This window comes from Falco biarmicus, chromosome W (assembly GCF_023638135.1).
Source record: "Falco biarmicus isolate bFalBia1 chromosome W, bFalBia1.pri, whole genome shotgun sequence".
NCBI classification, from domain to species: Eukaryota; Metazoa; Chordata; class Aves; order Falconiformes; family Falconidae; genus Falco; species Falco biarmicus.
In genome coordinates, this window is record NC_079310.1 from 39,426 (window position 1) to 109,750 (window position 70,325).

Consider the following 70,325-nt stretch of genomic DNA (forward strand, 5'->3'; position numbering starts at 1 on the left):
AACATCATACAGAGGTAATCCCTTGTCCCCGATATCAAGGCTTTCAGTAAGATTCTTCATTCCCCACATACATTCACTTGTTTGCAAGTCAGGAAGGGCACACCAAGCCAGGATGTGTTCAGTTGCTGTGCTAAGGAGACCCACACATCAGTTGTTGGGTTGACTGGCGGCAGCAGCGCTCCCACGGTCCGGCACGCTAAGCTCAGGCCGCACACAGCGAGCAGGTATCCCATCGCGGACCTTCATCTGTAGAAACACAAGCATCACCTCTCCCCCAAGTTAACAATCCATGCGGTCCTGACCAATGCCTGGTATGAGGGTCTTTCCCGCGTACTAAGACACCTTGGTGCTTTTGCTGCTTGTCACCAGTTGACACAAAATATCGTACAATGGGAGGCACCGCACGGTCGACAGAGATTTTCAAAAAGTTCAAAATATAGCATGCTTTCTCGGAACGTGCCTCTGGGTCATTCCCCTCATTCCCCTTTTCTGTTTTTCAAGCAGGCGTTTAAGAGTATCATTCATGCATTCAACGATGGCTTGGCCCGCAGGGGAATGGGGAATACCAAATTGCTGGGGATCCCCCACCGGCATTGTAATGAGTTACATCTGTTGTAACACCAGCGTTGGAAAGCTTGAAGGCCTCTGCCATTAACTCCAAAACCGGGCACGGGGATACCGTTTGGACAGGCTGGACAGGCTGCAACAATGCTGCGTGCAGCAGCCTGAGAGAGACTCTTTTGGCCAAACTGTTGGTACAAGAATCGCCAATTCTGATGGTAAAATTGGTGGGCTAACACGACCTGCAGGTGGGCCTCAGGAACAGGCACCGACAGAGCCACAGAACCTGGAGCATCAACTCCAGCATTGCCATCGATTGCAGAACCGCGTAGGGAAGTGTGGCCGTAACATGCATAACATAGAATGGAGAACGGCGTTTCCAAATCCCTTCCCGAACTACAGTCAAAATTGCCAAAAAGCTTAGGATGGGTGATACGGCCATGGACAGCCAGCTCCAACTGGGAAAGGAGGGCTGCCACACAGGCTGAATCAGTAATGAGATTAACAGGGCCTGGGAAATAAAGAAATGCCAAGGCCGCAGCCCGCAACGCCATGACTTGCGATGATCCTTCCTGATGCACAATTTGGGAAGGCCATTGCCCATTTTTTTCCAAGCCACTGCGGCTTTTCCCACTTTTCCAGACCCATCTGTAAATACCGTATCACCTTTGATTGGTGGTCTCCAACTCAGTTGCCGTGGCTGCAAAGTTAGATCTACAGTCATTGCCCAAAGTGGATGAGGTGGATGATGGTACTGAACTTGCCCTTGAAAATTGCCAAGAGCCACTTGAAGGGCAGTAGAGCCTGACAGCGCCCATTCAGCGCAAAATTGTTGTACAGGGGCTATCACAACATGTGGAACACCTCCAGTCCACTCTAAATATCTTTTGGGGATTTTTACGATCAATTCAGTAACAAGTTCGTACCATCAAACCAGCAGATTTCATAGACTGCAAAGGCAAAGTGATCCCAGCTTCTGCCTCCACTCCTGCTTGGAGCCCCTCCTATTGCCTCCCCTCCCTACCCTCACCCCCCCGCCCCACCCCGCCTGCCCCCCCCCCCCCCCCGACACCACCACGCCCAGCACCCGGAACCAGGCACTCTGTGACATCAGTCCCACGTCCAAGGGAACCCCGGGCAACGGGAATCCTGCGGGTAGTCCGTCGGTAGCCGTACTGGTGGCGACAAGCCCTCGTCCTTGCAGCTGCCACATGTCGCTGGCAGCGATGGATTTTCTGCGTCTCCTCGTTGTCCTGCTGGCCGTGTGCTGTCCTGTGCATGGCACATGGGACAGCTGTGGGTAAGTGGCCCGAGGCTCTGGGAGGGAGTTGGGCAAGCCTTGTGGGCTTCACTGGAGGGGGCCTGCTTGTCCCCCGTGGCCACCCCCCAGGTTCCTGAAAGCCATGTGGGAGGCTCAGTGCCTTGACAGCAGCCAGGCCGCCGGCACAACTGGTCTGCGGGCTGAAGCAGAAAGCGGGGCGAGGGGAGCGGGTTTTGGCCCCACGGGTTTCCTCGGCCCGTCTGGCCATGCCTTGTGGGGAGGGAAGACGGCTGGCCTTCAGCCGCAACGGCGCAAGCCATCCAGCAGCACAGTAAGGAGTTTCTGGTTACAGAGGGAGCTGCGGGCTTCGTCCCATGGCTTTGCACTACGGCATGTCGCGCGTCGTGGGTGGCACAGATGCCCTGCCGGGGGCCTGGCCCTGGATCGTCAGCATCCAGGCTCTCGTGGAAGGAGGCACGGCGCACATCTGCGGGGGCTCCCTCATCAGCCCACAGTGGGTCCTCACAGCAGCCCACTGCTTCATCGAGGTCAGGTAAGGAGGACCAGGGCTCGGGGCTAGCCCCACAACACTAGCAGGTGCCCTGAGCGCAGCGGCACGTGCTACTGCCGTCCCCTTGCCCTGCAGGACGCCCAGTGCCTGGGCACTCCGGAGCCCCGCCGAGAGGCTGCTCAGGAGAAGGCTGGGCTCGTGCCACTGCTTCCCAGCAGCCTCCCGCTCGACGCTGCTTGAGCCCAAGGCACGCGAGGGCAGTCGCAGCCTCCCTAGCGCTGCTTGCCTCTCTCCCTCGTCGAGCAGAAGGCAGGGCAAGTGCCGGGCTGCTGCAGCACGTGGCTGCGCTCCCTCTGAGCCCTCTCTCCATCTGCCTTCCAGGGACATCACCGTCTTGCGCGTGGTGCTCGGTGCCACCCAGCTGACTCAGCTGGGCCCTGAGGCTCAGGTGCACGCCGTCAGGCGGCTGCTGGTTCACCAGCACTACTGGAACGTCACGCAGAGCAACGACATTGCCTTGCTGGAGCTGGACCAGCCTGTCCAGTGCAACAGCTACGTACAGCTTGCCTGTGTGCCCGACGCCTCGCTGAGAGTCTCAGAGCTGACAGCCTGCTACGTCAGTGGCTGGGGTGCCAGGAAAGCAAGAGGTGAGTGGCCCAAACGCAGTGGCGGTGCCAGTGCAAGCTTGGCCAGCTTGGGGAAGGAGGATGCGCTTCCTGACGGCAGAGGCGAAAGCCAGTGTCAGGCTGTGGGGGCATATGCCTCTCTCTTCCAGAGAGGGGCCGGAGCCATTGACCCAGAGCAAGGCAGAAAGGCAAGAGCGGTCCAGCGCCTGTCGGCATGCAAAGCCGAGCCCCGGGGGAGCGCTTCAGCCAGACGCGGGAGGAGAACTGGCAATCAGCGGCTGGGTGTTCATTCCTTTCTGTGCTCTTCACAGCTGGAGGATCGGCATACGTGCTGCAGGAGGCCCAGGTCCACCTCATTGATGCCAGGGTCTGTAACAGCAGCGGCTGGTACAGGGGGGCCATCCACACCCACAACATGTGTGCTGGCTATCCGCAGGGCGGCATCGACACCTGCCAGGTAGGAGCGTGCTACAAGCCAAGCCCCGGCAGCACAGGCAGCCCTGCCACAACCGCCCAAACGTGCGCCATCACGGCCTTTTGCTGGCCACTCACACTCCCATGGCTGGGTCCCCACCGCTGAGGGCCTTACCCGCCCTTCCCCATGGGCAGGCCCTTGCCCAGGGCCTGCCCGCCTTGTCCCAGAGGCTTGGCACGCTGCCCAGAAGGCCCACGCGGTGCCCTTGGCAGCCCACAGCTCCACCATCCCAGCCGTCTGACACACCTTCACCACCACCGTGAAGAGCGGTGAGAGCGAGCCCTGCCTTACAGGCCCACCGCCCCCTGCCAGGCAAGCTTCTACAGAGCTTGGCTGGCCACTGAATGCAGCTCTGGCAGGTGCCGTGAGAGAGAAGGAGCCAGCCACCGGGCTGACGGTGGCCACCCAACAACCCCTTCGTCCTCTCTCCTGTGCTGCAGGGGGACAGCGGTGGGCCTCTCGTGTGCCAAGACAAGAGCGCCGACTACTTCTGGCTTGTTGGCGTGACCAGCTGGGGGACGGGCTGTGCGAGAGCAAGGAAGCCCGGAGTCTACACCTCCACCCAGCACTTCTACGACTGGATCCTGGCGCAGATGGGCCTGCGCCCAGCAGTAACCACTACTGCAAGGCCACAGCCAGTCTTCACCTACACCCCCGTTCAGAGGCCAAGGCCAAGGCCAAGGCCAAGGCCAACAGAATCGAGCCGGTTTCCACCCTGCCCGTTTCCAGTCCAGAAGCTGCTGGACTTCTTTACTCGGCTGCAGGAGCTCCTGCAGTACCTAAGGGCGAAATAGCTTGGAGCAGCACCGTGAGCAGCATGCAGGGCAGGCTGCAGCGCACGACGACCGTTTCCTGCTGGGGCAATCCCTGCTGATGAAAGGCAGCCTCAGTGACAAAGGCCTGCTCTGTCCTGCCCGCGCTGCTCACAACGGCAGAACTCAGCAGGCTGCCTTCTTGCAATAAAGTGTTTCCGTTGGCATGGCTAACCATGCGCCAGTGCACTGCAGTCTCCTGTGCGAGGCAAGGACTTCCAGAGCCGGCACCTGCCGAAGGAGGCAGGCTGCCAAGTCGGGCACAAAGGGTCACCGCAAAGGGCTGAAGCTCTGCCTGCTCCGAGAGAAGCATGAGGGAACAGTGGAAGGAAGGCAGGCAGGTCATAGGAGGGCTCAGGGCCTTGGGGGTGGCAGTTGGAAGCAGAGAATGCCTTGGGCTGGCTCCTGCTGGCATCCCTGTGGGCTTCTGTACCAGGCGCAAGCCAGCTTGAAAGTGGCCTCTCAGGGCCAGCTGGGCTTCAGGGGAAATCCACGAGCTGGGGCCTTTGCTCACGCCACGGAGTTCCTGGGCTTCCCCAGGCTGCTCTGCTTTCACAGCTGCACCATGTTTCCAAGCCCAAGCCTACGGCTGCAGTGGCTGCAGGGAGCGCCTTGAGCTTTGAGTGGGAGCAAAGAGGCTGCTGCTGCTGCTGCTCGGCAGTTGCCCCCCTCCCTGGCTGCCTCCTGGCTGTAGTAGCGGCCACGCTAGAGGAGCAACCGGAGGCCTGGGCCATACCAGGACCCTATGGAGGGGTGCCGCGGGGACTCGAGTGGAATGGTCGAGACTAGGGGACCAGGCCCCCCGTCCGGTGGGCTTTTTTTGAGGGCTTGAGGCTCTGCAGAGGGGTCTGGGGTGCAACGAAGGCCTCAGAAGGGGGCCTGAGTGGACTAGAGAGAGCCTAAGGCAGCCTCCGGGTAGCCAGGGGAAAGGGTGCCCAGTGCCAGGTGGCCTCCACAGCCACCAGGGACCTGGGCACAGGCACCGTCACGTGGGGAGGCAGGGAGCGTGGCATGGGCTTGTTGTGCTCATCATCTCCTTGCCCCTTTGCAGTGCCTTGATCTTGCAGCTAGCCCAGGCACTGCCCCCCACCAGCACAGGGACCCTTGCACAGCACTCCAGCTTAAGATCACTGGCACCGGCTGCCCAGAGAGGCCTCTGGAGACATTCCAGCACCACCTGCACAGGATTTTGTGCAACCTGCTCTAGCACAGCCTGCTTTTGCAGGGCGTTGGACTGGATAATCTCCAGAGGTTCCCTCCAACAACGACCATTGTGTGATTCTGGGACTCGCGGCACTTTGGCTGAGGAAGAAGAGGTCAGGACCCTCAGGCCACCCGACACCTGACTGCCTTCCCAGCGCCTGTCCAAGAAACCTGCCAGTCCTCACTAACAGAAGTTGGACCTGCACACGTGGGCTTGCACATGTGCATGAGCACTGCAGGGCAACAGCCTTCTCTCTCTTCCCCGTCCTCTACCGCAGGGCGAGCGCAGATGTTCTGCCAAGGGAGCACCAGCCTGCACAGGCCCCGCTGCTGTCGCTGTCATGCAGCGCCTCTTCTACCCCGGGCTCCCTCTACTGTGTCCCACACCACTGGCCTGGTGTGATGGCAGAGCCAGTGGCACTACCCTGTTGACGCAGAAGGCTCGGACACAACTGATACGACCAATGTGATCAAGTTGGTGCCACTTTATTAAGGGATACACAGCAATTCATACTCTACAGATGCTCTTAACAGACTCACAGCCATTTATACCCCCAGCTAAAAATACACACTCTACGCAGGCTTTGGTATGGAAAAGGTGATCGGTTAAAACGACTCGTTCACACGCTTCCACCTCCCCTAGGATTGGTCCCAGTGTGGTGCCCACACGCTGCTCCCCCCTTGTGCAGGCATCCGGTTTTTCCTCACCTTTCTGTCCAGCTCTCTTATCTCTCTGGCGAGTACACAGTCTCTTTGTCTCTCTTGGCCTTGCATATGTCCTTCACAACACCTGCAGCTTGTTACAGCTGCGGCCTGCTCGGCCTGCTATTCCAACAAAGTTACGTGGTCTGCACTGCTCATAATATGTCCGTTGTCTTCCAGCCACTCCACAAATCCCCCTTTTTGTTTTTGAGCGATCCAGACCCCTTTTATCAATCTGTTCATCATTCTCATAAAGCAATTCCACACGCAGCCCATTATCACCAAAGAGATTACAATGGCAAATAACATCGTTAACCCGCGCAGAAACAAGTCTTTTAACCCTCCAGTAATTCCTAAACCCTGTAGCCAGTCCGTTAACCCGTTCTCAGCCTTGATGGCCTGTACGTTTTTTCTCAACTCTGCAAGCTGCTTATGAATAGAGTTTGAGCGATCAGTCAAATTCATACAACACGTTCCTTAGCGCTCTTCACTCTAGGCTACTCTCTACAGAGGTGAGATCACATTCCTCCTTTGTTTCTGTCGCATCCTAGTTTCTTCTCATACTCCCTCAAAGTTATGAACTCTTTGCTGCAGGATCTCAGCTGCACATCGCCAAAGCAAGGCCACAACCTCACATTATCCCACTGTCTCTGTTCCGTAGGATTCTACAATTACCGGGGGCCCCCTCCCCCCTCCCCCTCCCCCTCCCCCCCCTTTTTTTTTTTTTTTGAACAGCTAGTACCAGGTTTTCCATGTTCTGCAGGGCCCTTGCAAACATGACGGCAACCAAGGCAATAGCAAACAAACGATACTGCCAATTGAGTGAATGGATGCCAAAAAGGCTGACATTTTCTCAGGTTTTGATAACATGTTGCTGCAATGGGGCGCCTAAAATCCGCGCAGCATGTACCATCAAAATCCTCACAGCCATGTCCTTGAGCCAACAACAAAAAGCCAATACTTGCTCTGTTTTGTATGTAATAGCGGCCAATTTGACTCACGTTCTTAACTGCCTAACAAACAAGGTGATTTAACTCTTGAATGCTTTCCCTGCTGTTACTCCGGAGAAGAGAAGAACCACTGCAATACGTTCCCGTCAGTTCCATAAATCAACTACATCATTACCTGCTTCATCCAAAGCTATATTGCGTTTAAGCGCATTATGCTTATCAACATGTTCACGTGTTGATTTATGTGGGTGTCATGGTCCCATCGTAGCCTCCTACTACGTTAGCATCTACATAAAGACAACTATCGACATTCAAAGCGCAAACAATATCAGCTTCTTTTGCATTAACATCATACAGAGGTAATCCCTTGTCCCCGATATCAAGGCTTTCAGTAAGATTCTTCATTCCCCACATACATTCACTTGTTTGCAAGTCAGGAAGGGCACACCAAGCCAGGATGTGTTCAGTTGCTGTGCTAAGGAGACCCACACATCAGTTGTTGGGTTGACTGGCGGCAGCAGCGCTCCCACGGTCCGGCACGCTAAGCTCAGGCCGCACACAGCGAGCAGGTATCCCATCGCGGACCTTCATCTGTAGAAACACAAGCATCACCTCTCCCCCAAGTTAACAATCCATGCGGTCCTGACCAATGCCTGGTATGAGGGTCTTTCCCACGTACTAAGACACCTTGGTGCTTTTGCTGCTTGTCACCAGTTGACACAAAATATCGTACAATGGGAGGCACCGCACGGTCGACAGAGATTTTCAAAAAGTTCAAAATATAGCATGCTTTCTCGGAACGTGCCTCTGGGTCATTCCCCTCATTCCCCTTTTCTGTTTTTCAAGCAGGCGTTTAAGAGTATCATTCATGCATTCAACGATGGCTTGGCCCGCAGGGGAATGGGGAATACCAAATTGCTGGGGATCCCCCACCGGCATTGTAATGAGTTACATCTGTTGTAACACCAGCGTTGGAAAGCTTGAAGGCCTCTGCCATTAACTCCAAAACCGGGCACGGGGATACCGTTTGGACAGGCTGGACAGGCTGCAACAATGCTGCGTGCAGCAGCCTGAGAGAGACTCTTTTGGCCAAACTGTTGGTACAAGAATCGCCAATTCTGATGATAAAATTGGTGGGCTAACACGACCTGCAGGTGGGCCTCAGGAACAGGCACCGACAGAGCCACAGAACCTGGAGCATCAACTCCAGCATTGCCATCGATTGCAGAACCACGTAGGGAAGTGTGGCCGTAACATGCATAACATAGAATGGAGAACGGCGTTTCCAAATCCCTTCCCGAACTACAGTCAAAATTGCCAAAAAGCTTAGGATGGGTGATACGGCCATGGACAGCCAGCTCCAACTGGGAAAGGAGGGCTGCCACACAGGCTGAATCAGTAATGAGATTAACAGGGCCTGGGAAATAAAGAAATGCCAAGGCCGCAGCCCGCAACGCCATGACTTGCGATGATCCTTCCTGATGCACAATTTGGGAAGGCCATTGCCCATTTTTTTCCAAGCCACTGCGGCTTTTCCCACTTTTCCAGACCCATCTGTAAATACCGTATCACCTTTGATTGGTGGTCTCCAACTCAGTTGCCGTGGCTGCAAAGTTAGATCTACAGTCATTGCCCAAAGTGGATGAGGTGGATGATGGTACTGAACTTGCCCTTGAAAATTGCCAAGAGCCACTTGAAGGGCAGTAGAGCCTGACAGCGCCCATTCAGCGCAAAATTGTTGTACAGGGGCTATCACAACATGTGGAACACCTCCAGTCCACTCTAAATATCTTTTGGGGATTTTTACGATCAATTCAGTAACAAGTTCGTACCATCAAACCAGCAGATTTCATAGACTGCAAAGGCAAAGTGATCCCAGCTTCTGCCTCCACTCCTGCTTGGAACCCCTCCTATTGCCTCCCCTCCCTACCCTCACCCCCCCTGCCCCCCCCATCCCCCCCCCCCCCCGACACCACCACGCCCAGCACCCGGAACCAGGCACTCTGTGACATCAGTCCCACGTCCAAGGGAACCCCGGGCAACGGGAATCCTGCGGGCAGTCCGTCGGCAGCCGTACTGGTGGCGACAAGCCCTCGTCCTTGCAGCTGCCACATGTCGCTGGCAGCGATGGATTTTCTGCGTCTCCTCGTTGTCCTGCTGGCCGTGTGCTGTCCTGTGCACGGCACATGGGACAGCTGTGGGTAAGTGGCCCGAGGCTCTGGGAGGGAGTTGGGCAAGCCTTGTGGGCTTCACTGGAGGGGGCCTGCTTGTCCCCCGTGGCCACCCCCCAGGTTCCTGAAAGCCATGTGGGAGGCTCAGTGCCTTGACAGCAGCCAGGCCGCCGGCACAACTGGTCTGCGGGCTGAAGCAGAAAGCGGGGCGAGGGGAGCGGGTTTTGGCCCCACGGGTTTCCTCGGCCCGTCTGGCCATGCCTTGTGGGGAGGGAAGACGGCTGGCCTTCAGCCGCAACGGCGCAAGCCACCCAGCAGCACAGTAAGGAGTTTCTGGTTACAGAGGGAGCTGCGGGCTTCGTCCCATGGCTTTGCACTACGGCATGTCGCGCGTCGTGGGTGGCACAGATGCCCTGCCGGGGGCCTGGCCCTGGATCGTCAGCATCCAGGCTCTCGTGGAAGGAGGCACGGCGCACATCTGCGGGGGCTCCCTCATCAGCCCACAGTGGGTCCTCACAGCAGCCCACTGCTTCATCGAGGTCAGGTAAGGAGGACCAGGGCTCGGGGCTAGCCCCACAACACTAGCAGGTGCCCTGAGCGCAGCGGCACGTGCTACTGCCGTCCCCTTGCCCTGCAGGACGCCCAGTGCCTGGGCACTCCGGAGCCCCGCCGAGGGGCTGCTCAGGAGAAGGCTGGGCTCGTGCCACTGCTTCCCAGCAGCCTCCCGCTCAACGCTGCTTGAGCCCAAGGCACGCGAGGGCAGTCGCAGCCTCCCTAGCGCTGCTTGCCTCTCTCCCTCGTCGAGCAGAAGGCAGGGCAAGTGCCGGGCTGCTGCAGCACGTGGCTGCGCTCCCTCTGAGCCCTCTCTCCATCTGCCTTCCAGGGACATCACCGTCTTGCGCGTGGTGCTCGGTGCCACCCAGCTGACTCAGCTGGGCCCTGAGGCTCAGGTGCGCGCCGTCAGGCGGCTGCTGGTTCACCAGCACTACTGGAACGTCACGCAGAGGAACGACATTGCCTTGCTGGAGCTGGACCAGCCTGTCCAGTGCAACAGCTACGTACAGCTTGCCTGTGTGCCCGACGCCTCGCTGAGAGTCTCAGAGCTGACAGCCTGCTACGTCAGTGGCTGGGGTGCCAGGAAAGCAAGAGGTGAGTGGCCCAAACGCAGTGGCGGTGCCAGTGCAAGCTTGGCCAGCTTGGGGAAGGAGGACGCGCTTCCTGACGGCAGAGGCGAAAGCCAGTGTCAGGCTGTGGGGGCATATGCCTCTCTCTTCCAGAGAGGGGCCGGAGCCATTGACCCAGAGCAAGGCAGAAAGGCAAGAGCGGTCCAGCGCCTGTCGGCATGCAAAGCTGAGCCCCGGGGGAGCGCTTCAGCCAGACGCGGGAGGAGAACTGGCAATCAGCGGCTGGGTGTTCATTCCTTTCTGTGCTCTTCACAGCTGGAGGATCGGCATACGTGCTGCAGGAGGCCCAGGTCCACCTCATTGATGCCAGGGTCTGTAACAGCAGCGGCTGGTACAGGGGGGCCATCCACACCCACAACATGTGTGCTGGCTATCCGCAGGGCGGCATCGACACCTGCCAGGTAGGAGCGTGCTACAAGCCAAGCCCCGGCAGCACAGGCAGCCCCGCCACAACCGCCCAAACGTGCGCCATCACGGCCTTTTGCTGGCCACTCACACTCCCATGCCTGGGTCCCCACCGCTGAGGGCCTTACCCGCCCTTCCCCATGGGCAGGCCCTTGCCCAGGGCCTGCCCGCCTTGTCCCAGAGGCTTGGCACGCTGCCCAGAAGGCCCACGCGGTGCCCTTGGCAGCCCACAGCTCCACCATCCCAGCCGTCTGACACACCTTCACCACCACCGTGAAGAGCGGTGAGAGCGAGCCCTGCCTTACAGGCCCACCGCCCCCTGCCAGGCAAGCTTCTACAGAGCTTGGCTGGCCACTGAATGCAGCTCTGGCAGGTGCCGTGAGAGAGAAGGAGCCAGCCACCGGGCTGACGGTGGCCACCCAACAACCCCTTCGTCCTCTCTCCTGTGCTGCAGGGGGACAGCGGTGGGCCTCTCGTGTGCCAAGACAAGAGCGCCGACTACTTCTGGCTTGTTGGCGTGACCAGCTGGGGGACGGGCTGTGCGAGAGCAAGGAAGCCCGGAGTCTACACCTCCACCCAGCACTTCTACGACTGGATCCTGGCGCAGATGGGCCTGCGCCCAGCAGTAACCACTACTGCAAGGCCACAGCCAGTCTTCACCTACACCCCCGTTCAGAGGCCAAGGCCAAGGCCAAGGCCAAGGCCAACAGAATCGAGCCGGTTTCCACCCTGCCCGTTTCCAGTCCAGAAGCTGCTGGACTTCTTTACTCGGCTGCAGGAGCTCCTGCAGTACCTAAGGGCGAAATAGCTTGGAGCAGCACCGTGAGGAGCATGCAGGGCAGGCTGCAGCGCACGACGACCGTTTCCTGCTGGGGCAATCCCTGCTGATGAAAGGCAGCCTCAGTGACAAAGGCCTGCTCTGTCCTGCCCGCGCTGCTCACAACGGCAGAACTCAGCAGGCTGCCTTCTTGCAATAAAGTGTTTCCGTTGGCATGGCTAACCATGCGCCAGTGCACTGCAGTCTCCTGTGCGAGGCAAGGACTTCCAGAGCCGGCACCTGCCGAAGGAGGCAGGCTGCCAAGTCGGGCACAAAGGGTCACCGCAAAGGGCTGAAGCTCTGCCTGCTCCGAGAGAAGCATGAGGGAACAGTGGAAGGAAGGCAGGCAGGTCATAGGAGGGCTCAGGGCCTTGGGGGTGGCAGTTGGAAGCAGAGAATGCCTTGGGCTGGCTCCTGCTGGCATCCCTGTGGGCTTCTGTACGAGGCGCAAGCCAGCTTGAAAGTGGCCTCTCAGGGCCAGCTGGGCTTCAGGGGAAATCCACGAGCTGGGGCCTTTGCTCACGCCACGGAGTTCCTGGGCTTCCCCAGGCTGCTCTGCTTTCACAGCTGCACCATGTTTCCAAGCCCAAGCCTACGGCTGCAGTGGCTGCAGGGAGCGCCTTGAGCTTTGAGTGGGAGCAAAGAGGCTGCTGCTGCTGCTGCTCGGCAGTTGCCCCCCTCCCTGGCTGCCTCCTGGCTGTAGTAGCGGCCACGCTAGAGGAGCAACCGGAGGCCTGGGCCATACCAGACCCCTATGGAGGGGTGCCGCGGGGACTCGAGTGGAATGGTCGAGACTAGGGGACCAGGCCCCCCGTCCGGTGGGCTTTTTTTGAGGGCTTGAGGCTCTGCAGAGGGGTCTGGGGTGCAACGAAGGCCTCAGAAGGGGGCCTGAGTGGACTAGAGAGAGCCTAAGGCAGCCTCCGGGTAGCCAGGGGAAAGGGTGCCCAGTGCCAGGTGGCCTCCACAGCCACCAGGGACCTGGGCACAGGCACCGTCACGTGGGGAGGCAGGGAGCGTGGCATGGGCTTGTTGTGCTCATCATCTCCTTGCCCCTTTGCAGTGCCTTGATCTTGCAGCTAGCCCAGGCACTGCCCCCCACCAGCACAGGGACCCTTGCACAGCACTCCAGCTTAAGATCACTGGCACCGGCTGCCCAGAGAGGCCTCTGGAGACATTCCAGCACCACCTGCACAGGATTTTGTGCAACCTGCTCTAGCACAGCCTGCTTTTGCAGGGCGTTGGACTGGATAATCTCCAGAGGTTCCCTCCAACAACGACCATTGTGTGATTCTGGGACTCGCGGCACTTTGGCTGAGGAAGAAGAGGTCAGGACCCTCAGGCCACCCGACACCTGACTGCCTTCCCAGTGCCTGTCCAAGAAACCTGCCAGTCCTCACTAACAGAAGTTGGACCTGCACACGTGGGCTTGCACATGTGCATGAGCACTGCAGGGCAACAGCCTTCTCTCTCTTCCCCGTCCTCTACCGCAGGGCGAGCGCAGATGTTCTGCCAAGGGAGCACCAGCCTGCACAGGCCCCGCTGCTGTCGCTGTCATGCAGCGCCTCTTCTACCCCGGGCTCCCTCTACTGTGTCCCACACCACTGGCCTGGTGTGATGGCAGAGCCAGTGGCACTACCCTGTTGACGCAGAAGGCTCGGACACAACTGATACGACCAATGTGATCAAGTTGGTGCCACTTTATTAAGGGATACACAGCAATTCATACTCTACAGATGCTCTTAACAGACTCACAGCCATTTATACCCCCAGCTAAAAATACACACTCTACGCAGGCTTTGGTATGGAAAAGGTGATCGGTTAAAACGACTCGTTCACACGCTTCCACCTCCCCTAGGATTGGTCCCAGTGTGGTGCCCACACGCTGCTCCCCCCTTGTGCAGGCATCCGGTTTTTCCTCACCTTTCTGTCCAGCTCTCTTATCTCTCTGGCGAGTACACAGTCTCTTTGTCTCTCTTGGCCTTGCATATGTCCTTCACAACACCTGCAGCTTGTTACAGCTGCGGCCTGCTCGGCCTGCTATTCCAACAAAGTTACGTGGTCTGCACTGCTCATAATATGTCCGTTGTCTTCCAGCCACTCCACAAATCCCCCTTTTTGTTTTTGAGCGATCCAGACCCCTTTTATCAATCTGTTCATCATTCTCATAAAGCAATTCCACACGCAGCCCATTATCACCAAAGAGATTACAATGGCAAATAACATCGTTAACCCGCGCAGAAACAAGTCTTTTAACCCTCCAGTAATTCCTAAACCCTGTAGCCAGTCCGTTAACCCGTTCTCAGCCTTGATGGCCTGTACGTTTTTTCTCAACTCTGCAAGCTGCTTATGAATAGAGTTTGAGCGATCAGTCAAATTCATACAACACGTTCCTTAGCGCTCTTCACTCTAGGCTACTCTCTACTGTTCATGCTGTTTCCTTATCTTCTAGAGGTGAGATCACATTCCTCCTTTGTTTCTGTTGCATCCTAGTTTCTTCTCATACTCCCTCAAAGTTATGAACTCTTTGCTGCAGGATCTCAGCTGCACATCGCCAAAGCAAGGCCACAACCTCACATTATCCCACTGTCTCTGTTCCGTACGATTCTACAATTACTGGGGGCCCCCTCCCCCTCCCCCCCCCCCTTTTTTTTTTTTTTATGAACAGCTAGTACCGGGTTTTCCATGTTCTGCAGGGCCCTTGCAAACATGACGGCAACCAAGGCAATAGCAAACAAACGATACTGCCAATTGAGTGAATGGATGCCAAAAAGGCTGACATTTTCTCAGGTTTTGATAACATGTTGCTGCAATGGGGCGCCTAAAATCCGCGCAGCATGTACCATCAAAATCCTCACAGCCATGTCCTTGAGCCAACAACAAAAAGCCAATACTTGCTCTGTTTTGTATGTAATAGCGGCCAATTTGACTCACGTTCTTAACTGCCTAACAAACAAGGTGATTTAACTCTTGAATGCTTTCCCTGCTGTTACTCCGGAGAAGAGAAGAACCACTGCAATACGTTCCCGTCAGTTCCATAAATCAACTACATCATTACCTGCTTCATCCAAAGCTATATTGCGTTTAAGCGCATTATGCTTATCAACATGTTCACGTGTTGATTTATGTGGGTGTCATGGTCCCATCGTAGCCTCCTACTACGTTAGCATCTACATAAAGACAACTATCGACATTCAAAGCGCAAACAATATCAGCTTCTTTTGCATTAACATCATACAGAGGTAATCCCTTGTCCCCGATATCAAGGCTTTCAGTAAGATTCTTCATTCCCCACATACATTCACTTGTTTGCAAGTCAGGAAGGGCACACCAAGCCAGGATGTGTTCAGTTGCTGTGCTAAGGAGACCCACACATCAGTTGTTGGGTTGACTGGCGGCAGCAGCGCTCCCACGGTCCGGCACGCTAAGCTCAGGCCGCACACAGCGAGCAGGTATCCCATCGCGGACCTTCATCTGTAGAAACACAAGCATCACCTCTCCCCCAAGTTAACAATCCATGCGGTCCTGACCAATGCCTGGTATGAGGGTCTTTCCCGCGTACTAAGACACCTTGGTGCTTTTGCTGCTTGTCACCAGTTGACACAAAATATCGTACAATGGGAGGCACCGCACGGTCGACAGAGATTTTCAAAAAGTTCAAAATATAGCATGCTTTCTCGGAACGTGCCTCTGGGTCATTCCCCTCATTCCCCTTTTCTGTTTTTCAAGCAGGCGTTTAAGAGTATCATTCATGCATTCAACGATGGCTTGGCCCGCAGGGGAATGGGGAATACCAAATTGCTGGGGATCCCCCACCGGCATTGTAATGAGTTACATCTGTTGTAACACCAGCGTTGGAAAGCTTGAAGGCCTCTGCCATTAACTCCAAAACGGGGCACGGGGATACCGTTTGGACAGGCTGGACAGGCTGCAACAATGCTGCGTGCAGCAGCCTGAGAGAGACTCTTTTGGCCAAACTGTTGGTACAAGAATCGCCAATTCTGATGATAAAATTGGTGGGCTAACACGACCTGCAGGTGGGCCTCAGGAACAGGCACCGACAGAGCCACAGAACCTGGAGCATCAACTCCAGCACTGCCATCGATTGCAGAACCGCGTAGGGAAGTGTGGCCGTAACATGCATAACATAGAATGGAGAACGGCGTTTCCAAATCCCTTCCCGAACTACAGTCAAAATTGCCAAAAAGCTTAGGATGGGTGATACGGCCATGGACAGCCAGCTCCAACTGGGAAAGGAGGGCTGCCACACAGGCTGAATCAGTAATGAGATTAACAGGGCCTGGGAAATAAAGAAATGCCAAGGCCGCAGCCCGCAACGCCATGACTTGCGATGATCCTTCCTGATGCACAATTTGGGAAGGCCATTGCCCATTTTTTTCCAAGCCACTGCGGCTTTTCCCACTTTTCCAGACCCATCTGTAAATACCGTATCACCTTTGATTGGTCGTCTCCAACTCAGTTGCCGTGGCTGCAAAGTTAGATCTACAGTCATTGCCCAAAGTGGATGAGGTGGATGATGGTACTGAACTTGCCCTTGAAAATTGCCAAGAGCCACTTGAAGGGCAGTAGAGTCTGACAGCGCCCATTCAGCGCAAAATTGTTGTACAGGGGCTATCACAACATGTGGAACACCTCCAGTCCACTCTAAATATCTTTTGGGGATTTTTACGATCAATTCAGTAACAAGTTCGTACCATCAAACCAGCAGATTTCATAGACTGCAAAGGCAAAGTGATCCCAGCTTCTGCCTCCACTCCTGCTTGGAACCCCTCCTATTGCCTCCCCTCCCTACCCTCACCCCCCCGCCCCACCCCCCCCTGCCCCACCCCCCCCCCCCCCCCGACACCACCACGCCCAGCACCCGGAACCAGGCACTCTGTGACATCAGTCCCACGTCCAAGGGAACCCTGGGCAACGGGAATCCTGCGGGCAGTCCGTCGGCAGCCGTACTGGTGGCGACAAGCCCTCGTCCTTGCAGCTGCCACATGTCGCTGGCAGCGATGGATTTTCTGCGTCTCCTCGTTGTCCTGCTGGCCGTGTGCTGTCCTGTGCACGGCACATGGGACAGCTGTGGGTAAGTGGCCCGAGGCTCTGGGAGGGAGTTGGGCAAGCCTTGTGGGCTTCACTGGAGGGGGCCTGCTTGTCCCCCGTGGCCACCCCCCAGGTTCCTGAAAGCCATGTGGGAGGCTCAGTGCCTTGACAGCAGCCAGGCCGCCGGCACAACTGGTCTGCGGGCTGAAGCAGAAAGCGGGGCGAGGGGAGCGGGTTTTGGCCCCACGGGTTTCCTCGGCCCGTCTGGCCATGCCTTGTGGGGAGGGAAGACGGCTGGCCTTCAGCCGCAACGGCGCAAGCCATCCAGCAGCACAGTAAGGAGTTTCTGGTTACAGAGGGAGCTGCGGGCTTCGTCCCATGGCTTTGCACTACGGCATGTCGCGCGTCGTGGGTGGCACAGATGCCCTGCCGGGGGCCTGGCCCTGGATCGTCAGCATCCAGGCTCTCGTGGAAGGAGGCACGGCGCACATCTGCGGGGGCTCCCTCATCAGCCCACAGTGGGTCCTCACAGCAGCCCACTGCTTCATCGAGGTCAGGTAAGGAGGACCAGGGCTCGGGGCTAGCCCCACAACACTAGCAGGTGCCCTGAGCGCAGCGGCACGTGCTACTGCCGTCCCCTTGCCCTGCAGGACGCCCAGTGCCTGGGCACTCCGGAGCCCCGCCGAGAGGCTGCTCAGGAGAAGGCTGGGCTCGTGCCACTGCTTCCCAGCAGCCTCCCGCTCAACGCTGCTTGAGCCCAAGGCACGCGAGGGCAGTCGCAGCCTCCCTAGCGCTGCTTGCCTCTCTCCCTCGTCGAGCAGAAGGCAGGGCAAGTGCCGGGCTGCTGCAGCACGTGGCTGCGCTCCCTCTGAGCCCTCTCTCCATCTGCCTTCCAGGGACATCACCGTCTTGCGCGTGGTGCTCGGTGCCACCCAGCTGACTCAGCTGGGCCCTGAGGCTCAGGTGCGCGCCGTCAGGCGGCTGCTGGTTCACCAGCACTACTGGAACGTCACGCAGAGGAACGACATTGCCTTGCTGGAGCTGGACCAGCCTGTCCAGTGCAACAGCTACGTACAGCTTGCCTGTGTGCCCGACGCCTCGCTGAGAGTCTCAGAGCTGACAGCCTGCTACGTCAGTGGCTGGGGTGCCAGGAAAGCAAGAGGTGAGTGGCCCAAACGCAGTGGCGGTGCCAGTGCAAGCTTGGCCAGCTTGGGGAAGGAGGATGCGCTTCCTGACGGCAGAGGCGAAAGCCAGTGTCAGGCTGTGGGGGCATATGCCTCTCTCTTCCAGAGAGGGGCCGGAGCCATTGACCCAGAGCAAGGCAGAAAGGCAAGAGCGGTCCAGCGCCTGTCGGCATGCAAAGCCGAGCCCCGGGGGAGCGCTTCAGCCAGACGCGGGAGGAGAACTGGCAATCAGCGGCTGGGTGTTCATTCCTTTCTGTGCTCTTCACAGCTGGAGGATCGGCATACGTGCTGCAGGAGGCCCAGGTCCACCTCATTGATGCCAGGGTCTGTAACAGCAGCGGTTGGTACAGGGGGGCCATCCACACCCACAACATGTGTGCTGGCTATCCGCAGGGCGGCATCGACACCTGCCAGGTAGGAGCGTGCTACAAGCCAAGCCCCGGCAGCACAGGCAGCCCCGCCACAACCGCCCAAACGTGCGCCATCACGGCCTTTTGCTGGCCACTCACACTCCCGTGGCTGGGTCCCCACCGCTGAGGGCCTTACCCGCCCTTCCCCATGGGCAGGCCCTTGCCCAGGGCCTGCCCGCCTTGTCCCAGAGGCCTGGCACGCTGCCCAGAAGGCCCACGCGGTGCCCTTGGCAGCCCACAGCTCCACCATCCCAGCCGTCTGACACACCTTCACCACCACCGTGAAGAGCGGTGAGAGCGAGCCCTGCCTTACAGGCCCACCGCCCCCTGCCAGGCAAGCTTCTACAGAGCTTGGCTGGCCACTGAATGCAGCTCTGGCAGGTGCCGTGAGAGAGAAGGAGCCAGCCACCGGGCTGACGGTGGCCACCCAACAACCCCTTCGTCCTCTCTCCTGTGCTGCAGGGGGACAGCGGTGGGCCTCTCGTGTGCCAAGACAAGAGCGCCGACTACTTCTGGCTTGTTGGCGTGACCAGCTGGGGGACGGGCTGTGCGAGAGCAAGGAAGCCCGGAGTCTACACCTCCACCCAGCACTTCTACGACTGGATCCTGGCGCAGATGGGCCTGCGCCCAGCAGTAACCACTACTGCAAGGCCACAGCCAGTCTTCACCTACACCCCCGTTCAGAGGCCAAGGCCAAGGCCAAGGCCAAGGCCAACAGAATCGAGCCGGTTTCCACCCTGCCCGTTTCCAGTCCAGAAGCTGCTGGACTTCTTTACTCGGCTGCAGGAGCTCCTGCAGTACCTAAGGGCGAAATAGCTTGGAGCAGCACCGTGAGGAGCATGCAGGGCAGGCTGCAGCGCACGACGACCGTTTCCTGCTGGGGCAATCCCTGCTGATGAAAGGCAGCCTCAGTGACAAAGGCCTGCTCTGTCCTGCCCGCGCTGCTCACAACGGCAGAACTCAGCAGGCTGCCTTCTTGCAATAAAGTGTTTCCGTTGGCATGGCTAACCATGCGCCAGTGCACTGCAGTCTCCTGTGCGAGGCAAGGACTTCCAGAGCCGGCACCTGCCGAAGGAGGCAGGCTGCCAAGTCGGGCACAAAGGGTCACCGCAAAGGGCTGAAGCTCTGCCTGCTCCGAGAGAAGCATGAGGGAACAGTGGAAGGAAGGCAGGCAGGTCATAGGAGGGCTCAGGGCCTTGGGGGTGGCAGTTGGAAGCAGAGAATGCCTTGGGCTGGCTCCTGCTGGCATCCCTGTGGGCTTCTGTACGAGGCGCAAGCCAGCTTGAAAGTGGCCTCTCAGGGCCAGCTGGGCTTCAGGGGAAATCCACGAGCTGGGGCCTTTGCTCACGCCACGGAGTTCCTGGGCTTCCCCAGGCTGCTCTGCTTTCACAGCTGCACCATGTTTCCAAGCCCAAGCCTACGGCTGCAGTGGCTGCAGGGAGCGCCTTGAGCTTTGAGTGGGAGCAAAGAGGCTGCTGCTGCTGCTGCTCGGCAGTTGCCCCCCTCCCTGGCTGCCTCCTGGCTGTAGTAGCGGCCACGCTAGAGGAGCAACCGGAGGCCTGGGGCATACCAGACCCCTATGGAGAGGTGCCGCGGGGACTCGAGTGGAATGGTCGAGACTAGGGGACCAGGCCCCCCGTCCGGTGGGCTTTTTTTGAGGGCTTGAGGCTCTGCAGAGGGGTCTGGGGTGCAACGAAGGCCTCAGAAGGGGGCCTGAGTGGACTAGAGAGAGCCTAAGGCAGCCTCCGGGTAGCCAGGGGAAAGGGTGCCCAGTGCCAGGTGGCCTCCACAGCCACCAGGGACCTGGGCACAGGCACCGTCACGTGGGGAGGCAGGGAGCGTGGCATGGGCTTGTTGTGCTCATCATCTCCTTGCCCCTTTGCAGTGCCTTGATCTTGCAGCTAGCCCAGGCACTGCCCCCCACCAGCACAGGGACCCTTGCACAGCACTCCAGCTTAAGATCACTGGCACCGGCTGCCCAGAGAGGCCTCTGGAGACATTCCAGCACCACCTGCACAGGATTTTGTGCAACCTGCTCTAGCACAGCCTGCTTTTGCAGGGCGTTGGACTGGATAATCTCCAGAGGTTCCCTCCAACAACGACCATTGTGTGATTCTGGGACTCGCGGCACTTTGGCTGAGGAAGAAGAGGTCAGGACCCTCAGGCCACCCGACACCTGACTGCCTTCCCAGTGCCTGTCCAAGAAACCTGCCAGTCCTCACTAACAGAAGTTGGACCTGCACACGTGGGCTTGCACATGTGCATGAGCACTGCAGGGCAACAGCCTTCTCTCTCTTCCCCGTCCTCTACCGCAGGGCGAGCGCAGATGTTCTGCCAAGGGAGCACCAGCCTGCACAGGCCCCGCTGCTGTCGCTGTCATGCAGCGCCTCTTCTACCCCGGGCTCCCTCTACTGTGTCCCACACCACTGGCCTGGTGTGATGGCAGAGCCAGTGGCACTACCTGGCTCTGCACCTTTTTGGTCCATCAGGGCAACCTGGGTGCCAGTGGGGAAGCTGGGAATTGCCCTTGGCCAACACCTCTCCCTGGAGCTGCCAGAGGAGGAATTCCTTGTGGGTGGCAGGGATGCCAAAGCATGAGGAATTCCCCATTGGATGGCAGGGACAGTGCGCAGAGCCCCATCGATTTGAAGCCACCCCCAGCAGCCCCTCAGCCATGGCCACGGTCACACAGAACCTCACCGAGGAGCTCATCCATATCGTCCAGGACACCCTCATAGTGACCAGGCAGTACCAAAAGTTTCTGCAAGTAATGATGGCCAAGTGGCAAGAGGCGGTCTGTAATGGGATGCACACCACGCTCACCACCCCCCCACAGTTCTCTCCCTCCCCCGCCACCAGGGAAGAGGAGCAGCAGGAAAGAGGATCAGCTCTATCCAGGGCTGCTTGAGCCCAGAGGGTTTTTCCAGGGCCTTCGAGTGGAGCTGCTGGGGCAGATGCGCACATGGAGAAGATGGCAGATGGGGACAAAGGCCAATCGAGGACATGGGGCCAAGCAGAAGCAGCCCTGTGCAGGTGGGCAGAAGGAGCCCAATGGGGATGAGGAAGAGGAACCCCATGACACCAGACAGAATCAGCTCCATGGGCCTGGGCAGCACCATTCACGTGGGGCCAGGCAGCAGCACCCCAGCAGACCCCAGGCCCCAGTAGCATGTCCCCATGGGCAGGGCACGTGGGCAGGCAGCCTCAGGACCGTGCTGGGCAGGATTGTGCCTGCAGGAGGGCTGCTCCCAGCTGTGGGGGTACCCAAAGGCTTGGTGGAGATGCGACTGCCGGCACCACTGTGTCCGTTTCTGCAAGCCCCCATGGTGGCAGCGCTGCTCCCAGAAGAGCAGTGGGTTCCCCTGCCAGTGAGCAGCTGGCAGGGTGCAGGGCTGGGAACCCTCTGGGGTGCACCCCCATCTGAAACGTTAAATCTTTCCTCTATCCTGGTGCTGGGGCTCATCCATCCATCTCACAGCTGGGGCTGTGTCACCCTCAGTGCCTGAACCCAGTGGGGATGTGGGCACTGCTGGCACCCACAAAACAGGGGGTGGGGGTGTCTGGTACCACAGTGGGTGTGCTAGAATGGGGGGACCAGGCTGGGCTAGAGAAAGGGGCCAGCATGAACCTCAACAGGTCCAACAAGTGCCGACTCTGGCCCCTGGGGATGAACAAGCCCCAGCCCTTGCACAGGCGGGGGCCACCTTGCTGGAAAGCAGCTTGGCAAGGAAGGTCCTACTGGGCTCCTCAACAAGCTGCCTGCTGGGCAGGGGATCTGTGCCCCTTGCAAAGGGGGGATCCAGTATGTATTGAGACCCCACGGTGAATCCATACACCACAAATAGAAAGGCATGTTATCCCCAGGTTGGCATATTCAAATGGCTAACAAATGGGGTATGGCCTTGGTGCCTTAAACATTTTTGTCCAATCTAGATAATAGAGTTGAAACATGGGAATAAATCCCCCACCCCATCAAAACACTCCCCTCAGGAATTGTTTGTGAACCATTTGTTGTGAATCGTGGAATAGAACAATGGAGCATGGCATACCCCAGACTTGTGAACCCTTATTCCAAGCATGTGTCCTTGTTGGGGTTTTCAGGTACCAGGGTTTAAACCTGCAGATCCCACCTGTTATGAAAAAACTACCAGTCCAGGAAACACATTGCAATATGCAGTTTTGCTTACCCACAAAACAAAATGGAATTTTGTGTGGGAAGGAAAAAAAAACAAACTACGACCCATCAACACGCTCCCCTGTTTGATATCCAGCCCCTCAGGGTCCTTTCTGAGCATGTTCAGATGGGAAGATGTACTTTGTACTACAAAATTATTTACATATGCATAAGGCACTTGGGTATGTCACTTTGATCCTGGGGGCCTTTCTTGGGGTCTTTAGAGATCGTTGGTGGTCACAACTTGGTGAACTTCAGCTGAACTTTCCTGGGGCACCTGCACTCTACTTGTTGTTATAGAACTTCATTTCTTCTCTGTGCTATATGGTTTTGATGGCAACACACCGTTACCCCACTTCCCTCGTCTATTGGTATAGCCCAGGTGCCTCTGTAAGCTTGCCACCCCTTACTGAGCTTATTCAATAGGTTGAGTTAATCATTGCTTTAGTTGCAGCCTCTCCTAGTGATTCTTTATAACTTCATCCCATCAGCGAGGAGAAGCGTCCAGCTCTGCCACTGAAGGCAGCAGCCTCGAGTCACCAGGCTGCTCCCTACAGGAAGCAATCCCGACTGCCTGGATCTCGCCGCTGAGAGGCTGTATTTAAAAATGAAGTGTTTTCCAGCAAGGGAAACAAGGCTCGAGCGCTCATACTCCGCCTGGTGACTCTCCCAGGCAGCTGCATATTGCCAGTCCCTCAGCAGGACATGTGTAGCCAGAGCCCTGCCGGAGTCAGCAGCAAAACACGCTAGCCCTATTCCTGCAGGAACTACAAACGCCGGGGCGGCTGCGGGGGGCTCTGCGAGTCGGAGTGCCTGGTGCCTGTGCCCAGGGCACCTGCCGGCGCCTCTTTCCCTCCTTAGCTCTCGGCTCACCCTCCAGCTGCCCCGGGGGCCCGGCACACCGGGGGGTTGGAGCCTCCCCACCGCACCCCCAGGCAGCCAGCAGGCAGCAGACATCCCTGCGCTGGCCTAAGGGCCTCCCTTGCCCCACGGCCGGCAACAGGCCCCCTCAGCTGGGACACTGCCCCAGCACAGGCTGTGCCTGCCCAGACCAACATGGCTGCAGGAGTCTGAGGGTGCGCAACAGCAGCTCCCAGCATGCCCCGGGAACAACATGGCTGCCAGCAGCCCCAGGCCTACAGCTCCCAGCATACCCTGGGAACAACTGGGCCATGGGGCAGCCCCGGGCCTACAGCTCCCAGCATGCCCCGGGGCACGGCTTCTCCCAGCAGGCCCTGGGGTGCCCCTGCCCTGCAGTCGGGCCCTGTGGGGACACCAGCCCCCAGCCCTGGCCCTGCAGGCCCCACAGCCACAGCCCGGGGCTGCTTGAGCACAGGCCCAGGCCCTGGAGCCCCTGTGGGGCAGGGACGAGGGGGAGAGAGGCACCGAGCGACAGGGAGAGGTGGGTCAAGGCAGAGGGGTGGCCAGAGAGGGACAGGAGGCATCCAGAGGGGCAGGGGGAGCGGGAGGGGCTGGGCAGGGATGGAGAAAGGACGGAGACTGGTGAGGAGCAGGCAGGGGGTTGGAGCGGGACAGAGACAGAGGGGCAGAGGGGTGCCGGAGGGAATGCAGTGTCAGCAGCAGGAGAGAGGGACAGGGAGAGGAGCGGAGGGGCGGGAAGGGGGACAGAGGCACAGACCAGTACAGACAGGGTGAGGGACCAGGATGAGCAGGCTGTGACTTTGGCAGTGGGCAGCAAAGCTGCTTCTGTGGGTCTTTCCTTTCTCCTTCTGCCCTTATCCCCTCTCCACCCTTCCCCTTGGTGAGGCTGTGTCTGTGGTGTGCCTGCTCTGGTGAAAGGAGCTCCTCCACCAGCCTGAGGGCAAAGGGAGAGGGGCAAGGAGCGAGGTGTTGCAGTCCTTAGTTTGCAGGTTTCATATACCGTCCCTGTTCAGAAAACACAGCGTGTATGTGGGTCAGTGGTGCTGGCAGATTTTTATTCTTTATAGCGATTTCTTTAAATACCGGACTTCATGCAGAAGGTTCGCACGGTGCTGTGCTTCTAGTAAACAGAATTGCTTTTATGCATGCTGCAGTCTGGAGGTGGCAAGTGCCAGGTGAGAGACGAAGATGGAAATGAAAGCAAGTGACGCACTTGCAGTGGTGATCCTGCCAGAAACATGCTGTGTATTGACACGGGAGAACGCTGCAGGGACTCTCAGAAGTCAAGGTTTTCAGTGCTGTTTCTGTATTTGAGACCCAAGGGATGGTTTCCCTCTGCATGTGTTTCTGTGCAGGTATGTGCATGGAACATGGGTGTGTCCCTGTGCCATAAGTGGGACTGATGGCAGCTTTTCATTTCATTCCAACTCAAAAGTAAAGAAAGACTGTACCTGCAAAAGAATTCAAACAGCCATCTGTCTTTCCCAGAGCGAGCATAGAAGCGTGGGGGAGCAGTTTGCAGGTTCAGAACTTGAGCCTGCTCTGGGTGGTAAACGCTCAGGAGAGGAAAGAGAAGCCCCACTTTTTTAACTACAGCTCTGCTTCCCTTAATGTGTCTTCTTGTTAGATTGTGTCGGTGGTCAGTTTAAAAGGACATGATTAAACTGTGCTTGTTTATCAAGATATTTGAGGGTTATTTACTGTCTTAAATCCGCTTACGAGTGGGGCACTCTGTTGCCCTGTGGGCAGTACAATGTCGAGACTGGTAATTTTCCTTTTCTTCCCTAGTGTACGGATGCATTTATGAAGGCAAGTGTTGGGTCTTACTGGCGCCACACAAGAAACCAACGTGTGATACCCAGACATTCACTGTTAGAAACAGGAAGAAGCCATGGGCCCTTGCTTCAGATTGTGCAAAAGATGTACCAAGGCTGAGGAAAATGGCAAAAAGGGAAGAAATGCCATAGCATAACTTTGGGATGGCAGGTGAGGTTTCCATCAGTGTTCCTCAAATGTAGCAGCCTCATTTTGTTTGCAGATGTGGTGCTGAACTCAAACTACGAGACTAGTTTCCTTTATTGTGGGTGATACTATAGCGCACGTACCTTTCATGTCCCAAGTGAAGTTGCCAAGGCTCTAGTTAAACTTCTGCAGAACCACCTCAAATTTTCCGTAGCGCGTGATTTCCTTCAACAGTCAAGTCCAGGTCTATGGCATACAATAACCCCTCCCCTATTTGGGATCTGGATGCAGCTGATTTTTAATTTAGACTTATCTGCTGTTGAGAGATTTTCTTTTTTTGGTCCAAATAGGGAAATGCTGATTGTGTGCATTCTTTTGCTTTTTCATAGTGTTCCATGCTTAGTCATTTGTTCCTTACAAAAATAATGTATGGGTGTCTATGAAGCTGGAGGTGTTTACGTTCTGGTGGCTGAATGTAGCAGTGGAGCTATCTTGCTGTATTTAAATCAAGAGGAGCATAATGTAATTTCACTTAAAATCTGGTCTTGGTAGGCAGATCCTACCCTGATAAGCATTTTTAAAAAAATAATAATAAAAAAATTCAAATCTGTGAAGAGGTATAGGTGGAGCACCTGAACTGGTGCAAGGCTGCAATTCTCTCGCTGGTATCCACACGTTGCAGAACTGTTGCCATCATGACCGTGAAATAGCGAGCCATTAATGTTAACTACTAGCAGCTTGTGAACCTAACAGTCAAGGTAGAAAATGATTTCCCACTGCCACCTTTTTTTAATTTTCTTTTATGTTTTAAAGTTTCTGATTTGATACTTTCTGATGTATTTGAAACCTGTGTCATATCCTGTGTGGTTTGTGACACGTGTGTGGCAGATGGGACTTTTCTGCTTGGAGAGGTGGTGAGATGGAGAGTGGAGAATGGTTTTATGGCACAAGTGTAAAAGTATAAAAAGGGATTAAGAGGCTTGTGTACCTTGCTGCCAGTTCAGTGGCATGAGAATTCCTGTAATGACAAATTCCTTCTGGCTCTGAAGGAATGAACATGCCAACCTGCTGAGTTTCCACCCAGAGCAACACTAGCAACAGATGTCCTTCCCAAATGGTGAGGTGGTTGTAAGCTTCATCAGTAGTAGAAGCTGTGGAGAAAGTCACGAATCATCTGCCGTTCTGCAAGTCAAGTGCTTGGCTCTTTTGTCACTAGTGTTGATTTAAGGGTACATTGCTTATAAATAGCACTTGACCTTTGTAATTCTTCCTACTGCTAAGTTCTCGGTGCCATAAGAGAACCATTGTGCTGTGAAGGCGATGTTTGTGTTTATCCATTTTGCCTTCCCTTAGACGATGTTATTTTGTAATTTGAAACCTTAGTGGCAGGATTTGGGGCTTTATCCTGGTCAGCCATCTAAGGGCCAGCTCTCGGCTGCAGCTGCAGCATAAGTATTCAGGTAGTTTGAGCACCAAATGAAACTTCCACTTGGCTCTCATTTTGGCTTTTCCCTTCCTCTTAATTTTTATATTTTAATAAGGAGTTTTAAGTATTTGGCTTCCTTACAGAAAAAAAAACAACCCAGTGCTATCCTTGACCTGTTATGATAGACCCCTCATCTGGAGGGCAGAAAGCTGAGACCACCAGGAAGATGTTGAGAGGAAGGGGAAGAATGTTAGAGCCATGAGTTGGGTGTTCTTCAGCTGGCCAGATCTGAGGAGATGGAAAAGGTGCCTCCCAGGTAGCTACAGGGAAGCGCAGGAGAGCAGCTGGGAGCCAGAAGTGTGGTGTGGGCATACGGAAGTGCTACGCTGTGGTGTGTCAGGCAAATTATTTTCAGGAAGTTTCACATTTGTTGTCATTTCCCAAGCTCCTGAGGTGCAGGAATGCTGGAGGCAAGAAGCTGCCAGCATCAACTATGTGGAGAAAGAACACTTCTATCTCCATTTTACTGTCCTCACTTCTATGTTGCGGTGGCAGGGCAGTAAAGACCCAGACCCAGACGCGGACCCTGACCCTGACCCTGACCCTGTGAGTACTTAGGCAGCTTGTGTGGCCAGTGCCGGTGTGGTTCTGGCACAGAGGATCAGGCGCTTCATGCTTCAGAGCTGTCAGGCTGACACTCTTCAGCACTCAATGAAGCTCTAAATTACAGCTAAAGGAAGACAGAAGTTTTGCTTCAGAGCTTGATAATGTCGTTCTGATCCATCCTTTTGCTTGTTCAGTGGCTACAGAAGGGAGCCACTGCCTTGGTAGGAGCATCCATTGAGTTCTTCATGTGTGATATTAGAGAATCATTGTGTCTGTTTATGCATGAGATCATTACAGTAGGTGTTTTGAAGATGTTCACATGTGGTACATAAAACCTTTGCCAGTAAAATAGTAAATCCATGCAGTGGGGTCTAAAGCACGCAGATCCAGTGCAATCCTCCAAAGAGCTTTGAAAGTCTCTCCCCGAGGGTACAGACCTGGCTGTTGGTGATTCTGTTGACCTGCCTTTTATAGCAGGTTGCTTGGAGAAGTTGCTGTGTCAGAAGTCGTCTTCTGCGGGCTGGATGCTGCAAATGGTAGGATGTTTAAGGAAGCAAATGAATAACCTTCAGACTTGGTTTTGTTCTTTTAACAGATTGTACACAAATGCAGTAGCCTGAGTAGGCTGCTTTTAGCACGGGAACGTGACCTGACTGCACAGGAGGCAAGGAACTCTCTTCTTCTCACTGACCATGAGCCCTCAGTTTCAAGGCAGATCTGAAAAGGAATATTTGACCCGTGGGAAATGCAACTTCAGATACGTAACTCAGGTGGGACCGCCGTGTGTGCCCTGTGATAGGAGCCGTGTATCCCAACCGTGAACATAGAGATTGGGCCCGGTTTTTAGCTTGGTTCAATATGAACTCTGCTGACGGATTCTGTGATCAAGTCACAACATCAAGACAAGACTGATCTGTGATCAAGGGGGCAAGTCTGCCCCCTGAGAGGATGTTGTCATGGGTGGAAGGGTTGAAGTGCGGTGACTGCATCAACAAACAGGTGGTTTGAAAAGTCTTTTGGGCAAGGGTCTGGTACGCTGGTGTAATGCCTTTTCCCTTTACAAAGGTGTCCAGTAAACACAAGTGTTCCTGCATGTGTCCAGTAGCGCAGAGACCTCTGTACTTTCTTTGGACTGATTGTTGTATAAGATCTGGGGGTTTTTGGACAGCTCTGAAAATTGTTCAAAAGGTGTCTTGTATGTTGGGTGAAATGGGTCATCGCTTCCATAAACCTCTAGCCTGTAAAGAAGAGCCGTGGAAGTAAGGAGATTTTATTTTTTTTCTCTTTTTATTGTTACTGGGAGGAAAAGCAGTGATTAACTATTTGACCTGTGATACCCCCAGATGCAGGCTGTGCAGTGCATTTGTGGTGGATCACTCCTGTAGTGCCAAGACTGAGCCCAGACTCCTCAATGCTTTGCACACTGGCAGTGGAAGTCCTTGTGCAACTGTGGGTACTGGCTTTCTGTGCTGTAGCATGAAAAATACAAAGCACTGGGGTTAAGGTTTGCAGAGATGTGGGAAAAAGTTGATTATTTTGTGCTAGGAAGAGAATGTCCTGTAGTTTTCAAACTTTGAATGTCTCCACTTGGAATTTAAAAACTGCTTTTAACTCTGCTGCTATGTTTCAGTGGGCGGGAAGGTGTCTTGTAGTTACAGGTGGTCCGTTCCCTTAAGAAGGATCTTTGCCTTCTGAGCTGAGCTTTCTTGGCTTTACACGAAAAGTGCCTCAAGCTGTACGATTTCAGATGGCAGGGAGGGAATTACATCTCCGTGGGGATTTAGAGACAAATCCAGAAGTATGTTGCCTTATCGTTTCAGTATATGAACTTTTCTAAACAGGATTTGCTGGGTTTTGAGCAAGAGACCCACTTCCCACGTGCCTACATAAACCCCGTTTTCTCAGACAGGCACATGCATTATGGTTTGTGATGCAATACTGACTTGATTCATAAGCCGTACTGTGCTGTGCTCTTCTGGGCTTGTCGTAGTCCTTTGAAACACAGCCCTGCACACCAAAGGGGCAAGCTGTGTGATCTGCTTTCCCCCACAACATAGAACAATGTAACTGTCATAAGTACAGGCACAACAAAACTAGTTGAGGTATTTGTGGGCTGCTGTTCGAATCATGGTGGGCCAGGAATCAGCCCATGCTTACTAATACGTTTAATTGTCCTACGCCACCTGAGGGGCAGGACAGCGTCAGGGCGTTTTCCCAGGGAATAAAACTGGACGTGTCTGATTCTCTCCGAGGGTCCCCTATTTAAAAAAACATCCTTCAGCACCATCTGGGTGCTTGGTGTTCTCAAAAGGACCCAAAGGGATGAAGTTCACTCCTGCTGCCTGCGTGACAGCAGGAATTATGTCTGCGGCTGTGCTTCTGCACACTTCGAAACCGCCTCCGTTTCTTTGCTTGGCCAACCAGAAAAAAACAAAAAAACCTAAGCTGAGTTGGCAACAGTGTCTTGCTGTCCTCTCTGAAGGAAGTAATTTACCATCATCTCGCAGCTTGTCAAACGTGCACTAAGTGTGAAGAAGAACATGACGTGCACTGTCCTAAGCTCTCAGCAGGTCAGGTTTTGCTGTCCTCTGGAAACTGTCTAGCTCTTCAGTTTTTCTCCACGGAGGTCACATTGTTTGGAGTAGTGATGAGGTGGCCCCCAAATGTCCCAGCTTTGTTTCTAAACGCTATTAAAGTATTTTGCCTCCTGAAGAGACTGTGTTCCTCATGAGGAACGGTTACTTCTCAATAAAGTGACCCCCTTTCCATCTAAAGGGATGGAGCTTGAGACTGTGGAGGTGCTCGGTGAGGGAGGCAGTCAGGCAGTGCCAGTCTGGGGTGCCCAGCTGCGCAGGGCAGTGACGGCACCCGTCTGCCTGGCGAATGCTTCTCTCGCAGTGTTGCAGGGAGAAGGTGTGAGGGTGCTGGGAGAGAGCCGTCGCCCCTGGGAATGACAGCAGCTAAAGGTGAGGGCTGGCTGCGTGGGCAGCAAAGGGTGAGCCAGCCATTCCCTTTGCAAATGCAGTGGAGAGGGAGGGAGCCCCTCCATCAGCACAGCAACGTCTGCTGGGGCAGGGCCAGAGGCACCGGCACCCAGGGCAGGGCTGGCAGGGGGTCTGAGAGAGCCACTCCACCACCGCCTTGCTTACTGACCCTGTGGGGAAATCACTTTGGGGGCAGCGATTAAAAAGTGCGTGCAAAGTTTTTCGGTCCAATTGGAACACTGAGAAGGGGTTCAGGGCCTTTCTCAGAGCGCCACACGTTGCATAGTCTTGTGTCATACACAGATTTGGTGACTGGTTTCTGGCTTCTAATGCAAACGCGTACGCATCCTCAGTAGCACCGCTGAAGTGTTTTATGAAACACGCATGCTCCCCAAGCGGGATTTTGGCCTCTTTGGGGCAGAACTATTTCAGTTAGAGGTCACCATCTCCCACTACCCCAATTATCTTTGTCCTATTTTAAACTCATCTTCTGTTGATGTCAGTGGATCCCAAGACCTGATCAGCTTGTGTTCTCTTGCAGCCAGAACTTTCCTCATTGGAAGTCTTCTTCCTGCACAACTTAGATAACGGTGCTCTTTTCGCTACCTGCTCTTTGTTTCTCACCCCTGCCAAGGCTGCCTCCCTTGATGAGAAGTCCCTTCATTTGTGAATACTTTGGAGAGTGGGTCAGCTCGGTGGAGGTGTCACCTCGACAGACGGGAAGGTGGAGGGTCCAATCTCTGCATGTGGCAGGGGCTGCATTAACCCTCATCTCCCGCTGCGTGAATGACCGCAGGCAGAGGCACTGTGCAAGGAACATCAAGCCTTTAATGAATTAAGAAAGACAGATCTGGGAGAGGGCTGGGGCTGCAGTGGGTGGGTGCAGGTCACACGTCAGAGGGATCTGTGCTCTACACCTTCTCTATCAATATATCAACGGCGACTGGGGCAGTGTGTAGCACTTTGTCTCCTGGTGTTCCTCAGGGTTCTGGCTCACTTGGTGGGCACATAGTCGCTATTGGATGCCCTCTGCTTGCTGCTGCCCCCCTGCTCCCCACTACAGCCCACCGCCGTGGCATCCCTGTCCGGCTTCCCCTCCCAGAGGGTTTTGGAGCTTTTTGCCACCGGGCACACCACCATCTTCTTCCTCTTCTTGGGTGGCATGCTGCCCTGTGGGGACGTCTCTGGCATCCTGAGGGTGTCAGCCAATGTGGGGCACTTGGCCTGTTTGCCAGCAGCCTTGCCTGATCTGGGCACCACCCGGCAGGAGGAGATGCCCGGTGGTGGTGGCAAGCGGGTCAAAATGACCTGGGGCTGCCTCCGCAGCACCTCCTCCACCAGCTGGGCCATGCGGGGCGGATGATGCTGGGGTGCAGTCCGGGGGCTGGCCAGGGGCCTCTTCAGCAGGATCTGCTGAGGACTCTCTGGGAGACCCTTGTGGGGACCCTCTGGGCATCCCTTCAAGGGGCTCTCCTCTGAAGTGTCCATAGGACCCTCCTGAGAGGGCTCCATGGGACTCTCTGGCAGCCAGCTGGGGAAGACCGCTGCCAGCCCACCCTGCCTGCCTGTGGTGTCCAGCAAGGGGGATGTTGCCACCCTCTGCCAGGAGGGGTTGGTGTCCTCCTGCATTGCGGCCACCACTTGGTCCTTGGGACAGTTGCCCTCCATCATGCACTCTAAGAGGTCAGGGATCCTGTTGTAGGTGGTGGTCAAGACAGGGACATCAGGGACGCCATGGTTGGTGTCCTCGCTGTCCCCCAGCCCTGCCGCCAGCGATTGCTCCTTAGAGCAGCCACCCTTTGCCACATACTGTGAGAGCTCTGGGAGCTTGTTGAGGAGGGTGGTCAAGCAGGAGCCGCTGAGAACTTCATGGAGCTCCAGGTTGCTGTCGAGCCAGGCGAGTGGGTCACTGCTGTCCATGGTGGCCGAATGCTCATCCTGAAACTGCAGTTGTCCTCTGCCAGCTCAGGAAAGGCCTCGTTGAAGGCATCTGGCCCCAGCTCGGGCAGGTCCAGGAGATTCTCTGGGCTTGGCGGGGTGGTCACCACTTCTGAAAAAGCAAACGAAGCCAAGCCACCCCCAGGGTGATGCAAGCCTTCCTTGGTGCAGGTCACCCCCTATGGGCTCTGCCACCCTGCAGACCTTGGTGCTTGGTCCTGCTTCTGCCAGAGAGCATATCCAGGGCGGGCTGGCAGGGAGTGGCAGCAGGGATGCCATCCTCACTGGCCACCACGTCGTTGTTAAAGGCCTCCAACAGCTTCTGGGTGCTGCCAGGATGGGTGCAGAGCACAGGGGGGACCTGCACGCAGTGCTGAGCCGCAGGGTGTTGGGGTGGCAGGGGCCCAGCATGGGCAGGGACGTTCAGCACAGTGCAGCCCGTAGGGTAGAGGGGCTGCCCCTGGCCCACGTCCCATGGTCCCAGCCCCACTGGCTGGTAGGGCACAAGTGTCCCCATCACCACTTGCTGTCCCTGGCCATAGGCAGGGGGACAAGGAGCAGGCAGAGGGGGCAGCTGCACACCGCTGGGGAGCTGCAGCACATGTGGCAGCTGCACAACCTGCCCCGAGTCCCCCAGGGGCCCCTGCACCCCCTGCCAGGTTGCCTGGGCGGGCTGGTGGGTGACAATGTGGAGCTGGGAAGGCCGAACGGTGATCAGCAGCCCCGGGACAGAGGGCAGCACACCAGCAGTGACCGGTGGCGGCATGGTCAGGGTGGTGAAGCTCATGCCAGGCTCCTCTGATGCCGTCGGCAGCTGGAGGGGGAACCTCTCTGTTGGCAGAAGCGAAGGGGGGTGATGTGGTGAGGTGCTGGCCGGCACAGCTGGTTGGGGGTTACCCGGAGGGCAGAGGCACCACGAGGAGCGTGCTGCTCTGTGCCGCGGCATTCGGCCAGCGTGGCGTTTGTTGGGGCAAACAGTGTTCTGGGGTTCCATCTCCATGGCGATCGTTATGCCAGCACCTGGGTCAGCCAGCGTTGTGACAGTTTGACTTTTAATGACAGAACAACTTCCCATCTCAATGGGTTTCCCATCCTGCTGATGCTTTCCTGCCCTCAGCGCTGATTTCCCACCCCCACCATAGTTTCCCATCACAACTGTTTTTTGTTTGGGGAGTTGAGTTTCATGTGAAAGGGGAGTTTTCACCTAAATTTCTGTTGATGTCAGGGGATCCCAAGACCTGGTCAGCTTGTATTCTCTTGCAGCCAGAACTTCCCTCATTTGAAGGCTTCTTTCTGCCTTCTTTCAGCCAGGGCAGGGCTGGGAGGGAGTTTGAGAGAGCCACTCCTCCACTGCCTTGCTTAGGGACCCTGTGGGGAAATTGCTTTGGGGTGGGGGCAATTTGAGAAAACTGGGACCTCAGAGAAGCATAGTATTACAGGAAGCTTTTTAGGGTAAAAGACAGCTGTCGCTTTCAGGATGGCTGGCATTCACCATCCTAAATGTGTGCTGCCACGGCTCCCTAAGCAACGCAGCCTGCAACCTCAGCACGTGCTGACAGGAGTAACGGGGGCTGGAGCGGAGTGGAGACCCCGCGGCCAGGCTCTGTTATGCTCCTGCAGGAAGGGGAACTTGACGGTACCACAGAGCTGATGAGATGTCCGCTGCCATGATTTTCCCTTTTATAACAAATTCGACCAGGGACAAGCAATGACGGAAAAGGCAGGACTATGGTTACGCCAGTACTTCACAGTCCCTTGAACTTGTTGTAGTTCCAGCGTACTGGATGGGTTGTGCCCAGATTCTTTCTTTTCCAGTGAGTCTGGTGGAAGAGAGGCAGCTCCTGCAACCCACCAGACTCCTTGGAATTTAACTTCTCGTGCTGGCCCTTGGCACTTTGACTCTGGGACTTCCAGTCCCAACTTGATTAGTGTTGCCCAAATGTTTTTCATTGCATCTGTAATGCTTTCTGGCCCTTCTGCCCCGCTGAGGATGCCATCGATGTATTGATACACTGTGAGGCCAGGTGGAATGGTGATCTGTGCTAAGGCTGTGGCCAGAGCATTGTGAGCGATAGTGGGGCAGTGTTTGTGTCCTTGCAGAAAACTGTTTGAAAACATACTGAGTCCCGCTCCAGGCAAAGGCAAACTGGGCTTTTTCTTGTGCGTGGAGCAGAATGACGGGGAATACATCTCTAACATCTAAAGCACCGAAAGGTAACCTAACATCTATGCTAACCCTAGTGTCCCACAAAAATCACTGGGTAGCTAGGTTACTGACAATGAAAGGAGAGGAAACAGCACTGTAAGAATGAAAATACCCCACTAAGTCAATTTTTTTGTCCACCTATACAACCAAAGTGTTCTTTCATGTTAAAGTCAGAGCATGTTCTGATTTGCACTGCCCCACTAAATGGTTTTATGCTGTAAAACTTTACTAAGAAATAATTGTTAGTGTTCTTCCTGGTTATGCACCCGCATCTTATAATGAAAAAATTAGATGATAATGTCTTTGCTGTGCTACACTGTTGTATAACTGAGAGTTAGGTTGTGTTTCATTTCAAGCATTCTCAAAAAATACAGATAATTACAGCTTTTACTAACAGCACTGCGGCAAATGTGAATTCACTGGTGGGCTTTTAAGCCTCACCTCAGCATGTTTGGTGTAGGAACAAACATAACAAGTACTCTAGTATTTTTGCCAATGCTTTCCTGCACAAATTGTATTAAAAGCATAGATTCTTCTGGTCTTCCATGCAGAAAGTATGGTGAGAATAAATCTCATATCAAAATGACTTCTTGAGGTGTCAGAGGTTTATTGAGAAATGTCCACTACCTGTATTTTTTCTTATTTACTTGCAGTGGGTCATAAGAACCTGCAGAGAAGATATGCAAAGTGCGTCATCCCTATTATTTCCATTCCTGGGTTATGATAGAATTTGGCACAGAATTTTAGATCAGTTGCAAAAAGTAATGCTGGGCCACACATACTCAGATTGATCCATGATCCCAGGCAGCTGTATGGGATTTGGTAATTTTCTTTAATAAGTAAAGGAAAACTGCATGTATTATGGAAATGAGAATTTAGTGAGACAAAGCGCAGGTCCAGTTCCTTTTTGACTACTACAAAGAGATATTCTAACGTATCAAACAAGAAGAATTTCTAAAGAAGTAGACCTCTCTGAGCTGGAGAAGAGGTAGATGAAATAGAAATGATAGAACTAAATTCTGCAGCAAAAAATTGCCTCTAAAGGAAGATGTGGTGGGGTTTTTTCTTTCACGGAAACAAACCAACAATTCCTGTGCGATTCTCCAAACTGGAAATTTGCAAAAAGCTGTGTAGCGTGGTTTTCAGTAGTATAAAAAGCAAAAGCTCTTCAGGGTTTCAAGTACATCTTTGCAACAGCTGTTAAAAAATGTAAACATGCAGATTGTTCCATTGTGTGAAAACACCTTCATTTACTACTTACTCGTCATACAGGGAATAAACTAGCGGTGACGACCGCTGGAAAATTTTAGGTGAATAAAAAAATCCTCCAAACCAGGAAAAATACTGTGTTATCAGGTAGCTGCAGCTTTGCTGTGTGAGCTTATTATTCACATAGTGACACATTTTTCTAAATGTGTCACTTAAGGCAGGGATGGCTTCTTACTCTAAAAAGCCATTTGCCTAGAGCAGTCGCTCATGTGCCACATATAGGATATTTATGCTAACACTATTAAAAAATTTCCCTAGAAAATTTTCCACCTCCTTCGAGTATATACAACCGATGTCCCTAACTGTCTCAGTTTCCTATTCCATCATAGGTTGCTGTATTTCAAAGACAAAGTTAACCAACGGCTGGTTACTAACTGAGAGCTCAAACCAATTTTTGGAGCAGTCAGGTAGAGAGTTGCCATTTAGTCTGGACGCACTGAAGCGCCAATATAAATATAAACAAAATAAGGTCTATCAAACTTTAGATTCTCTAGCAAAACAACGGAAAGGATATGAAGAACTACGTCTTGTCTTCTGTCTGTTTCCCATATGTGTGGTGATCGGCTCCCTGGAAAACAATGAGGCTGGGCTGGTCCTGGCTGTGCCCATGAACTTGCCAGCTGAGTGCTAGGTGGTAGCAAGGAGAGCACTAGAGAAAAGCACAGACCCATTGACCCAGCACCACCGTTCTCATGTTCTTCATGCCTTTGAGGCCTGTTAGCCATTGTACGTGTATTTATTCTAACATGGGACATCAGTCAACAGTCACAACGCCAGTGGATTACCAGCACTTCCGTCATATGCTTCACATAAAGTGTTACAGGAGAAATTTACACAGACGTGGGTACCACTAGGTTTGCTTTAATCACCACTCAGAGCTGGGCCACCACCCCAGAGAGTGGCAGAGAGCAAAGGGATACAGCACAGCTTATACACACTTATCAAATCATTAGTCAATGCCCGAGGTTTTAGAAGTTTCCTTTGGCCTTGTCCGTTCTGCAAATCCATCACCTGACCCTGTCCCTGTTGATTCATCTATTTGCTTCCAGTCTCTGCCTCGGTTCCAAGCTCCTCCTCGGATCGTGATCTTTCTGCCTGCTTTAACTCACACGCTCCTTCAAGCACACTTAGTCTTTGAACAAGCATTTCCTATTTACATTACTGATTTTTTTTTCTCGAAACATCTGCATGTCTGTGAGCACCTGTGTGCACAAGCTGATCATCTGTTGTTTCTCTGCTCTCCCACTGATCAACTGGACTGGGTGTTAAACCAGCCTTGGATTAGGGCTACACTAGGGACAGGGCCTGGTTCTGCCACTTTAGCTGCTTTAGCACTTTAAATTTCTGAATTCATCACACATTTTCTTTAACAGGCAATACCAGAACTGCTGCGGGCATTTCGGGCGAGCGGGAGTCAGATTCAAATACTCACAGAGTTCAAGATCTGATCCGTTTATTGTACAAACCAGGTAGACTTTTATAAGGCATTCTATAAGCGTGCAATAATGTGGTTGGCTATTTTACAAGCGTATAATAATATGATTGGTTAACAATTGTTTACTGGGAAGATTTCTGTTTCTGCTTTCTCTGGCACGTAGGCTCCTTTCTGCGGTTTCCCAGCTCCTCTTATCACGTCCCGTTGGCCTTGCTTTTGAGCAAACATCTGCAATTTGCTCCTTTTTCTTCATCCCACTGTTCTGGCCGTAACCTCGTCTTATTTCTTCAGTATTTTTCCACTTGCTTCAGAGTTCAGTATAATCATTCAATACAGCAAGAGCCCCAACACCTCCCCCTTTCTTTTTAAATACAGCATTAATACTGCGTTCCACACAGCTCTGAAAACATTGTAAAAGGCAAGGCACTAAAAGTAACAAAAGAATAACAAACAACAATATAGACAGACCTTGTTTCAATAAATCCCTCAACCACCCTCAATTCTTGTTGAGGTAAATAAATTGATACATTTAAACGGTAAATCAACTGTACATATTTTTAACAAGTGTAGTATTCCACCAGGTACAGTTATCTCCAAGGCCATGATTCATGTCATTATACTTCTTATCTAACCAACCCCAATATGATTGATTTATAGCCGTATAGTTTACTCCCAAAGGCTCAAAAGCTAGTTCAAAGCAGAAACGCATTTCTTGTAGGTGACATCTGAAACACTTTTTTTCCTTTTTTTTTTTTTTTTTTTTCCTCTTTTTTTTCTTTCTCTTTTTTTTTCTTTTTTTTTTTTCCTTTTTTTTCTTTTTTTTTTCTTTTTTCTTTCTTTTTTTTTCTTTTTTCTTTCTCTTTTTTCTTTTCTTTTTTTTTTCTTTCTTTTTCTTTTTTTTTTCCTCTTTTTTTTTTCTTTCTTTTTTTTTTTTTCTTTCTTTTTTCTTTCTTTTTTTTTTTTTTTCCTTTTTTTTTTTTTTTTTTTTTTTTTTTTTTTTGGGGGGGGGGGGGGCGGGGTTTGTAATCAAGTCCGTATTTTTCCTTGAGAAGCTTAAGCTGTTCCTCTTGTTTCAGGAGAGTTTCCAACTCTGATTTGTCGAATAGGTCCGTATTTCCCAAAAATATCATACGTTTCCTCCGCTGTGATTTTATACGGCAGGTTCCGAATATAAAGGATCCGATTGACCTCTGGGGGCAGCCAGATGTTAGCTCGCTTGGCCGCTTGCATTGCCATGGCGCCAATCGGAGGGGGGGGGGGTGTGGAGGGGGGGGGGGTGTGGAGGGGGGGTGCCGCCTTGGAGAGAAACCGCGGCCGGGACGGGGCCTGCCGGGCCGCACGCCGCCGCTCGCCGCTTGTTCCTTTTCAGGACACCAGGGTGGTAATTGCGCGACCATACCCCGTACAGCTCGATACGTGCGAGCCAAAGTCTTTACCCCCTTAGTCCCAACTTGCACAGATTCCCATAAGTCCTCTCCTACTTTCTTCCATGTTTCATTATTATATATATCTTGCGTAGAAGCAAGGTAACCACGGCGGCGACTCCAACATAGCAGATCAACTACTGCCTGCCGTGAGACTGGCGTTTCAGTTTTTTCTGCCAGTTTCATCAAATTGTCTACGATTGCTTTTTCCACCACTGATGCAGTGATTTCCATCCTGCTTAAATTCCCTGACTCACCGGTCAGCCGTGCACGTTCCGCCTTTCTTCGGGCGCCCAGCTCTCTCTCCGCTGGCAGCAGGATCCTCGCCGGCTCCGCAGCTTGTAACACGATCCTTAATGAATCTTCCTGACTTTTAACCGATCCTGTCGACCCTCATCGGATCGTCGGGGTCACCAGATGCTGCGGGCATTTCGGGCGAGCGGGAGTCAGATTCAAATACTCACAGAGTTCAAGATCTGATCCGTTTATTGTACAAACCAGGTAGACTTTTATAAGGCATTCTATAAGCGTGCAATAATGTGGTTGGCTATTTTACAAGCGTATAATAATATGATTGGTTAACAATTGTTTACTGGGAAGATTTCTGTTTCTGCTTTCTCTGGCACGTAGGCTCCTTTCTGCGGTTTCCCAGCTCCTCTTATCACGTCCCGTTGGCCTTGCTTTTGAGCAAACATCTGCAATTTGCTCCTTTTTCTTCATCCCACTGTTCTGGCCGTAACCTCGTCTTATTTCTTCAGTATTTTTCCACTTGCTTCAGAGTTCAGTATAATCATTCAATACAGCAAGAGCCCCAACACAGAACAATGGAGAACAATTAACAATGGTTTGGTCACTGCTGTGACAAAATAATGACAATTATTATTTCTGGTGTAGGTTGCTGTATGTCATATTTATGAAACTAGGATTTGCCGGAAGAAAAATGTTCTATTTCACACCCACAGATGAGCTCCCTGAGATAGGCATCCACGTTTTAACAAGCCTTTACATCAAAGGCTGTAAAGGAGTGTCAGTCTGCACAACCAGCTGGGAATCTTGTGTTGTTCCAGGCCCATCTTTTTGTCCCATTCAATACCTTGTCTGTGTGATTTGCCTTTTGTCTGTCCTGTGCTTTCCTGCTAAAGACTTTATAGGCTTCAGTCTTCTGATACTGCTCCAGCTCCTGCATCTAATGCTCCTTATCTCTATCTGCTCCATCAAGGTATTGCTGAAACAAAGAAGTCCAAGAGTACCAGGGAGTTGCCTCCCCTTCAGGAGGAAGGGAAGAGAAACAACTTGCCCGACGAAGTGCTGATCCATTTCACCTATGCAAACAGGAAAGGAGTGAAGAAACAATGAGAATGTACGTGAGATGCAAAGACACAGGATTTCTGCCTAATATTACTGTATTCTGGCGTGTGTTGTGTCCATGTCTCCCCACCACCACCACCACGGGTTTTTTTTAAATTCAAATCACTGTTCTGTTAACCCTTTTTTTTTAGATCAAGCTTTAACGTTCAGACCTGTAACTGCAGGGTTCCAATACGCCCTTGTTTTTTTGCCCCACAGACAAAAATGCACTACCATTCTACAAGCACACACTTTTCCCATCTGAGAGGCGAACAAAACATCATGGCTATTGGAAAAGAGTAGCATAAAGATAAAAGAGCCTAGGTTATATCAATTTAAGTTATCTACGTTTAGGTTAAAAGAAAACTTCAGGCTAGGAAGAAAAAATATATTTCACACGTGCATAATAGAATGAGCTGAAGTGGAGAATTCTTTAGGGGGACCGATGAACCGAAAACCATTTAAGGAGTGGTCACAACCCTGTCTAAAGGGATCATTTCCAGAAAAAAAAAAAAAAAAAAAAAAAAAAGTTGTTGAGCAAGTTTTTTACCCAATGAGTTTAAAATTCAATGGAAATAAGTATTCAGTCAGAGTGAACATTAGTCACTGGGTATGCCTTTTATTTTCATTACATCATCACAACAATACATGCAATAGTTATACATTTCATGCATTTGCAAACCTGTTTTGATGCTGCTGAGGACACAGTTAACATTCTAGATTGGGGTGCAGATTTAGTGGTGCTGGGTTTGCGTTTCTTTTGGACACTGTATTCCTCCCGAAGACATTAATTCTTCTCTTCTGTCTCCAGCAATGTGCTGCTGAAAGAGTACAGTAACCTACTCAAAAACAGCAGAAGCTTTTCCTCAGCTTGTGTCTTGGATGGATTGTTTTGAATCAGTAAGAAGGAGTTCTACTGTACTACCTGTAAGTAGATGTCCTAGGTTTCCTAGCACAGATCCATACAGTTCTAGAAATATTTCTTTATATTTATATATATATATATATATTTCTTACAAAACTTAAACAAGAAGAATGATTTTTAGGGGTTTTGCTCTATGACTATAGTAATGGTCTTTTTCTAGGGGAGACTCACCATTTGGTCAGCTCAACCAGTCCTTATTTCAGTCAATTCCAGTCAGCTCAGTGGTCCTTATGCTCACCACCCACAACAAGAAGTAGCAGGACTACAAGGCTGGAAGAGGGGAAGCGCCAGACTTTCCCTTCAGCTGTTGTATCGGACAACTAGTTTGCTAGTTGCTGCAGCTCAGACACTTTCCCCTTGGACCGTGGGACACTAACCCACACACGGTAGTATACTATGACTCCACCACTCGCTTCAGGAGAACGACTTCATATTCGTTAGCTAACCAAAACCAAGCTTACTCAGCTTCAACAAGAATGTTGGGCTGTTGTATTAGGGATGGGGGCTGCCAAGCAGCAGTGCCCTTCAGTGCCAGTCAAAAAGGGCAGGAGAAACTGAAGGGAAGGAAGTACTCAGCAGCCTTTCCCTGACCTGCTATAGGCTAGACTCACCATTTTACTCAAAAAAGGACAGATGCCCTGGGGATTTAAAAAGCAGCACACAGAATAGAGATTTGAACTCAATCTCCTTCTTCCTAGATTAAAAATAAATAAATAAATAAATCTGTCTCAGGCATGATAAGAATATGTTAAGGGCAAGGGGTAGAGGGGCAGAATGTCTTACTCCCTCTCCCCCCTCTCCTGTTACCGAAATCTCGGAATGAAGAACTTATCGACACCAATGTGATGTAGATAAGCAGACACTTCTTTATTGACAGGCAGGTGCGTGAGCGAGTCCTCTCACGATCAACACACGCCAGGTCTCAAAATCAGACACCATATATAGAACTTATTCATACATATTCATTAAGTATTCATGCATAACCATGATATTTCCCGTAAAGCATTAACATATTCTCCTGCTATATCCGATTCTGCGCAGTAGAGCTTAGAAAGGTCTAGAAATGGGTCTGGGGTGCGATTTGGGTAGGTGGTATATGAGTCGGTGGTCGCGATCTCCCCCTGCTGGAATTACCTTTTACTAAAGTTCACGGTTTCTTGGCAGGCACCTACAAGCTGTTCCAGTCGACTCTCCCCGGTTTCCATTAGTCTCATATTCTGACATTTCAGTACACTTCTACATACAATAGACCGGTCAAATACAAAGAAACCTTTCAACCCTAAAGTTATTACCTAAGTTTTAACAATGGTTCCAGCCCCTTCTTCTAGCCTTGGTACAGGATGTACAGAAGATCTCATAGCAGCTTTTACTGTGCAACTATAAGTTTCATTAAAAATATTTCTTATCTTTCTATTTTTCAATTTTATAAAATTATTTTATAAAATCAATTAATCAATCAAATAAAGTCAATCAATCTTAACTTATTAACAAATCAATAACACTCCCAGCAGACAGAAGCAGCATTCTCACTGCAGATGTGTTACCAAATCAACGGCTTTGCCTCTGACACACATCCTCAGTTACGGTTAACATGCTATGGCTATGCACCATTTTATAATACCTCTGTATAAGTTACATTCTACAAGCTTAGTGAAAAGTGACAAAAGGAACCCTTGTTTTTTCCATCACCCCACTTTTCATCCAGCCATCATAAAAACTCTTAAGCATTTTGTCCTTGAAGTATTTTCAAAAGCTTAAATGTCCTCATAAATTCATGTGATACCCTCAAGTTGCACTGTGACTTAACTCCTGCTTTGCTGTAATCTCCCCCTGGCCGTGAGGCACAGATGGTCCATTAGCAATTACAAGGTGCTCTCTGGAAGGCATTCAAGAAGGAGACCCAACACTGCCTGGGTCTTCATTCACCTGTCAGACCCTGCAGAAGGCCACAGCAGTCCCAATTAGAAGGCGTTACATGATGACTGAAAGGTGGGAAAAACCCTTTTCCTGATGTAACATGTGTAGAAAATAGAACATGTAACTCTCCCTGTCCCACCCATCGTACGGATCTCAGCTTGCTTTCTAGGGCTGGCAATGCTTTAAAACACTGTCTAAAAGTTTGTTCATGTTAACCATCTCCTCCTTCAGTAACCTGTCCTTTCAGGTCTGCTTGTCTTAAGAGTAAGACACCAGATGTTTATATACATGGATGAGTTTGTAAAATAAACAGATGTGCAAAATCCTTGCAGGAGCTCTGACATCCTGGTGAGTTCTCCTCAGCCACAGTGGGTAAGTGCCTGCCCCATCCTTCCAGTGACTTTGGCCTTGGGAACTGGTGGGTCTCAGCTGCGTCAGAGTTAGGTACAACAGAGTTACACCCCGATGAACCACGTCAACCCTGGGATGTCTCACCAGAGCAATCCCACCTGTTCTGCCTGGATTCTGGCACTGTCTAGAGGATACAGTTCTCCTCAGGTCACACCTGGATGAGATGCTACAGCCCTACACAAGGGTGCATTATTTGAGCGCTGGAGGACCTGTGCCCCTTACTTTGAGATATATTCCTAATCACAACTTTAATCAAAAGCCTCTGTTAACTTCCTCACTAAACAATATTCCCACTTAACAGTAGTCATAATCAGTCCAACAAGGAAAAGGGAGTTTAACGGTACCCGCTGCTCCACAGGAGGCAGTTTACTCCGTTCATTGCCCAGCATCTTGGTGATTTGAAACGTTTGAACATTTGAAAGATGGACAGCAGGCTGCGCTACACACCTGGGCTCCTCGTTCTTCTTGCCTACTTGGATTTCCACAGTTGCCCACCCCTGAGAGCTCTCTCTCCAACTTTATCCTCTTCCTGCCTGGCTGCCCGCCCCTCCCCTCTTCACAGCCGCGTTTTTGCTTTCTGTTTTCTCGTGAAGAGCCTGGCAACCTTACCTTTCAAGAGTATTGTTAGACAGGTAAAGCCACAATGAACTTGAACCAGCTCTGCACTTAATCAAAGCTAGCTCATCTTCCCTTCCCTCCTCAGAGGAGCTCTTCAGGTTTTTGCACTCTGGAGTGACTGGAGGCACCTGCAGTGGAAATGTGGAAGCGAACAGGTGGCAAGGACCGACCTGCCCAATGGCTACCTTAGCTCTGAAAGGCAGGTCCCTTGGATGGGTTTGCTCAGTCAGCTGAGCCAGTTCTGGCTGGATCACCGCACAAAGTGCCACGGCCAACCCGCATCAGCGTTACTCTGCACTTGGGCAAGGTGGATGACCTTGCCCGTCCCTGCGGCAGCAGGGCCACCTTCAGCGGTGGAGGCCTTTGTCAGCACGCTGTTTATGGACCTCACATAGCTCTGCGGTTTCTGCTTCTGCCCCGGGGCTGGCAACTCCTCAGCTGATGTGCTGGCCAGACCAGCCACGTCCTCTCCAAAGAGTTCCTCATGGTGCTCAATGAGGAACTCCACCAGCTGTGTCACCTGCACACAAGCAACCACTGCTGGTTTCCACCTAGGTGGCTGAAAAGTGACTCGAGCACAGTCTTTCGCACTCCTGACCCTCGCTTCTGTGCAGAAAGCTGCAGCTGTGGGGCTGCTCTGCCCAGCAGCTCCCCCACGAACATTTGCTCAGGAGAAGCGGCAGCCAGGTACCTCTGGGCAGCAACGCTCCGGTGGGGATGGAAGGCTGTAGCTGGCTGGTAAACAGAGCGTAGCTTCCCCATCACCTGCCCCAGGACGTCCAGGGGGAGCGTGTGCCCCTTGGGTGGGCTGAGGAGGTTTGGCCCCACGCAGATGGCCAGGTTGCCCGTTGTGGAATAAATCGCCACAACAGCTGAACTCTCCTGATTTACTATTCTTTTTATTTGCCCTAGAGTGCACTGCACTATTTTAAAGTGATGTGCCACAGCGATACACCGCAGACTCCCCTCCCCTTATTCCAGTGTGACTCATGCAACATCTGGCTTGCTGGGAAAAGCTGCTTTAAAAGCCATTCTTTTAAAATGCCTAGGATGGAACGCACTAACATTATTAAAAAGGCAAGGAACAGCAGGGCGTAAGGTCTACTCTAACAGACTAGCAATCACTTTTGATTAGGGTATGTAACGGAAATAGGCTTTAGGTTACCAGATCAGATCATTCACTTCTCCAGAATTTGATACATGACTCTCATCAGAGCTGCTCTAGAGAAACAGATCTCTTAGTTCCCATGTAAACTCCAGGCAAACAGTAGCAAAGCGCTGATGTCCTGAAAATAAGTTTTCATTACTTTTTTGAATATAGATGATTACTTTTTTAATGTACACTATTTCACTGGTGCTAAAAGTACTATATTCCACTTCACGTGGCTTGTTTCAGTGACAGCCTTGTACTGTAAATTCATATCGTGTACCTCCTTTTTCTTAGGATCCACAAGTTGCGATGCCTGCAGTTTGTAGTCCCTGCATGCACAGGCTATCTGCCCTGACCGAAACCCGAGAGGATAACAAACGGTGATTTCTTCAGACAGCTTCCCTATGCAGATGTCCCAAGAACCCTTTGGAAGAGTAACCCAGAGAGGGTGCTTCAGGGAAACTGCAGGCACGTCCAAAGCATGGAACTAACGAGCAGGACATGCACGGGAGAGTCTGTGTTCCGTAGCCACCTTATAGCTTGAAGTGAGCGATTTTTCTTGCTTTCCAAATCCATTTTCCTCCTGCCTAATACAATTGGAAGAGTGAGTTCCACCACATTTTTTGTGATGGACTAAATGTATTCTTTTTTTAAAATCAGGTGTCACCTTCTCGGCTGTGCTTCACGGTATGTGCTGTCCCCTTTTTCTATGTACAAGAAACTCTACTGAAGACAAGAGCGTTGATGGTTCTATTCAGCTGAAGGGGAACTGCCATGGAGGCTGTAAGAGAGGGGCAGGGCCGGGCGCAGGCCGGGGGGTTTATCCGTTCTGAGCCCCTCGACCCCTGCTGTGCATATCTGACAGCCCTGCCTCACTCACAGCCGCTGTCCCAGAGGGAACAAAGCCCAGGTGAGAAAGTTCTCTGTCGGCCACACATGCATGGGTGCAGCACCCTCGTGTTGCAGCCAAAGTGATAAACCAGCCTTGCTTAGCGCAGCTCTCCATGCAAAAACCTCCGTGGCTGCAAGGATCTCAAGCCTCGCCTCTGAGCGCTCGATGGAGCTCCCTCCCAGCCAGCCGAGATTCCCGACCGTCCTGACGTGGCGCTTTCCCTCCCAGCAGCGCCCATGCCCATTGAGTGCCTTTCGCTTGCAGCCGGCTGTAATGCCGGCATCAACCCTGCACTCCAGTTTTTGGCCTCTCTGAGTGTTGCTCATTAGAATTATTATTCCAGGAACCACATGGATGGCAGGGTGAGCCCTGGGGGGGCTTGCGCTGCCTGGGCCCGCAGCTGGGGAGGCGGATTCCCCGCTTGCAGGGACTGGGGGCGAGGGGAAGTGTTTTAGGGACAAACCATGGGGGCCGGAGGGAGGGATTTGAGGGACGGACGCCGAGGAAGGCCTCATCCCTGCAGCGATGGCTCAGGCCCCATGCAGGGAGCAGGTGCGTGCCGGGGCTGCCAGGGGGCCCTGCCTGGCTGTTCCCAGCCCAGCCCCGGCTGGGGCCAGCCCTGCGCTGCAGCCCTGGGGCCGAGGCGCAAGGAGCCGGGCATTGCTGAGGGTGCTGCACCCTGCCGGGCCCCGCCGCCGGCTGCCGGCTGCCCTGGGCTGCCCCTCGCTCCCCCAGCTCTGCCTGCTGCCAGCGCCGGGGGCACCGCCACGGGGCTTGCCCCCTGCCCACAGCTGCCCTGACCCACAGCTGCAGCTGCACGTGGTGCCCACATCGCACAGCTGGGGCGGGGGGTGGCAGGTCTCTCTGGTGGCAGCCTGGGACTGGGGGCAAAGCCAAGCCCATCCCTCGCTTGTGATCTTTGTCCCCAGGGAGAGCCAGTGCAGACGTGTGCTGCGCTGGGGAGTGTCCCGCGGGGAGGTGACGGCCGACTGCAGAGCAGCACTGAGACCCGCGTGACAGCAACGGCAGCCGGTGGCCGCAGAGCAGCCCAGGGGAGCTGGTTCCCTCGACGGGCCCCAAAGCAGCCTTCCTCAGCCCCTGCTTTTGGTGACACGTGGAGCAGCGCAGGGATGTCTCTCAGGCTTCCAGGCCTGAGGAGGCTTTCCTCCTCAGGGGCACTGTCAGAAATCCTGCTCCCAGGATTAAAGCACCCCTCCCCCCCATGGATCCGAGGCTGTGTGTCCAGCCCCCTGGAGCTGGGTACAGGTGCCCTGAGCGGTCTCTCAGGGAGGATGGGGCCACCTGCCTGGTGGCTCTGACACAGAAATGGTGAGCTGAAGCCCTGTGATGGTGGCTGGCCAGTTCAAAGCCTCCAGGTGCCTCAGCCTCTGTCCCAGGAGCATTTATCCCAGGCACTGTTTCAGGGTGTGAAGATGGGTGCCGGTGATGTTCTGGTGCCTCCACCTGGCTCCCACTTCAAGGTTGTGATGCCTGAGGTCAGGGACCACCTGAAGGCCTTGGCAGAGATCTCAAGGGACTTTGTGTTCCATCTTGTGTTGCCTTAGGGCTACAATGTGCTGGGGTTTGGGGGCAACAAGGTTATGGTATGCCAGAGGTCAGGCAAGTTAGTGTCAAAGTGTGTTATTGTTATGGACAGAATCTGGGTTTGTTGGCCCTGCATTCCTGGGGTTATGGCATTTTTATCTTATCTTGTGGTCTGTGTGGTGGGTTTTTTTGTGGAGAGTGCCTTTTCTCAGCTCTATTGCCTTTGTGGGGTTTGGATGGGTGCCTTTGGTTTGTGTACGATGTTTCTTCTGGTGGTTTTTCTGCTGTGCTGGTGGATGGTGGTGTTTTTTCTGTCTTGAAACCATCGTTACTGGTCTAATATATCTCCTGCAGGTCAGGCAGTGTCACTTCTGGTGTGGTCTGACTCATTTCTGGTGAGTTGGTAGGTAGGTATGGAGGACTTGTGGTCCCTCCATGGAGAATGACTGCTAGAGGACTAAGAGGCAGATCTGTGCAGGGGTGAGAGGACTGCTGGCCCGTAAATCGTGACTGTCAGAGGACTAAGTGTACTTGAACTAACGTGGGCTTCCAAATTCATGGTTATTTGTCCTGCCTTGTGGAAGAGCCATGGGAAGTCACCAGCCACACGGAAGGACAAGGGGTTTCCCAAGGCTACGTGGCTTTTTGGGGTTTGCTTTTGAGTAAGAAAGTCCTGTCTCTACATGAGTACAACTGTGAACGGTCAATTTTGCTAACTTTAGAAAGCAGGGAGCAGTATTTTTCTGCTGTGCCTCACATGGCTGCCAGGGCATGGTGAGGAACAGCAAGAGAATTCCTTCCTGTCACCTTCTCCAGGGGAGCAGTGCTGCACTTGTCAAGGTGAGGGTGTTTTTGGCTCTATACGATTGCAAATGTGAGGGGTTCATTTTCAGAACACAGATATTAGGGAGCAGAACATTTGTGCTGTGCCTCACATGGCTGCAAGGACAGAGTGAGAAACAGCAAGAGAATTCCTTCCTGGCACTTTTTTCAGGGGAGCAGTGCTGCACTTTCCCAAGGTGTGTTTTTTTGTCGTTCTATGAGTGCAACCATGATGGGTCAATTTTCTCACCACAGAAAGCAGGGAGCAGAACTTTAGTGCTGTGCCTCACATGGCTGCCAGGGCAGGGTGAGAACAGCAAGAGAATTCCTTCCTGGAACCTTCTTTATGGGAGGAGTGCTGCACTTTCCCAAAGTGACTTTTTTGGGCTCTTAACGACTGCAACACTTAAGGGTTAATTTTGCTCACCACAGAAAGCAGGGAGCAGAACATTTGTGCTGTGCCTCACATGGCTGCCCGGGCAGGGTGAAAAGCAACAAGAGAATTCCCTCCTGGCACCTTCTCCAGGGAAGCAGCGCTGCAGTTTGTCAAGGTGAGTTTTTTGGGCTGTGCGTTATTGCCAATGAAAAGAGGTCAGTTTTCTGACCACAGAAAGCAGGGAGCAGAACTTTTCTGCTGTGCCTCACATGGCTGCCAGGGCAGGGTGAGAAGCAGCAAGAGAATTCCTTCCTGGAACCCTCTCCAGGGGAGCAGCCCTGCACTTTCCCAAACCATGTTTTTTGGTTCTATATGAGTTCAAAAGTGCTGTGTCAATTTTCTCACCACAGAAAGCAGGGAGCAGAACCCTTGCACTGTGCCTCACATGGCTGCCATGCACGGTGGGAAGCAGCAAGAGAATTCCTTCCTGGCACCTTCTCCAGGGGAATTTCCCAGCTCCCGAGAGACTCCTGGCACGGGCTGCAAGGGGGCTCCCAGCCGAAGGGTGGGCCTGGGTGTTGTTGGGGTGGGAATTGGTGATGTCTGCTTTCCTTAGTCACGTTAACACTTCGGAATAACAATTGGATGCTTCGCTCCTGTTGCTCTTTTATCATATCGCTCACAGTAACTGCTACTGGTGCCTTATATCATATTGCATGCTGTTTTCTTTTATTGTAATATAAGAAACTGCATTTGATATCTTCCATTATTTTATATAATTGGTAGATTTTATTATATTTGATGTGGAGTTCATCTTTGCTGGGTATCCAGTCAGTCAGCAAAACATAATTTGCCGTAGTCGGCAGCGTACAAAGTAAAATGCTCTCTATTTAGGAAAAAAAAAAAGTTCCTCGACTTGCTATTGTCAGGTGGGAACCATTGCCTTACGGTGTTTGGGCCAGAGTGGTCTGGTGGTGCTGGGCAGTTGGGCCGTGCCAGGGACAGAGGGACGGGGGCAGGGGAGGGGGCGGGGGGAAGGGGTTTAGGGACGGACGGGTGGGAATGGATGAAGGTGTTTAGGGATGGAGCGGGGTGTGTGGGGGTGGGGGGTGGGGGGTGGGGCAAGGATGTGTGTTTGTGAGAGTGGGTGTATGGGCGGTGGGGGCGGGGAGGTGGGGTGGGGGAGTGGGGGAGGAGGGGTATGTGGGGGTGTGTGTATTGATACACATGTGGGGGGGAGGCGTTGAGGCTGTGTGTGTTATTTAGAGAACAGAGTGGGGAGTCTGGGGGAAGGGTTTTAGGGACGGACGGGGGGGGTTGATGAAGGCCTTTAGGGAAGGACGGGAGGGGGGGGAGGGGAGGTGTTGGGGTTGGGGGAAGGACTTTAGGGATGGACTGAGGGTGGAGGAGGGACTTTAGGGCCGGACCAGGGTCTGGGGGAAAAGTTTTAGGGCCAGGGCGGGGAGGTGGAGGTGGGGGATGATTTCAGGAACAGCCTGGGGTGGAGGAGGGTGTCAAGGGAAGTCTTTCAGGGTTGTTTGGGGGGACGGATTTTAGGGACAGATGTGGTGTCTGGGCGGACGTTTGATGCCACTGTATAGATTCCACTGTGTATACAGTGGATATGTCCAGGGATTCTGTTAAGGGAAGGCTGCTGGCTCGGCAAAGGGACAAGATGTCTGAGCTCCCCAGTTACCACACTGATTTGGTGTTTAGCTCTACGTTAAACACACCTGCGCACAAAGGTTAGGCCAAGCTGACTCTCTAAAGCTGTTAGAAGTGACGAATTAAGGGACCTCCCATCCAGGGAGTCAGCCTTGGGAAGGATGGGGAACAAAGAATGGATGGGGAAAAGAACTCCGTTCTCTTCAGTGATGCAGAAAGAGCCTCTGGGTGAGGACGTTGTGGTCGCAGGAGGAGACAAGCCGATAGAGTGCTGCGATCCGCAGAATGTTGGTTGGAAGTCGGGCAGAGGTAATTGTTGTGGGGGGAGATCACGACCCCTGACTCAGATAGCCCCCCGAGAGAGGGCAAGGCCCCGCTTGGGGAGCACGGGGAGCTAGTAAAAAACCTCAGCAGTGCTGTCTGAGGGTGTGTGCTCGTTTGCATTAAAGCAAGCAACTTGTAACCCACCCCGTGCCTGACTGAAAATGCATGTGTAATGCGCTATGAGTGTGCAAGTGCTCTGCTGTCCATAGTGCGTGCCCTCGAGGAACTGGGTGAGCACGCTCAGAGGAAACATTCCCCCGTGCTCCCAGCACTGCCTTAAAGAATGCCGGCCTTCTGAAACTTGCAAGCAAGTCTTAGAGGGCTTTTCTCCCTGACCGACTTTATGGTATCATTCCCACCATACTGGAGAAAGCAAATCTTTTATTGTTTGGTGGTGAAAGCAGCTTGGGGAGCGTCACTGAAGTGCAGCACTTTTTTAATCTCAAGTCTAAAGTGCCACCGGTCCTACTGTGGGGTACATCCTTCCTCAGGCTTTCACCAAACGGAAAGGATGCATCAAACCCACCCCACAAACACGTCCTGTGTTTCTTTTATCTTTCCTGGAATGTGGGGACATGACCCTGCTGGGCGATCTGTGCCACCTGCCTGGAAGCCAAGAGGGTGCCTTTACATTCCAGGCTAAGCACTTACCTTCTTTTTTTCCTTTTCAGCGACTTTAGAGCCATCCTTAGGGAGGCTGGTTAAGCTGGTTTACTGCACAGCTGGTGGCCAGTGGAGGGAAACGGTAAGCTCCGCTATCGCCTTTGGTGTTTACTTGTTACTTTGTTGCTCATTTGAGTGATCTTCTCATGCCCTGGCAAGCAGAAGCTATCACTCCACATTAGGCCTTGGTCTAAAAGCCATGCAAAGCAATATTGAAAGTCATTCTGAGATCTGGAACAGGCCCCAATATAAATTTTATAAAAGTGCATCTTGGCTGCTCTTTATCTTTGCATGGGTTTTTTCCCTTTTCTCCCGACTGTTGAAGCTCTGAAAGGCACCGATGAGCTGCTCTCCCTCAGTTTGCTCCTTTGCCTTTGGGGACTGCGGTTCATGTTTTCTTCATGGCTCTGCGGAGGAGAAGATCCATGAATACACAGCCTTGCTTGAATTGATCTTGCTGGAAAGTGGTTGAAAGCTTATTGCTGCCCCATCTTGCAAATGGCATACATTCTGGTTCTCATTTGATGGGCAGCATGTCGGCTTGTCAGATAACTGTAGAACAATTCAATTGCTCAAAGCAGCAATGCTGATAGGGAGAGTTTACGTACTTCCTTGCACAAAGCAGTACCGGGCTTTTTTCCCTCTGCGTGTGTTTCTGTGCAGACATGTGCGTGAAACAGAGGTCTCTCTGTGCCACAGGTGGGACTGATGACAGCTTTTCATCTCATTTCAACTAGAATTTAAACAAAGATTCTGCCTGCAAAAGAATTAGAGCAGCTGTCCTTGTTTCCCAGAGCAAGCATCCAAGCGCTGAGGAGCAGTTTGCAGGATCAGAACCTGAGCCTGCTCTGGCTGGTAAATCCTCAGGAGAGGAAAGAGAAACCCCAATTTTTTCAATACAGATCTAGTTCCCTTAATATTTCGAGCAGCAGAGGGGGGTGAGATGGGGCGGTGTGGTGACAGGAGAGGGACAGGAGAGGGACAGAGGAATGAAGAGAACAGGGGTGGAGCTGGGCAGGGAGTGGAGGAAGGAAACCCCTGCTGAAGAGCCAGCAAACCATGAAGTATTCCTATGTGCTAAATTTCATCACACTAGCCTGTTTCCACAGCAAAGACTCCAAAGTTACCCAAAGAAACAAGGAAAAGAGCAACTGGTACTAGTGATGGCAAACACGATGGAGTTCTTGGCAGCATGTGGAAATAGATAACTACTGTAGGAAGTTCTATGACCTAAACTGATGGAAATAAATCTCTGAAACATTTAGGGCAGCTATTGCATAATTTTTATGTCTGTCTGACTATATATCGATCAATCGATCTTGCAGAAGACCAAGTTGCAAGACCCTACAGTAATATACCTCTGTTCCTGGTAATAATACTTAGCCCTAAGACTCAACCTTAAGACTCAATATTAAAACTCAACCTTAAGACCTAACCCTGAGACCTAACCTGAGACCTAAATTTAAGACTTAAGCTAAGACTTAACCCTAAGACATAATCCTAATACCTAACCCTAACACCTAACCTAAAGACCTAACCCTAGAGACTGAACTCTAAGACTTAACCCTAAGACTCAACCCTAAGACCGAACCTAAAGACTTAACCCGAAGACATAACCTTAATACATAACCTTAAGAATTAACCATAAGACTGAACCCTAAAGACTCAACCTTAAGATGTAACCCTAAGACTTAACCCTATAGACTTAACACCAAGACTTAATCCTAAGAACTAACCCTAAGACTTAGCCCTCAGACTTAACCTTAAGCCTTAAATCTAAGACTTAACCCTAAGACTTTATCCTGACTCAGTCCTAAGACTTAACCATAAGACTTAACCTTAAGAATTAACCTAAAACTTAACCATTAGACCTATCCCTAAGACTTAAACCTAAGAACTAACCCTAAGACCTAACCATAAGAATTAACTCTAAGATTTACCCTTAAGACTTAATGCTAGGACTTAACCTTAAGATTTAATCTTAAAACAGCCAGAAGACATAATCCTAAAACCTAACCATAAGGCCTAACTCTAAGACTTAAGCCTAAGACTTAACTCTAAGACTGAACTCTATAAATTTATCCCAAAGATATAACCCTAAGACTAAATCATAAGACTTAACCCTAACACCTAAACTTAAGACTTAAGGTAAGACTTAACCCTAAGACTTAATCCTAATACCTAACCCTAAGAGCTAACCTAAAGACCTAACCCTAGAGAGTGAACTCTTAAGTCTTAACCCTAAGACTCAACCTTAAGACTTAACCCTTTGAATCTATCCCTAAGACCTAACCCTAATACCTAGCCTAATGACCTAACCGTAAGACTGAACCCTAAGACTTAACCTAAAGACTTAACCATAAAACTTAACCTTAAGACTTAACCCTAAGACTAAATTGTAAGACTTAGCCCTAAAACTTAACCCTACATATAACCTTAAGACTTAACCCTAAAACTTGATCCTAAGACTCAACATTAAGACTTAACACTAAGACCTAACCCTAAGACCTAAAATAATGACCTAACCAGAAGACTGAACCCTAAGACTTAACATTGAGACTTAACCATAAGTTTTAACGCTAAGACTTAACCCTAAGACCTAAACGTAAGACTTAGCCTTGAATCTTAACCCTACGACTTAAGCCTAAGACTTAATCCTAAGACTTAAACTTAAGACTTATACTTGACTTAAACCTAAGACTCAATCCGTAAGACTTAACCTTAAGACCTAACCCTGAGGCTTAAACTTAAACTTAACCCTGAGACTTAATTCTAAGACTTAACATTAAGACATAACTCTGAGATGTAACCTTAAGACTGATCCCTAAGACTCTAACCCTAAGACTTCACCTTAAGAGTTAACCGTAAGACTTAACGCTAAGACTTAACTTTAAGACTTAACCCTAAGACTCAACCTTAAAACAGAACCTTACGACTTAACCCTGGGACATAACCTTGAAACTTTACTGTGAGACATAACCTTGAGACTTAACCTTAAGATTTACCGTTAAGACATACCCCCAAGACTTAACCATAACACTTAACTCTGAGACTTAACCCTAAATCATATCCCCAAGATTTAACTCTAAGACTTAAACCTAAGACTCAATCCATAAGATTAAACTTAAAAATGAACCTTAAGACTTAACCCTGAGGCTTAACCTTAAACTTAACGCTGAGACTTATCCTTAAGACTCAAATTTAAGACTTGTCTCTAAGACTTAACCCTGAGACTTAAATCTAAGACTTAACCTTAAGACATAACCCTGAGACCTACCCTTAGGACTGATCCCTAAGTCTTAACCCTAAGACTACACCTTAAAACTTAAGACTTAACCCTAAGACTTAACCTTAAGACAGAACCTTACGACTTAACACTGGGACTTAACCCTGAGACTTAACCATGAGACTTAAATCTAAGACTTAACCTTAAGACTTAACCCTAAGACTTAACACTAAAACTTAACCTTAAGACGTAACCATAAGACTCAACCTTAAGATTTAAACCTAAGCATAACCATAAGATTTAAACTTAAGATTTGACACTAAGAATTAACACTAAGATTTATCCCCAAGACTTAACCCTGAGACTTAAACCCCAGACTTAACCTTAAGACATAACCCTAAGACATAAACCTGAGACTTAAGCATAAGACTTAACCTTCAGATTTACCATTTTGACTTAACCCCAAGACTTAATCATAAGACTTATCCTTAAGACTTAATCGTAAGACTTAACCCTAAGACTTAACGCTAAGGCTTAACCTTAAGGATCAACCTTAAGACTTAACCCTAAGACTTAAACTTAAGACTTATCCCTAAGACTTAACCCTGAGACTTAAACCTAAGACTTAACCTTAATACCTAACCCTAAGATGTAACCTTAATATTTAAGATTAAGATTTACCTTAAGACTTAAACCTAAGATATATCCGTAAGAATTAACCTTAAGACTTAACTTTAAGACTTAACCCTATGACTCTAACCTTAAGACTCAACCCTGAGACTTAAACCTAAGACTTATCCATAAAAATTAAGCCTAAGACTTAACCCTAAAACTTAACCTTAAGGCTAAACCTTAAGACTTGACGTTAAGACTTAAATATAAGACTTAACCCTAATATTTTACCCTAAGACTTAACCCGAAAGCTTAACCCTAAGACTTAACCCTAAAGACTTAACTATAAGACTTAACCCTAAGTCTTAACCTTAAGACTTAACTTTAATATTCAAACTTAACACTCAACCTTAGGACTTAACCCTTAGACTTAACCTTATAACTTAACCCTAAGACATAACATTAAGAGGTAACCATAAGACTTAACTCTAAGACTTAACCTGACACTTAACATTAAGACTTAACCCTAAGAAATAATCCTAAAACTTAACCCTAAGGATTGACATCATAATGACATCACCTTAAGACTTGATCCTAAGACTTCACCTTAAGACTTATCCCTAAGACATAACCCTAAGACTTAAATTTAGGACTTAACCATAAGACTTAACCCTAAGACTTAATACTAATACTTAACCTAAGACTTAACCCTGAGACTTAACCTTAAGACTTAACCCTAAGATTTAACTTTAAGACTTAACCCTAAGACTTATCCCCAAGACTTAACCTTAAGACTTATTATTAAGACTTAAATTTAAGACTGAATCTTAAGACTTATCCCTAAGACTTAACCCTGAGAATTTAATATAAGACTGAACCTTAGGACGTAACCCTAAGACTTAACACTATAACTTAACCGAAGACAACACTAAGACTTAAATTTAAGACTGAACTTTAAGACTTAACCCTAAGACTTAAACTTAAGAATTAAACATAAATCTTAACCCTGACACTTAACCCTAAGACGTATCCCAAAGACTTAAACTTAAGACTTAAACCTAAGACTCAAAGCCTAGGACTTAAGATTTAACCTTAAGACTGAACACAAAGACTTAACCCTAAGACTTAAATTTATGAGTTAACCTTAAGACTTAACACTAAGACTTAACCTTAAGACATAACCATAACACTTAAATTTAGGAGTTAACCTTAACACTTAACCGTACGACTTAACCCTAAGACTTAAATTTAGGTCTTAACCTTAACAGTTAACCCTAAGAATTAACCCTGAGACTTAAACCTACGACTTAACCCTAAGACATAACCCTGACACTTAACCTTAAGACTTAACTTTAAAACTAAACCCTAGGACTTAAATTTAAGGCTTAATCTTAAGACTTATCCCCAAGACTTAACCCTGAGACTTAAACCTAATACTTAATCTTAGAGACTTTACCCTTAGACTTAACCTTAAGACTTAACGCTAACACTTATAATTAAGACTTGAGCTTAAGACTTAACCTTGTGACTCAACCTTAAAAACTGAACCTGAGACTTAACCCTAGGACTTAACATTAAGACATAACCTTAAGACTTAACCGTAAGACTTAACTCTTAAGATCAACCTTAATTATTAACCTTAAAACTTAACCCTAAGACTGAACTCTAAGACTTAAGCCTTAAACTTAAGACTTTATCTTAAGTCTTTACCCTAAGGCTTAACCCTAAGACTTAATCCTATCTTAACTTAAGACTTAACCTTAAGGCTTACCCCTGAGACTTAAACTTAAGACTTAACCCTGAGACTTAAAGATTTTAACACTAAGAATTGACCCTAGGTCTTAAATTTAAGACATAACATTAAGACTTAACCCTAAGACTTAACCTTAAAACTTAACCCTGAGACCTAACTCTAAGACTTGACATTAAGACTTAACCTTAAGACTTAACTGAAAGATTTAACCTTAAAAATCAACCCTAAGACTCAACCTTAAGACTCAACATTAAGACTTAACCCTAAGACTTAACCCTGAGACTTAGCCTTAAGAAGTAACCCTAGGACTTAACCCTGAAAATTAACCTTAAAACTTTAACACTAAAATTTAAGACTTAACCTTAAGACTTAACCCTGAGACTTAACCTTGTAAGACTCAACCCTAGGACTTAAATTTAAGACTTCACCCTAAGACTTAACCCTAAAAGTTAACCTTAAGACTTAACCCAAAGACACAACCCTGATACTTAATGTTAAGACTTCACCTTTAAAACTTAACCCTAAGACTTAACCCTGAGACTTAAAGATTTTAACCCTAAGTCTTAAATTTAAGACTTAACCCTAAGACTTAAACTTAAAACTTAACCCTAAGACTTAACCCTGTGATTTAAACCTATGACTTAACCCTAAGACTTAAACATAAGACTTAACCCTAAGACATAACCCTGAGACTTAACCCTAAGACTGAACCCTAAGACTTAACCTTAAGACTTAACCCTAAGTCTTAACCCTGGGATTAACCTTGAGACTTAACCCTAAGACTTATCCCCAAGACTTAAAATTAAGACTTAAACTTATGACTTAACCATAAGACTTAACCCTGAGATTAAATCTTAAGACTTTAACCCTAAGACTTAATATTAATACTTAACCTTAAGACAAAACCCTAAGACTTAACCCAAAGACATAAACCTAAGACGTAAACTTAAAGACATAACTATAAGTCTTATCCTTAAGACTTAACCCTAAGACATAACTCTAAGACTTAATCTTAAGTCTTAACCCTAAAACTTAACCCTAAGACTTAACCCTCAGATTTAACCGTAAGACTTCACCTTAAGACTTAACCCTAAGACATAACCCTGAGACTTAACATTGAAACTTAGCCTTGAAACTTAACCCTGAGACTTAACCCTAAGAATTATCCCCAAGACTTAACCCTTCAGACTTAAACTACAGACTTAACCTTTAAGACCTAACCCTGACTCAACCTTAAGATTCAACCTTGTCTTAACCCTGAGATTAACCTTGAGACTTAAACCTGAGATTAAACCGTAAGACTTTAACCCTAAGTCTTAAACTTAAGACTTTAACTTAAGACTTAACCCTGAGATTTAATCTTAAAACTTTAACCCTAAGACTTAACCCTAGGACTTAACCCTAAGACTTCTCTGTAGGACAAGGCCTCAAGGACAGGAGTCCAAGTACTGATAGCCTGATGAGCAGAGACTTGTTAGAACTTGTAGGGCACAAGCCCTGGGAGCAAAGGAACAAGCTAACTGCAGACCCCTGAGCCGTCACAGCTGAGGAGGCAACCAGACGGACAGAGAAACAAGTAGCCAGATAAGGGAACGGATGGCGCCGATATGTAACTTTGTTAATCAAGAAAGCCACGTAGAAAGAAACCCATAATTCTGGAATAGAAATTGTTGCTATGTCAAGGTAAACTAATAAGTTCCTATTGTTTTAACGGTGTGCCTTAAATATCAACCAATCCATGTTTTTTACGCTTAAGATTTAACCAATCAGTGTGTAATATGTAGAAGGTAGACATGTATGCAAGTGTAAGAAAATCACTAATAAACCGACAACTTGCTTGCATCAAGCTGCGTCCTGTCTCTTCATTTGCCGCAAATTGGTGACCCCGACGTGATCCGGTGAAGGATCTGACGTGGAGGGACCCTCGAATCGCCTAACTGAGCGACATGCAGCAAATCCCACAGAACTTTGAATGATCCGCTGAAAGGAAGCAGGAGCCGGCCTGAAATCCCTCCGGAGGTGAGAGGTGAGCTGTGGGAAATCCGTAATGGGGAATCAGGCTTCGTCCCCAGAAGGAGACGTTTATGAGCTTATGAAACGTCTCCCTAACAAACATGAGAAAAGTATTTCTGGGCACGACCTTAAAGCAATGCTTAAGTGGGTGCAAGTAAATATGCCTGCAGTGACTGCAACTACAATTTTCACGCAGGAACTTTGGGATGACACAGGGGTGAAATTGTGGGATTCTGCGACAAAAGGCAATACTGAGTCCCACCGTCTGCTCTCTTCGTGGAGAGCTATTTTTGAGACTCTGAAAGCACAAAAAGAAAAGGCAGAGGAAGGAGAGGAGGAGGAATCGCAAGCTCCTCTAGCCCTTTCCTTATCAGCCTCTAAATCACAGTGCTCTAAACCCCTGGGTGTCAATGCAGTGGGGTATCCGTCAGAAGAAGACCCCTTTGACCTGGGATCGGTAGACCCTGAACAAGAACCTGATTTACACCCTCCTGATCTACGTGATGTGTGGACAAAAATAAAGAAACAAGCCTTAAAGGAGGGGGATTTAAGAATGGCTAAAACTATAGTTGCTCTGGTCTTGTATTCTCAGGGTCGAGCAAGGGGAGCACGATGGGAGGCTCTTTCTTTCTCGGTTGTTAAAGAACTGCGCCGCACGGTTACGGAACATGGTATTTCTTCTCCCTATTCTATAAGCCTGTTATCTTCTGTGTTTGATACTTACATCATGACTCCTCGTGATTTGAAATCTTTAGCACGATTGCTACTAACCCCGACTCAGTACACGTTATGGGAGTCGCATTGGAGAGGGGGACTGCCAGCACTCCTGCTCACGTAAGTTAACCATAATGGTGCTGCATTAGCTGCACTGACAATAGAGCATCTTACGGGCACCGGGGCACGTGCTGATCCTGTAGCGCGGGCTCAACACTGCCCCCGTGCGGCTCTCGAGGCAATTAGAGAAGAGGCGAAAAAGGCTTTTTTCCAGGTTCCTGACGTACAAAAGCCACGAAAAGCTTTTACTAACATCACTCAGGAGTCTCGAGAACCTTATATGCAGTTTATTGATAGACTAAAACAGGCTTTGGAACGTCAAGTAGATACTGCGGAAGCTCGGGATATATTGCTAACAAAACTAGCTGTTGAAAATGCTAATGGTGATTGTAAAAGGCTACTGAAGTCTCTTCCCAACCCGAACCCCGCTCTGGTGGAAATGGTGGAAGCATGTAACCGAATCGGTACGGTTGACCACAAGTTTGAAGCTATGGCTGCTGCTTTTGCAGCGATGCGTGGTGTGGGGAATTGCTATGGTTGTGGTAAGCCTGGTCATTTAAAGAGAAATTGTCTTGCGCGGGCTGCGGGGAATAGACAACAACCTCCTGGTCCTGGAGTTTGTCCGAAATGTCGGAAAGGGCGTCATTATGCTAATCAATGTTGATCTAAGTATGACTTCCAGGGACAACTGATACAGGGAAACTGACGGCGGAGCGCGGGGCAGCGACGCGCGCAGACACAAGTGCCACAGCTGACATTTCAACAGCCTCGGAGAGAAGCACCGACACCTCAAGTCCCTGTCCAGCAACCTCAGGCAGCGCCGGATTGGACCTGGCAACCTCACACACAGTAACACTGCTCGACTCCTCGGTTCGTTTATTATCAACAAATGTCAAAGGACCATTACCCCCCCAATACACAAGCTCCGTTAATTGGTAGATCTTCCACAACATTGTCTGGTCTCTTTGGTTTACCAGGTGTTATTGACTCTGACAGTGTGGACGAAATCAAAATCATGGCATGGACTCCATTTCCACCCTGTACGATAGCTCAGGGTAGTAGAATAGCGCAATTGATTCTGATTCCGGCAAGGGTAAGCTCTCTTATCACTGATCATCCTCCGCAGAGGAGAGGAGGTTTTGGATCCACAGGGTTACCTCACATTTTGTGGGTACAATCCATTTCTCCACAGCGGCCTATGTATCAGTGTACCCTTATTTACAATGACCAACCAATAGCACTAAATGGGATCATTGACACTGGAGCTGATGTCACAGTAATTTCTCAAGCCAAATGGCCTCCGCTATGGCCACTGACTAATGTCTCTCAGGCACTGGCTGGGATAGGGGGGACCAGTAACAGTCGTCAGAGTTTGGAACTAATTCGAATTCAAGGACCAGAGGGACATGTGGCTTCTGTTAAACCTTTTGTGCTGCCTGTCCCTATGGTTTTGTGGGGACGTGATGTATTGTCACAATGGGGAATGTCTATCCGTACACATTTTTAGATAGGGCCATTGAAGTGCGCGACACCCTAAAAATAACCTGGAAGTCTGATGTTCCTATTTGGGTGGATCAATGGCCCCTTCCTTTGGAAAAACTTTGCGCACTTCAAAACTTAGTCTCAGAAACACTGTCCAAGGGACACATTGTACCTTCTACTAGCCCATGGAATTCACCGGTTTTTGTTATTAAAAAACAAACTGGCAAGTGGCGCTTGCTCCATGATCTCAGAAAAATTAATGATGCTATGGAAGATATGGGAGCCCTCCAACCCGGGCTCCCGTCCCCAACTATGATCCCTCGACATTGGCATCTAACCGTCATAGATCTTAAAGACTGTTTTTTCAGTCATCCCGTTTTTTCATTTTTCATCCCGTTACATCCAGATGATGCCCCGAAATTTGCCTTTTCCATTCCAAGCATCAACATGCAAGCTCCGTTGCAGAGATATCAGTGGGTTGTACTGCCACAAGGTATGAAAAATAGCCCTACAATGTGTCAATGGTATGTTGCGAAAATACTCAGTCCTGTCCGAAATGCTATGCCTACTGTGTTATTGTATCATTATATGGATGACCTTTTAGTGGCAGCACAACATCACGAAGTCATGGAGAAAGCTGTAGCCCTTGTCACAGATGCCGTGAATTCGGCAGGTCTCTGTATAGCAACAGAAAAGGTCCAGAAGTTTCCCCCTTGGAAATATCTGGGCTGGCGAATAAGAGCACAAACTATTGTTCCTCAACCATTGCAGATCAATACCAATGTAAGAAACCTGCATGATGCACAAAAATTACTGGGAACAATAAATTGGGTTCGACCATTACTGGGAATTTCTAATACAGACTTGGGTCCTTTGTTTGACCTACTAAAAGGGGACACTAATCTTTGCTCTCCACGTAATCTTAACTCTGAAGCAGATACATCTTTACAAAAGGTTGCCTCGGCTATCGCTTCTCGACAGGCCCACCGATGGGCCCCTGAACTACCTTTTTACTTGATTATTTTAAACCCTGCACGACAGTCTCATGCCCTGATATTTCAATGGGACCTTCAGAACTCAGACCCCCTGTTAATTATTGAATGGATCTTTTTACCTAACCAGTCTACAAAAAGTATTTTGACACAACATGAAATGTTTGCCTCTCTGATTGTTAAAGCTAGATCACGCCTGTTAACCTTATCAGGGAAGGATTTTGTCTGTATTTGTCTACCAATAACAACAGTATACTTACAATGGCTTTATCAGCAATCAGACACCTTTGTTATGGCACTTGCCGACTATACAGGCCAAATAACTTCTCATCCACCTTCACACAAACTGTTTAACAGTGACTTTCGTCTGATGTTAAAACCCAAAAGAAGCGAGCAACCCCTACAGGCATTTACTGTGTTTACAGATGGATCAGGCAAATCACATAAATCTGCTCTCCTATGGTGGGATGATCAACGGAGACAATGGGACTCGGACATAGAGACAGTCTCCGGTTCACCTCAAACAGTAGAACTGAATGCAGTTGTTGGCGTTTTCCGAAAATGGAACGTACCACTCAACCTTGTTACACGAGCCGAAGCTTCTGTGCTGCGGAATGTTTCGCATTCACAACTTTTTACCCTGTTACAGGAACTTGTTTTCCTTTTGGACGCTCGATCTGCGCCTTATTTTGTTATGCATATTAGGTCTCACACCTCACTACCTGGTTTTCTTGCAGAAGGCAATCGACGAGCTGATCTATTGACGTTACCAGTTCAAGTACTGCCAGACCGTATTGCACAAGCTAAACGAAGTCACTCTTTTTTCCATCAAAATGCTGGAGCTCTTAAGCGACAGTTTGACCTTACTTCTCAACAAGCGTCAAATATTATTGCTGTCTGTCCTGATTGTCAAAAACATTCTTTCCCATCAATTGCTGCAGGAGTTAACCCTAGAGGATTACAAAGCCTACAGTTATGGCAAACAGATGTCACACATTATTCTGAATTTGGTAACCTTAAATATATCCACTCCTCCATTGATACATTTTCAGGTGCCTTGTTTGCCTCTTGTCACACAGGAGAAAAGGCACGAGATGTTCGTAGACATCTAATGCGTGCTTTTGCTACTTTGGGTATTCCCTCAAAGGTAAAAACAGATAATGGTCCAGCTTATGTTTCAACAACTATAAAAACCTTTTTTGCCCTATGGGGTATAACTCATATTACTGGCATTCCTCATTCCCCCACCGGTCAATCTCTCATTGAACGGTCTCATCAGTCTCTAAAACATCTATTACAACAACAAAAAGGGGGAATGGGAATGGCTATTCCGTAGGAACGGTTACAGAAAGCATTGTATGTTTTTAATTTTTTTAATTGTTCTTTAATAGATAATAACCCACCAATAGTTCAACATTTTACTGCAAATACCTCCTTCGAGGCACAGGTTAAAGCCCCAGTATTGGTTTGAGATCCAGAAACAGGTAAAATTATGGGACCATATCCTCTTGTTACATGGGGAAAATGTTATGCTTGTGTCTCCACAGAAAAAGGACCCAGATGGATCCCAGCAAAGAATGTACGACCTTTCCGTGAACCTTTACCGCAGACAACTGATACCGACACCGACCCTACAGAATGAAATAAAAACTGTGTGATGATTTCTGTTTTGCATTAATGTCAGGTAACCAAATTCAGGATATAGCATCTAGATTTTGCTTTTTACAGCGCTTGGAACAGACAATATCGCCCTGGATTAAACCACTTAACAAAGGTAATACGTTTGGACCAGACCAGATCCCCAACGCACTGACGGAACAGCTAGCAGACATTATCTTCCATTACATCGACTTTCAACGACACTGTCATGAACCAGATTGGACAGCGTCTCCATTTCTACAGTTATGTTGCTATGAACACGGACCATTCTGTCGATCGTGGATCAAGATTCATTGTGAACTCTGTGATCACGATCGCTGGCGAGTTGTAAGACTAAGGGACAGATGGGGTCATTGGATGTGTTCTGAGTGTAATAATCAAATATTAAGGTTTAGTCATATACAGTGGGCTGAATGTTTTATGGGAAAACCTCTTTTGGAATTAGAGGGAGTTATAGGGTTAGGTTCTGAGATTTTGCCAAACTTAGTTTTTGCAAATTTTTTATCATTGATTGAAAGCCTAGAAGTATGGGCTATTGCACAGTTGTTCTTTCAATATATTGTATTAGCAAGCAGAATTTATATTATTAACAAGAACATTACTGTAGGATGAGAGTGTGGACAATCAATTGCAGTGCCTTGGTCGTGGACAGTACGACCAGAAGAATGGCTGGTTGTAAAACAACAATGGAAAAAGAAAAAGAGAAACAAGCATTGTCAGTAATATGGATAATGATGTTCATACCTGGACCTTGGCCTATTGAAGGTAGCTCTTATCCCCCTTTTCTACCAAAGGTAAATGTTTGGGTCATGTTGGCGAACTTGACTGGACAGGATACTCTGTGTCTTGCTATGGCCACTCCGCATCAGCCTTTTTCCACCTGTCTTGTGGGCTTACCATTAGATGAATGGCCTATACCTAGGGACCTTCAAAGTCTTTTTCCACCCAAAAATGTATCAAAAAATGTGACAGACAATTGGGATGTATGGATACCCCATCTCCCACTGGCTACTCTGGAACCACAGGAAATTGAACTCCTTGGTTCAGTAAAAATGGATTTTTGCATAAAATCTAACTACATGGGAAAGAATCATTCTAGGGCATGGGACGTTTCCCCTATTCATCCTGTTTTTAGAAATGCAAGTATCTGGTGTAATTACACTGCTAACAACTTGTCTAAATCTAGCAATGCTCCGCTCTCACTACCTGCTGGAGTATTTTTTATTTGTGGTGATCGAGCATGGCCTGTCATTCCTTCTCATATAAAAGGAGGTCCGTGTAGCTTAGGGCGACTTTCCGTCCTGACTCCTAACACATCTATGATTTTACAACATGGCTACTCTCGAAGGACAAAGCGCGGCGTTCATGCATTTGCCTCCGATTGTGATGATAACATGCAATTTTGGTCCTTTGGCCAACGCTTTATTGCATCTCTTCTGTTGCCTGGAGCTGCTACAGGAAAGGCTCTAGCGACATTAGATAAGCTTGGCTGTTGGCTTGCCAAACAAACTAATGCCACAAGCAGTGCCCTGTCTGGTCTTTTATTAGATGTTGATAGTGTTCGCCACGCGACATTACAAAATAGAGCTGCAATAGATTTTTTGCTTCTGGCACAAGGTCATGGTTGTGAAGAGTTTGAAGGGATGTGTTGCATGAACCTTTCAGATCATTCGGAATCAATTCATGCTAGCATCCAAAGATTGAAGGATGGAGTTTCTCATCTTCAACAAAGTGATACTTGGGATTGGTTAGATAAGCTGTTTAGTGGTTGGGGCATTTCAGGATGGTTAAGAAGTTTAGTGAAGATGATTATATATGCTTTAGTTGCTTTTTTGTTTGTTTTATTACTTATACCTTGTCTTTTACAATGCTTACAAAAATTAATAACTCGTTCGATTTCAGGGGTTCTTTTTGTGCAACAGGAAGGGGGAGATGTAGGACAAGGCCCCAAGGACAGGAGTCCAAGTACTGATAGCCTGATGAATAGAGACTTGTTAGAACTTGTAGGGCACAAGCCCTGGGAGCAAAGGAACAAGCTAACTGCAGACCCCTGAGCCGTCACAGCTGAGGACGCAACCAGACGGGCAGAGAAACAAGTAGCCAGATAAGGGAACGGATGGCGCCGATATGTAACTTTGTTAATCAAGAAAGCCAGAAACCCCCTAATTTTGGAATAGAAATTGTTGCTATGTCAAGGTAAACTAATAAGTTCCTATTGTTTTAACGGTGTGCCTTAAATATCAACCAATCCGTGTTTTTTACGCTTAAGATTTAACCAATCAGTGTGTAATATGTAGAAGGTAGACATGTATGCAAGTGTAAGAAAATCGCTAATAAACCGACAACTTGCTTGCATCAAGCTGCGTCCTGTCTCTTCATTTGCCGCACTTCACCTTAAAATTTAAACCTAAGCCTGAACCCTAAGACTTAACCCTAAGACTTAACCTCAAGACTTAAGCTTAAAACTTAACCTTAAGACTTAACCCTAAGACATAACCCTGAGTCTTAACCCTAAGACTGAACCTTAAGACTAAACCTTAAGACATATCCCTGAGGCTTAACATTGAGCCTTATACTTGAGACTTCACTCTAAGACTTAACCCTGAGATTTAATCTTAAGACTTTAACCTTAAGACATAACCCTAAGACTTAACCCTGTCTTAACCTTAAAACTTAACCCTAGGACTTCACCCTAAAACTTAACCCTAAGACTTAAACCTTAAGATTTAACCTTAAGTCTTAACCCTAAGACATATGCCCTATAGAATAGTTTTTGTATTTGATGTTTTTTATATAAGTATTGCACTGATGACATGAATGAGAGTGGTATAAAAGCAGGAACCGTCCAATACACGAGGGCTGAGAAATGAAGATGCAGACAAGTGAAGTGGTTGGGGTTGGATTTACATGAAGCTTCTACAGAGGGGAAAAAATAGTTTCTTGTTGGAAGAAGGGTTCGCCGGAGTCAAGAAGACGCTCAATATGAGTTATGCATCTTGCTCAACTTTTTTAGTTTCTAACACTACTTATATAGAACCGATACACATGCACATTCGTAAAGCAGAAATATAACTGGTTAGTAGTCTCTAAACGCGCGCGGTTCTCACACCCCTAATTATCATGACTAAAATAAGCATTCTATCCATGTAGCTAATTGTGCTGCTGTGCTTCAGCCTTGTAGTTTGTTACTCCCTATTTTCCCATGCTGCTCCCTATCTTTCTTGGCCCTGCACCTGCTTTCCCAGCAGCTGTAGCTTGTTACAGCCACGGCCTGTTGGCACAACATAATTATTTGGTCTCAGGATTTGAGAATAGCCCAAGGCTACCTTTCTTGTTAACTTCAGCACAGCAACTTCAGTACAATTCTGATTACAGGCCTCTTCTAATACCAGGCCTGCACTGTGCAGATCTTCAGAGATTCTAAGGCCACGCTTCTGCAGCCATTCTTCTACAATTCCCCCTTTTTTCTTTTGCACAAGCCAGGCCTGATTGGTTATGTTAAAAACTACTCTCTTTAAACAAGAAAAAGCACAGCTAAAAACTAAAGGCATTACAATAATGATTATATCAAAGCGTATTCCTTCCGTCAATAACGTCTTTAACCAGCCTGTTATCCCCAGTCCTCTCAACCATTCATCAAAGGGATTATCATCAGCAAGAATATGCTTCATGTTTCCCTGTAGTTGTGACAACTTCTTGTGTATAGATATGGAATGATCAGAAAGGTTCACACAACACATCCCTTCAAAATCCTCACAACTGTGTCCATGTGCTCATAACAAAAAATCTACTGCAGCTCTATTTTGTAATGTAGCATGCCTAACACTATCTACGTCAAGCGATAATGAACTTAAAATCTGCGATGTAAGATTAAATTGCTTCTCTCCCCAACACACTAACCTTCGTATATTCTTAGCGTTTAATGCAGTCATTGCTTCTGGCATAAATACGGAGGCTAAGACATTTGCTGTTACAGACTGCAGATCGACTCGGTCATTACATGTTTCATCAAAGGTGCGCAGTGCCCTCCATGATCTATGAAATTGTGGAGTCATTTTCAATAAGCCTTTCATACGTGGAGCAAACAAAGTTAAACGCCCTAAATAACATGGTCCACCGACAGGATTCAAAGGAATCCCTGGCCATGCTCTATCTCCACATATCAAAAAGACTCCCGGTGGCACCTGATAGCCCCCTGATACATTTCCATGTAAGCCTTCAGCTTTCAGTTCACCCCAATTAGGTGAACCGGTTACATTTTGAAACCTTGTATCAAACTCCCATTCACCTTGATGTGCTAGCCACAATCGCCACGGTTCACCAAACTAAATTACTCCAGTGCCATTTACAGGTTGAAGTGGTGGTACCGTGTCCTCGCATTCTGGCATTCCCGTTGTGGTCACGTTAATGTATTTAACGGGCACAATGCTACCTAACAGGTCTAACTCCTGAAATGGCAAATGATATGGTCGATTCAAATTCTCAATAACCGTTTTCTGCCACGCTGCATTACACATAGAAGGCCAAACAAATTGCCCATTGAGACTCATACATGTACCATTCTGACTGGAAGTCAGATCCACTGTTTTAACATTTAAAAAAAACCATCAAAATTTGTTTCATTCTCTTGCAGGGGAATACCAATTAAACAAGTTCTAAAGGGGTTGTCTGCTTGCTGCAAACTTAAACAAAAGTCTGTTACCCCTGTAATATTCGCCCACGTCACCCATATGTTTGTTCTAGGCAAGATGTTAAAAATACTTTGGCCAATGGGTAAAAAAGTCATCAAGACCGTAAACCAAGTCCACCCCTTAAACATGTTTAGTCCTACAATTTCCACCTTTTTTTTTTTTTTTTTCATTCCACCCCACAAATCTGTGCTTTCACAGATTCTGATGATGTGTACTGTCTCCAATCAGCACGGTATTACACTAGTTGTATGCTTTCTCTTGTTTCATGCCCAGTTACTAATCAAACACATACACTCTTTACACCATTTACATTTAAGCTTTGGCTTACAGAACCGTTTTACCCCACATAGCATACATCGGCACAATACCCACGGGTTACATCCCTTACAACATAGACAGTATATTCCGTCTGCTTGCTCTGAGTCTTCTGTCTTCTGATCTTGACATACAGGTCGCACAAACTTGCTAGGGACCCATATAGGTCCTTTACCTGTGGAGATACAAAAATAACCTCTACCAATAAATAACACCGGATTAGGTCCTTCCCATACACCTGAACCCATATTTTTATACAGAACATTCAAACCAGGAACTGTAGTTGTTTGGTTCCCTCGTGCTGTTTGGTGATGTATAACAACAGGTGGTCCCTCTCTATCCTCCGTAAGGGATAGTTTAAGGTAAACAACACCTTAGTCAACTGTTTAGTTACGTCTATGTCTTGCGATACTTTCTGTCTCTGAAGATAATCCTTCAGGGTATGGTTTGCCCTTTCAACAACTGCTTTCAGTTCTAAGGTTTGAAGGTTGTACCGTGGTTCACCGGTGATCACTTGTTTCTGCCACTGATAATCAGATTGCCAAACACACACAGCCTTCTTCATCTTTTGTCCTGCATCTGTAAACACCATTGGCCCTTCAGCTGGTCTTTTTGAGCGTAACGGTCTCGCAATCCACTGATAATGTTCTAACATCTTCCAGAGAGGTCCTTTTGGCCGGTTGTTGTGTACAACACCTGTATAACCCATCAAGGCTTCCTGTATGGCTGCTGAATGTCTCAGGAGCCACTCATAATCATCACCACAGACTGGAATACTGATATCTGCTGGTTCAGTCCCATCAATTTCAACAATCCTGTCTCTTCCTTTTCTCACCAAGGCCGCTACTGCTTCAGGGCGACTTAAAATACGATGTCTGCGTTGCAATGGCAAAAACAACCACTCTAAACTGATCGACGTATTTTCCCTCTTTTTCTTTTGCCATTGCAAAATAAGGGCAAAAGGTGAAGTGGCAACATTACAAACCAAAAAAGATAACGGATGATTCACCATTCGGTGACCACACCAGCCAGTCTGAATCTTGCGAGATACAACTTTCAGGGCAGCCCGCTGTTCTGGTGAACCAGTTCGAGGACTGTTGGCTTTGGTGCCATGCAACCAGGATCAGAATGGTTGCAAATCATCATTAGTGAGTGTCATCAGGGTGTAAGGGAATCGTGAAAAAGACAGAACAGTCTTTCAAGTCTATCACAACAATTTGCAAAATCTGAGGGATCATCATAAAAGGTGGAAGAGCAGGTTGCAACACTCCCATCACTAAAATCTGATCATTAATCTTCCATAAATCATGTCCCAGTTATGTGCATCAAAATTATTAATCAGTAGTGGACAAGCTAATGAGCTGGTCACCTGCCATTCTCCCTCCAAAACAGCACCACGAGTAACACCAGACCAACACTGTAGAATTGGATCTTTTCTTGAGTTCAGCATCGGTGGGGTAGTTGGGCTAACTGGAGGAATTACAGGTATTGAAGTAGTAGGCAGGTTCATTTTAACTCGCTTTACC

At 49.7% G+C, this 70,325-nt stretch overlaps 2 protein-coding genes and 2 long non-coding RNA genes across 6 annotated transcripts in view; all 4 read left to right on the forward strand.

Moving 5' to 3' along the window:
• Positions 1–1,772: 1,772 nt before the first annotated feature.
• Positions 1,773–5,881, forward strand: LOC130142097 (acrosin-like). Its single transcript, XM_056323548.1, has 6 exons — positions 1,773–1,861; positions 2,175–2,375; positions 2,715–2,980; positions 3,271–3,416; positions 3,875–4,104; positions 5,728–5,881. Exons 1-6 carry the CDS (start codon positions 1,773–1,775, stop codon positions 5,879–5,881), a joined length of 1,086 nt encoding a protein of 361 aa, XP_056179523.1.
• A 3,213-nt stretch (positions 5,882–9,094) lies between these two features.
• On the forward strand, positions 9,095–19,137 carry LOC130142099 (acrosin-like). The gene is made up of 9 exons (XM_056323550.1): positions 9,095–9,302; positions 9,616–9,816; positions 10,156–10,421; positions 10,712–10,857; positions 11,316–11,545; positions 17,084–17,284; positions 17,624–17,907; positions 18,186–18,325; positions 18,784–19,137. Exons 1-9 carry the CDS (start codon positions 9,214–9,216, stop codon positions 19,135–19,137), a joined length of 1,911 nt encoding a protein of 636 aa, XP_056179525.1. The 5' UTR covers positions 9,095–9,213.
• A 4,596-nt stretch (positions 19,138–23,733) lies between these two features.
• LOC130142067 (uncharacterized) lies at positions 23,734–45,614 on the forward strand. Of its 3 annotated transcripts, XR_008819281.1 has the most exons (7): positions 23,734–23,897; positions 24,445–24,552; positions 25,166–25,363; positions 27,967–28,141; positions 39,847–39,987; positions 40,786–40,901; positions 45,290–45,614. It is a non-coding gene; the product is annotated as an uncharacterized LOC130142067 (long non-coding RNA). The 3 variants fall into 3 exon arrangements; XR_008819282.1 differs by lacking the exons at positions 24,445–24,552; positions 45,290–45,614 and adding an exon at positions 43,149–45,070; XR_008819280.1 differs by lacking the exons at positions 24,445–24,552; positions 45,290–45,614 and adding an exon at positions 41,060–41,694.
• Positions 45,615–68,239: 22,625 nt separating this feature from the next.
• The window catches only part of LOC130142068 (uncharacterized), a 7,940-nt gene continuing 5,854 nt past the window's right edge, over positions 68,240–70,325 (forward strand). The window contains exon 1 of the long non-coding RNA XR_008819284.1: positions 68,240–70,325. This exon is cut by the window's right edge and continues 484 nt beyond it. This is a non-coding gene — a long non-coding RNA (uncharacterized LOC130142068).

Excerpts from the sequence above, each read along its gene's own strand:
- LOC130142097 (XM_056323548.1), top strand. The coding sequence starts at position 1,773 with ATGTCGCTGGCAGCGATGGATTTTCTGCGTCTCCTCGTTGTCCTGCTG. Across the intron at positions 2,376-2,714 it reads CACTGCTTCATCGAGGTCAG|GGACATCACCGTCTTGCGCG; the intron begins GTAAGGAGGACC and ends TCTGCCTTCCAG. Across the intron at positions 2,981-3,270 it reads GGGTGCCAGGAAAGCAAGAG|CTGGAGGATCGGCATACGTG; the intron begins GTGAGTGGCCCA and ends TGCTCTTCACAG.
- LOC130142099 (XM_056323550.1), top strand. The coding sequence starts at position 9,214 with ATGTCGCTGGCAGCGATGGATTTTCTGCGTCTCCTCGTTGTCCTGCTG. Across the intron at positions 9,817-10,155 it reads CACTGCTTCATCGAGGTCAG|GGACATCACCGTCTTGCGCG; the intron begins GTAAGGAGGACC and ends TCTGCCTTCCAG. Across the intron at positions 10,858-11,315 it reads GCGGCATCGACACCTGCCAG|GGGGACAGCGGTGGGCCTCT; the intron begins GTAGGAGCGTGC and ends CCTGTGCTGCAG.